Source organism: Papaver somniferum, chromosome 9 (assembly GCF_003573695.1).
Source record: "Papaver somniferum cultivar HN1 chromosome 9, ASM357369v1, whole genome shotgun sequence".
Classification (NCBI taxonomy): Eukaryota; Viridiplantae; Streptophyta; class Magnoliopsida; order Ranunculales; family Papaveraceae; genus Papaver; species Papaver somniferum.
In genome coordinates, this window is record NC_039366.1 from 51575522 (window position 1) to 51647610 (window position 72089).

General features: G+C 39.1%; 1 protein-coding gene and 1 long non-coding RNA gene across 2 annotated transcripts; both read right to left on the minus strand.

The window, feature by feature from the left end:
* Positions 1 to 20357: 20357 nt before the first annotated feature.
* On the minus strand, positions 20358 to 24896 carry LOC113308456 (synaptotagmin-3-like). The gene is made up of 12 exons (XM_026556915.1): positions 24125 to 24896; positions 23742 to 23840; positions 23564 to 23614; positions 23345 to 23468; positions 22914 to 23032; positions 22709 to 22810; positions 22259 to 22333; positions 21924 to 22000; positions 21476 to 21725; positions 21016 to 21390; positions 20804 to 20932; positions 20358 to 20703 (listed from the first exon to the last, which is right to left on the minus strand). Exons 1-12 carry the CDS (start codon positions 24233 to 24235, stop codon positions 20575 to 20577), a joined length of 1641 nt encoding a protein of 546 aa, XP_026412700.1. The 5' UTR covers positions 24236 to 24896; the 3' UTR covers positions 20358 to 20574.
* An 11310-nt stretch (positions 24897 to 36206) lies between these two features.
* Positions 36207 to 38258, minus strand: LOC113308514. Its single transcript, XR_003339841.1, has 3 exons — positions 38208 to 38258; positions 37555 to 38123; positions 36207 to 37445 (listed from the first exon to the last, which is right to left on the minus strand). It is a non-coding gene; the product is annotated as an uncharacterized LOC113308514 (long non-coding RNA).
* Between the last annotated feature and the right edge of the window lie 33831 nt (positions 38259 to 72089).

Genomic DNA, 72089 nt, shown 5'->3' on the forward strand with positions numbered 1-72089 from the left:
CTTTGATCCCTTGAAAAGCTTTTTCGCATTCATCAGTCCATTTGAATTTCGCACCCTTCTTGAGTATATCGAAAAAATACTTGCATTTGTCTGATGATCGCGAAATGAATCTCCCTAGCGAAGCTAAAAGTCCATTCAACTTCTGTACATCTTTTATTGTTGCTGGTGTTGGCATGTCACGAACTGCTTGCACTTTTTCTGGATCAACCTGTATTCCTTCCTTTGATACAATGTAGCCTAAAAATTTTCCCGATGCAACTCCAATGTACACTTCTCAGGATTCAGTTTAATGTCATACTGCCGCATTTGTTCAAAAATCTCCCTCAGGTCCTGTACATGGTCTTTGGCTTCTTTACTCTTTACTAACATGTCGTCCACATACTTCTAATGTTTTGTGTATCCATTTCGCGAACACCTCTCTACCATTCTTTGGTATGTTGCTCTCCCCATTTCGCAAACCAAATGGCATTTTCGTGTAACAATATAAACCTCTAGGGGAAAAAGCAGTATGCTCTTGATCTTCTTCAGCGAGAGGGATTTGGTTATATCCTTTGTACCCATCTAAAGACGATACCCTATCATTTCCCGCTGATTCCACCATTTGAGGAATATCTGGTAACGGAAAGCTATCTTTAGGGCAGCTTTGTTTAAATCAGTGAAATCTATGCAAATCCTTATTCCTTTGTTTTTCTTTGGAACAATGACCATGTTCGCTATCCACTCTGGGTATTTAGCTTCTCTTATAATTCCTGCATCAAGCATTTCTGTAGTTCTTCTTCTATTTGGGAATGGTAGGCTGTTGCGATTTTTCTTATTCTTTGTTTAAATGGTCTCACATTCTTGTTAATCTCCAGTTGTGACATGCAATTGATGGATCTATTCCCGGTATCTCATCCATGCTCCCTGCGAAAATGTCTTTATATTCTCGCAAAAGGTTAACAGTTCTTTCTTCTTCTACATCCATCTTGGTTCCAATTCTCAATATTAGAGGTTCTTCTATAGTCCCAACGTTTACTTCTTTTGTTGGTTCTGCGGCAGTGTAACTGGACTTGGGTTCTCCCATTGGTGTTGGTTCTTTTATTGTTTTCACAGGTCCTTCTCCTTCTTCTTCCGAAATTTCGCTGGGTATTCCCCTGCCTTCTTTTGCCCTTATCGTGTACACTCTCTAAATTCTTCTTCTTTCTTTGCCTCCTTTGCCAACTTTCTGCGAAATTGTTTCTTTTTTGCTCGTCCTTCATAATGCTTTACTTCAATTTGATGACATAATTTCGCATTGTCAACATCTCCTCTGATTTCACCTATTCCATTTGGTGTGGGGAATTTAATACATTGATGCAACGTTGATACTACAGCTTTTATCGCATGTATCCATGGTCTTCCTAGCAACATATTATATGGCGATTCCATATCCACCACGCTTAGTGTTACATGTGTTTCGATCTCTCCTAGTGGAATTCGTACCACTATTTCTCCTTTAGGTTTTGTTGTGGATTTTCCAAAGTCATGAATAAAATATGTTGAACTGGACATTTCTTCATCTTTAAATCCCATTCCCCTGAACACATGATAAAATATTATATCCACTGAACTTCCTGTATCGACTAAAGTTCTGTTCAATGTCCGTTCTTCCATGGATTTTGTTGTTGTCCCCTTCTCTTTTCGCGTAATAGGCACTGTAATAACCAATGGAGATGTGTGGTTCAAATTTTCTTTTGGTATTTTTGCCGCCATGAATGTGATTTTTTGCTTTTCCCAATCTTTCAAGGGTGATGTCTTTTCTACCGCCATAACCTTCCTTCCTTCAAAATCTCGTTTATGTATCCTTCCTTTGATGTTTTCATGGAATCCATTAACCATTGTTTTCGTTATCATATTACACTCCAATCTTTTGTCATCTTCATTGACTGGTTCACTGATTTGTTTAATCACTTTCTTGATTTGAACAATCTCAACAACAATCTTCAATTTTCAATCTTCAGCCTCCCTGTTTCTAGCGCCATTATGTAGTTGCAGGAAATCCTACACTACACCCCTCACAAGATTTCATTAATATTCAACTCATTTTAGATTTACAATCTTAATTTTATTGATGAACCTTTGAACAATCTTACAAGAAAAGATAAAGGAATCGAGAATAACCACTGCTCTAGATTTTCTCTCTCCTATTTACTTGCTTCTTAATCAGAAAAGATCTCTCTCCTCCCTACAGCTGGTCAGTTCTTTATATAGTGTTTTACATAGTGGATGACAGCTAATCTGTCCTTTATTTTCGGATATGACTTGCGACATTCTCGCAACCTTATAAATGTTAATCTCGCAAACTCTCTAATATTCACAGAACCATCACATTTTTCTCATGCTTTAGCTGACGTCGTTTATTATGTCATTTCTGAAGCTATTCTGCGACACTGTCGTGTTGTGTTGTTAATAATTTCGCTGAGATATTATTGCTACGAGATTCTGATCCTACAACATGCTTTCTGTGGGTCCCACGATCCACACACTCGAGACATTAATCATGTCACAAACTGGGGGAAACATATTGGGTATTGGTATGGCGGTTTACAGCGTGCAGCGCACAACGCGCCATCACAAGAACGTTTCAGGAAGACATGGACGGTTAGTGATGATGGGAGAAGTGGGCAATACTGATCGTGTGACACTAACACACGCAACTCCACTACTCCATCACTCCACTTTCTCCACTTCCCACGAGAGACGTGGGTAAAGCTCAATGACTTGTATAAATAGGTTCTCCTCCCTATTTCCAGAACAAGACAACAAAAACCAAGTGTTGATACAACCGTATTTAAAAACCAGAACTGATAGCTTACATTCTGCAAGCCAGTTCAGCTTTCTGATACAAGTCATACACAACCAACACCTTCGCAATCTCAACACCTTCTTCGCTTCCCTCCCTAAGATCAACCCCATATCCTTCACTTTATGACCGAAGCAAGTCTAGAACGACCATTTCTTGGTTTAGGCCAGAGTTGTACAGATTGATTTCTCGAATCAAAAACACTCCCGTGCAGTGCATTTGTTTAGGGTTTAGATTCGTTTCTCATCCACACACCCACATTTACCAAAAACCGCAGAAACAGTTTTCACCCATAAACACCTCCCCTAAGATCAACCCATCTTCTCTCCTCGTGACCGAAGCGGGACATAACGACTACTTTCGCGGTTTATGCTTGTCTAGTTCGATTTTGATTTTTGAACTTAAAAAGAAAGTACCACAACATGCATTTGTTTTGCCTAGAGTAATCTTTAGGTACTAAAAATTGGGTTTTAGTTTTTGACCAGAGATTGTTAATGGAAATGATTTAGGCTTTTGTACTTGATTTAGATAATTAGAATTATTAAGTTTAGTGTAGAGGGTAGTTTGGTACTTTAACACACTTTAGACACATGTATCCCTTTTCTAGGTTGGAGAAAGAAATTGATAAGCCTCGAACAAAACATATATGCCTCAAACTAGCCAGATTTTGATGGGTCAATTTGTATTTACCATTCCATATTTTTTATATGGCTCCCCAGTGACAGAAGACAGAAACCATTTAGCCTTGAAGTACTGAACTTGAGTAGGTATCATGTAAGTCACGTAGGGGCAACTGCCTCCCAAGACCGTTTGGTCATCTGGTTGTCTTCTATATATGTCAACGACATTTGTCTTCCATAACTATTTATTTTACCAAGTCTTAGTTTTGTCCTTAGTTCTACTTGTTAGAAAAGCATACCTTTTGATTTCTCGAAAATCACTTTCATGCAGTAAAATAATTTCTGATAAACAAAAAAGTTAGAATATTTATCGGATTGGGTTGATCGGAGAAAGGTAAACCTCTTTCTTTAAAGACAAATTATCCCCGCATACAGTGATCACCATTCAGAGACGTCGTCTTCTAAGATATAACGATCACGCCTTGTAGTAAATAACACCACAATATTAATGCACTCTTAATACAACTCTGACTCTTGACTTAAAAACTTGTAAAAACTCTTAGAAAACTAAAATCAGAGATAAATATTTATAGAGTTAATAGTGACTATACAATGTGTCTCTTCATCCAAAGGCGACTCACCATGTCAAATTGTGACTCTCCGTAACATTGTGCACTAAGCGCTTGTCGGCAAAAACGGCATGACCCTAAACACGTTTCTTGAATTTTAAACTTTGAAAATAATTTTCACTGACATAAAGAAACTTTAACTCAAAATTCCAACACGACTTACAACCTCGATTTTTAATCGTAATCTCGTACTTCTTAGTCTAAACTCTAACTAAACCATCTTATCATGAGTCTATGGTATGCATACAATTTTTGTAATTTCAATTATGAACCATTAAGTTTATATAATCTAAATTCTAGATTCAGATGATGAACTCTTGTAAACATTAGATTTTATCAAAAAAACAACAACTATATATATGAGTGTCGAGCAGTGCTATCACGCACGACCTTGCGTGAAGTTATCCCGCTCAAGCGGTTTCTTTACCGTTAGATTATGCTAAAATCCAGATCTAACAGTCTTGAACCTTTTAGAAGAAATGGTGGATCCTATCCTGAAAGTGAGTGGTGGATTCTTTCCTGAAAATGATGGGTCATTTTCTGAATATGAACCTAACTGTTGATTTAACCATCCAACGGTAAAGAAGTCGCTTTTGCGAGAAACCATCCCGCAAAATAGCGTGTGATAGCATTTGTGTATGAATGTCATTTGTAAGTTCTTATGGCGATAACGTATCTTTTAACTTTCTATTTGGGAGTTCGAGTTCTTTGAAACAGTTTTAGAAATAAGAATAGATAACGTGCAAGCAAGATAGTTAAACCAACTTGTCGTAGTAAAAGAGGAGGTTAAACCAAGTACAAGAAATTCCAATTCTAAGGCACGTGAAGTTTCAAAAGCAAAAAGGGTTTCAAGATAAAAAATTACAGTAGAGACGCTTTAGAAGACTCGACACCTCTTATGAAACAGGGGAAATTAAAAAATAAACAAGTCAAACCTTTGAAACTTGTGAGTTTATGATATGGTCAAGTTGATTCATACTACATACCAATGGCAGTGGTACTAGATCACGTGGGATGATTAGGGTCCAAGAATGTAGAGAACGGAGGAAAAAGTTTGTACACTTAAATTTGCAAAGTGGGTCACGGATACCGCCCAAATCCTATTTGGGAAAATTTTAGTTTGGGAAAATTTCAGGTGGTCCCAAGTTTGTTTGGTTCCTTGATAACTTTTCTTATTTATTTAAAAATATTAAATTTATGATTTATTTTTATTATTAAGATTCGTACAAAGTTTTTGTTAGGGTGGTAATATAGCAATCAGTTGGTAACCAACACCGTTTAAATAGCAACACCCAAGCTATAAAAAAGAAATTTACTTATACCATACTAGCATCAATATCATTACTAAGAACGCGCAATTGGAGGATATCAAAACTAATTGAGGGATATGAATTACTTCCCCCAACCAATAGTGTTTGTTAAGGGATGTTTTTTTTGGGAAGGGGGAAATACTAAAATACACTTCCTTCAAAATAAAAATCAAAAAACTTAAAATCATAAAAACAAAATCATATCCCCATTTTCATCTTCGCCTCTAATTAACCACTTTTAGGGTTAGGGATTTGAAACCTAAATATTCCTACTTCCTTTCAAATTCTAAAATTTCCGCACTGCCTATAAAAAAGAAATTTACCTATACCATACTAGCATCATTATTAAGAACGCGCAATTGGGGGATATCAAAACTAATTGAGGGATACGAATTACTTCCCCCAACCAATAGTATTTGCTAAAGGGTGTTTTTTTTTTGGGGAACACTAAAATACCCTTCCTTCAAAATAAAAATCAAAAAACTTAAAATCAAAAAACAAAATCATATCCCCCATTTCCATCTTCGCCTCTTATTAATCTCTTTTAGGGTTAGGGATTTGAAACCTAAATATTCCCCACTCCCTTTCAAATTCTAAATTTTCCTCACTGGCTTTCAAATTGTCTTCTCCTTCTCTGCCGGCTTCTCAATTTGGAATCAATTCTTTTTTTACATTCGGAAGTGATGAATACCATGCCGGAATTGATGAAGATCATGCCGGAAGTGATGAATACCATGCCGGAAGTGATAGGTGTTGTAAACACCTAATTTTATATCTAGTATTTATGCTTTCTTTAATATTATTCTTGTAAATTGCATCTCTTATGTGTAGTTTTGAGTTTTTAGGTGCTATGAAGTCCTTGAGAGCAAAAGAAGGAGAAAAAGTCCATTTGAAACGAAAAAGGCGCAAAAAAAAGTATCGCAGTCATTTGAGGTGCAAGTGCTATCCGGATCCCAGTCGAGGATAAGGGACAACTAGTTGGAGCCTAAAAAGAATTGCTAAAAACACCCACGGATGTTGATAGCCGTCCCAGTTATTACACTAAACCCTGAAATTGAGAAATCATTTTCTCATTTGTTTTTCTTTCCCAAATTTCGTTCTGCTGCTCAACTGAAGTGGAGGTCGAGAGGTGTTAACCTGAAATTGACCGAGAAGAAGATAGAGTTGCTGATGGAGGTAAATCAGATTGAGAAGAAATAGGAGTGATTTTGTTGCTGAATCTGTAGCTTGAGTTAAATGAAGAACAAGAAGAGACTAGGGTCTCTTAAATTGGGTGATAAAATTAGTGGAAAGTTACAAAGATTTGAGAATTGAGAGGGGTTTTGACATATGTTACGTTCAAGAATACAAGAGGAAGGAGAATAACAGCTACTACTGTTGCTGTTGTTGTTAATGAAGTTAGGGTTTTGAATTTGGGTTGAAATTGAAAGTGCTCGGATTTGATAAAAAGGAAGAGAAGATTCTGTGGGTGTTTATGTTCATGGGTCTTTGATAAAAAGGAAGCCGCAGAGATGATGCATATGTTGTTGCTGTTGATATATCAGAGACAGTGATAGGTTGATGTTGCAGGAACTGGTGATAGCTTATGGAGATGGATGAAATGGGAATTGCAGGTTATAGTGCATGTTAGTGAATGACTTGAGTTGAGCAGCTTCCGCTGGAGGAATTGACCTGAGAAGAAGAGCTCAGATCTGCAGTTAGTGAATCTGGTGGATTAGTGGAGAAGGAATTTTGGGTTTGTTGAGAGGATGATGCCTCCAAAGTTTGAGAAGAAACTAAACTGAGTGAACTCTGGTGGTGATATTAAATGAGTCCTGGTGGTGAACTGAAGTTCTGAAGCTGAAATTGTTGGTATGATTTGCTACTGGTACTGTGTGATGCATAGATGTATGCTTACAGGTTAGGGTTTTAATTCAGTTTTGAAACTGAGATGAGCAAGAAGATGTTTCTGTTGCTGCTGCTGTGAGAGAATGGAGAAGAAAGTGAACTGCAGATGATGGCTAGGCTGATGGTGATGCATTGAGGATAGGCTTGACTGAGAAGGAAGAATTAATGGTGGCTACAGTCAAGAAGATACAGAACACAAATTGATGTGTTGCTGTTGGCATGAGGAGAAATGGAGCTGGGAAATTGCAGTTGTGAAGTTAGTATTGGTGACTGTGTTGCAATGAAGGCTTAAAGATAATGGTGCTGGCATGAATAGTTGAATTGCTGGTGAAGTGCAGGTGCAGTAGAAAGAAGTTGCAGGTGCAGGAGTTGATAATGACTTTGAGCCAGAGTTGTTGATGCTGCTGTTGTTGTGATCGATGACAGAGATGATGTTGCAGCTGTGCAAGGTTATAAGTCAGGTCCAGTTGCTATTAATGGATGTTGCTGTTGCTGCTTAATAATGAAAGCTACAGATTATTAGTAGGCTGCAAATGGAATGAAGTGAAACAGTGAACCTTAGATGTATGTTAGGATGAATTCGCAGGGTCACTTACTAGTAAGTCTTTGAGAAGAGGGTAAAGCTGGTTGTGTGCAGTGAGGCCATGGAAGATTGCGAAGTATCTGAAATGAGAATGGTGTTGGTAGAATGAGCTGCAGTTTAAGTGCAGGGCATGAGATTACAGGTTATGATGAATTGCAGGGTCTGTGGATGAAGCTGCTCTTGGTTGTATCTTGAATAAGCAGCTGAGATGGTTTGTGTAGCAGGTGATGGTTTAATGATGAGCTGTTGCATGTGGCCTGACTGAGATGGAGTGCAGTTGTGAAGTGCAGGTGAAGATTAAGGAAGAGATGCTTTGCTTGTGTTTACCGGGATTTTTCTGATGCTCAGCTGCAGGTAGTTGTAATATTGCAGACAACAGAGGCAATGGTTTTTGATTTAGTAGAGAGAGGGGTTTGTAGTTGTGCTAGAGATCCAGACTGAGTTAGTAATGGCTGCTGCAGTTGGAGATGAAGTTGTGTATCTGCAGAAAGAGGAAATGCTTGTGGGGTATGATCTGATGTTTGCATAATGCACCATCTTGGTGCGACAGTAGGTTGGCCTTGGCAAGATAGCTTTGGCAGTCAGATACTGACTCAGCTCTTACTCAGACCCTGACTCAGGTCTGACTCACTGTGTTTGACCGTTAGTCGGACGTCAACTTTGACGCTGACTGTTAGGTTTGACCGGTGACCAGGCAGACTTTGCCGGTCACCTGTGATGTTTTCCGGCCAACTTTCGACCGATTTCCGGTCAATTTCCGACGGCAGTTTTTGGACATATTTTCTACATGGGTTTTCTCACTAATGGGCTTATTGGACCACTTGGACTTTCGGCTTTGAAGACCTAGTTTGGAAAGAGGAAAAGCTACAAAAAGAAAATGTTTATGCAAATCAGATATTTTTCTACTTGAAACTTTGGAGAGCGGGATTCTACTAGGGTTTGCTTTCGTTTATTTTTCATCTTCTTCAATTTATTTTTGATTATGATTATGATGAACTCAAAAGCTATGAGTAGCTAAATACAATTACTGGTTATGGGATAAAGTTGATTTCCAACATGTTATTTGATTCAATGAATTAGTTTTGTCTCAATACTTTATTGTTTATGATTCATTATTAATTTTGTCATATAATTTGAATGCTAGTTTAGTTGAGTCCGGAATCAATCCGATTTACATTCATCTCTATTGTTAGATTAGGGTTTTCAATACGAAATAGTTGTTTATCCCTGATTCTAATTAGCATAGTGTGAGTAGTGCTTGTAGTGATATATCCTATTAGTCACATATGAATCATAAGCTTTGTTAAAACGAATTAGTGCTTTTACACGTTTGTTTGCATTGATTAGTCTTATTTTATAAAACTTATTGCTCTTAGGGAGTTAAACTTAATTGTGCTTTTACACTTTAGGTTTCTAGGTAGATTTCACAATAGCATCTTTTAATGTTGTTTGTGATAAATTCGGGAAATAAACGGGATACTCTTGCGATCAAGATATCCTAGGACTTTTAGTAAATGAGAGATTAAAATATCAATGTTATTGATGAAAATACATGTTTGTGAATGATACTATCCCGTGACCAATGTCTTCTTCTTATTGATTATTCAAGTTATTTTATTGCTTTCAATTTATTTTATTGCTTAGATAAAAACAAAAATCCCCCCATTGGTTACTAAGAAACTGAAATTTTATAACAACAAAAGTCTCTCTGTGGGAACGAACACTTTCTTACCACATACTATATTTATATTTAGTAGATTGAGAAAGTGAATTATTTTTGACGCATACGACTGCGATCAGGTAGTAATGAAAAAAATTCCAGAAGTGATGAAGGTCATGCCGATATAGATGAAGAGCATGTCGGTAGTGATGAAGACTATGCCAGAAGTGATGAAGACCAAGCCGGTAGTGATGAAGACCATGTTTGATTATTTTTTTGCATCGCCGGAAGTGATGAAGACCATGCCGGAAAATGGTGCCGGCATGCTTGGTAACTAACATTCAATGCCGTAACTAAGTGCCGGCATGCTCGATAGAAATCTATCAACGCCGGTACTCAAGTGATTTTCTTTTCAAGTTTCTGGATACTTTACATTATGTGCCGGCAAAGAAATTCAAGCAACATACCATGCCGGTAGCTGTACCGGCACGCTCGAGAATTAACTGATTGTGCCGGCAGTGGACTGAAAACCAGAAAAAAATTCAAAACGGACTGAAATTCAATTTTCTCGTAGATTTTTTTTTCTACGAGAAGATGTCTCGCACGCTGCTAGGGCGTTGCCCCCTAGACCCCCACGACCGGACCGGTCAGGTCGATCACCGAAAACTCTGCCTAGAGGCAAACATTTATGAAAATTTCCAACATATGCCGGCATTGTATTCATACTTCTTCTATGCCGGCACCGATCTTTTTCAGAGAAAAAAAGGGAGAATTCAAAGAAAAAAACTTCTTTTTATAGTTGAGCTAAAGATTCAGCAGCAATTCTCTTTTCACTATCATCCACCATTTTCACCAAAAAAACCTCGCTCTCAAATTTTTTTCCCTCCTTCAACTCTCACCTCACCCAAACTAAATAATACACTAATCATTTATCAAATAATCTTATGATTTTTCTAAGTATAATTAAACACTAAACCTGATTAGTGAGGGGTAGATTAGGAATTAAAAAAATAATTAGATAAGGGGTGACCCTGATTTGATATTTGGATCCAGTTTTTGTCCTTTTACTCTATCCCCAAATTAGTTTTGATATCCCCCAATGGTGCGTTCATTACTAAGGGCAATTCCTATGGTAATGGTCAGATGAAAACTTTTGTTGAGACAGGTGGATGGCCAAACATTTTTTCCATTATGGTGAATCATTGGGCGGTTGATCATCAAGCGCCAGAACATAAGACACACGCTGGCGTTCGTAGGAAAATCGCCGGCGTTGGAAGGTCAAGCGCTGGAGCACAAAGTATAAACGCGGCGCTCGAACGTAGCCGCTGGCGTTTGTAGCAAAAACGCCAATAGATAGTTTTTTTAAAATTCAAAATTCACTTTTACCTCTATAAATTACCAACAATTTCAAACAATTCACTCACACAAAAATTTACTTGTCTTGAATTTTCTCTTCTAAAATCTATTTCAATTTTTTAGTTTATTGTTGGTGAAATGGCTGAAAAGGCGATCACACTTTTTTGCGATGCAAAACTTGAAGCTGTTGTTTCTAAGATATGTGGGAGTTTTAAAAAGATTGAGAATTGTAAGATGGAAGTGTAAGTTTTTGAAGTTGCTCCAAAAAAATGTTCCGCTAAAAGGCAAAGAAGAGCTCCAGTTTTGAAAGTTAAGAACAAAAAATTCAAAAACAAAGGCAAAACTGTCAAAGAGCGCGTTGAATGGAAGATACGTCAAATGAAGATAAACAGGAGGCCAAAACTTGTTCTTGATTTTTATTGAAGTTGTTTAGTACGTTTTATTATTGCCTAAGTTTGTATCTTGTAAAAGCATTGGCATCAATGAATGAAAATATTTAGATTTTAAAATATAGATTTCCACTTCAGATTAAGCGAAATTGATTACGGTTTAAACTTGCAAATTACACCAAACTACATTTTAATAAACCCCAACAAAAACATCAAACTACATCAAATCCAACGACATTCTCTCTGTAGAGTTCATAACACTCAAAATGCCTAAACTCTCTTCCGCTTTCTTCAGTAGACTTGGTCTGAGCGATGGTTTTTTGTAAAACAGATAAACAACAAGCTCAAATATTTATGATGCAGTTGAGTCCATCAGGACAAAGGTAAGATACTCACTAGTTCTTCGTTGGATGGTCCAGAATTGCTACGGTGAACCATCCAAAAAACTTCCGTATAATGTTTGACTTCCTTAGTGATGAATGCAATTCTTAGTTCTAGGCTCTTACTGTTTATTATGGTTTCGTTCCGCGATGCTACAAAATGTCCCGATACTCTTTCCCAGAAATAGTCACTGTTCATTGGTCTCATCATATGATGTAACCAACATCGAACAAGAGTAACATCTTCTTCCAGTATAAAGACCAGGAGCGACATTCGAGTGCAGTACATATATGCTTGAGATGGACCATCTTTTAGAATTCTAAAACACGCTTCGTAATGAAAAGGTTTACTATCAGCTTCCTCCCAATTATCAACAGCTGTTTCGATCACTTCATCTTCAGTTACACCACTGAAATTTTCTCGATCAATTTCCATTACCAGAGCAAGAAATGGCTGGATTGCAAGCCTAATAGATCGAAAATGAGCATGCAATCGACGAGCATCTCGGTTTCCTGGGTTTCCCGTCAGTGAGACGAACATTGAAAAAACGTTCTCCCAAAAAGAACCGTCTTGAAAGCCCATATCAGTGATTACCCTATAAAAAAATATGTTTTGCATATATTTATATCCTCTTCTTCAGTAAACTTGGGACCACGATTTCTAACAGACATTTCTGCAGAGTGAGAGAGATTAAGAGTTTTAGAAATAAAAAAAAGAAGAGGAAGATGTGATTTTGGAGATGGGAAGAATGAAATTTATAGGTCGAGAAATAAAATTGAGCCGTTGGTGTTTGTAGTAAAACCGCGCGGCTTTCCTTTAAGCATCCGTTTGAATTACCATAGGAGTTGGCGTTTGTAGTAAAACCGCGCGAATTTACTAAAACTTCCTGTTTGAATTACCAACGCCTATTTTTTTTGTTATAAATACAACACTAGGGGTGGCCTCTCAACCACATCAACAGATTTCTTTCTCAACATCCACCATATTTTCTAAAGGCAAAGCGAAGCAAATATTATTTGTCGAAGCAAAAGAGGTTTTTCCATTATGTTTCATGGATAACCACAGTCTTATGCAATGCCCTTGAATGTATTCAAAGTGTCCGCGAGAAGGTTGTTCATGCATCAGAATGGTGGTTGAATCACAACCGGAAAAGATCAGGTATTTGCAATGTCAAGATCCCAACTGTCTAGAGGAACCACATATGCTAGATAATGCTGTGAAGATTAAAAAACAAGAAGAAGAAAAGATTGCAACACTCAGCAAAAACTTCAAACTTAAAGCCAAATTGAAGAAGGAGTTATTACACTGCAAGCATTGTGGATATGGAGATCACGAATACAAACATTATCCACAGAGAATCAGTGGATGCTCAAAGCCCGATTGCAAGACTTTTATGCATTTTCGGACTTCTTATGAAGAATACACATATGGAAGGCATTTCTTGGAATGTCCTGAGTGTTTTTTGGTGGAGTGGGCTGATTAAAGTTGAAGGACAAATCGATTCACTATGGTATTATGTTATTTAGTTTGCTGTATTTTGTGTTATTACAATTATCTAAAACCAAACATGTGGATGTCTTCACATTTTCACCATCAATATCATAAGTAATTTAAAATTTTCCTTGATTAAACCTTGCACCATCAATCTCATAAATAAAAACATACTGCATTGAACAACCACATCATACATGAGAATAAAAGAAATACATTAGATTAAAACAACTACTACATAGGCGTCAATTCTCGGCGAGTGGTGGAATTCCTAGGGCTATGTAGGGATCGTATTTGATGAGCACCCTAAGAATGTTGAAACAAGCATGGAAGTCGAAAGGATGGCTGTCGTGTGATGTTGCCCACATCGCTATAGTTCTGGGTTCCACTTCATGTTCGGCTTCATCGTCGAGATTAATTATTTTTGTGATTCTCAATTAGTAAAGCGACGAACTCCGGTACATTCCTACTAATTGAACTAAACCGATGCGAATGTTCCCTGTTTCAGCGGTGAACATTCTGTAAACTTTCTCTCAGAAAGTCAACATCGATTCAGCTACATTACTCACGACAATATCTCGTGTGTAAAAAACAAAGGCTCTACAAATAGTTAAATCCTCTTGTTGAGTTAATCTAACAACACGAACGCTGGGAGGCATTTTTGTAGATGATTTGAGAGTGAAGAATGTGTAGAATATGTGAATTTAGAGTTAAAATGAGGAGTATTTATAGAACTCAAAAACTATAGCCGTTAGATCACAAGAGTTTTAAGCCGTCCAGATTCATCAATTGGCGCTTCTATGAAAAACGCGGCATTTTTAGGAAGGAAGCTGGCGTGTGAAATACCAATGCGCGTTAGAAAAAATAGCGCCAGCGTTGTTGGCTCAGGCGCCAGCGTTAGTGCTAAGCTCGCCCGGCCTTCCACCACGCGCGCGCTACATAATCCAACTCACTCAACAGACCAACAAATTTGTTGGTTTGTACATCCATTTTTGATCTTTGTTGAGTCCATAATGGGGGCAAAATAAAGTTTGTTCATTCCATAGAAACTGCTCTAACTAGAAAATTCTTCAATATCTTAAAAAAACACAAAGTATATCCTCACTAAGCTCCCCCAAAGTAGAGAAGGCTATAACACCCAAACCATAACCGTGTGATACGCATTTGTCTAAATATTTAGTATGTTTGTGTAATACACTGTGAAAGGTGTGACGCCCGTGACATCCATACAAACAGCTTGTCCATTCTCCAAATTATAAACAAGAATATCTGCAGTGCGCAAATTTTTATTATTATCCTACAAAAACCCAAGGGCCACTTCTTTACGCGTAGGCACACCAGCTTTACAACAGATGTCAGCGATTGCATCACTTACAAGGTCATGTCGGAATTTGAGCCCAACATCTTTGGCACAATGGAGTGCGTGATCACCAAAAATATCCATATGCCTATTATAACTTGAGCATAAGCCACCTTCGACGAACAAGGGAATGTCAAGGCGGTGACAAACTACGACTTTAAATTATCTTGGCCCAAGGCACTTATTCATCCCATTAATGGGTACAACCAAAAGATAATCCTGGCATGCTTAATACGGTTGCATTGCCACAGAATGGAATCTCTTTCATATATGTAAAATTGGATGGGGATTTGTATCTTAACTGCATCAAAATAAGTAACTGCCAGGGAGTGCATAGAAGGGGGTGGGGTGTGTGTGTGGGGTGGGTGGGGGGGGGGGGGAGTTGGTTGGGGGTGGGGAGGCGTATCATCAATGTAATAGTTACAATGTAGTCAACATACTTGGATGAAGTTTTGAAGAGCCAACCGATCAGCAGATCCTTTATCTGAGAATAATCTACCGAGTATCACCTTTTGTACTAGAACAGTCTGACTTAGGGAGGAAAGATAACAGTAGGTGGAAGTGTCTGCCATATTATAAATGCCGAGGTTTCCCTCTTTGATAGAAAAAGTAGCTAAACATTGTTGAGATGGCCCAAAATCAGCCCCATCTCTTGTGACCAAGAGTCTCAAATACTGAAACAAAAGGTCATCAAAAAGTTCAGTGGCTTGTTATAGCACTACAGGATTGGTATTTCGCATTGCAAAATATAATCTGGATATACCGGAGCAGTTGCAAAGTAATAACATCTCACTTTAGGGGTCTTTAAGTTTTTTGATGGCGAACATTAGCTGGATGGTCTTGTATACCCTGCTCAGCACCATGCACTACTAAAATTCAGGTACAGACTCACTGGTCCCCCCAAAGTTAAACGTCATTAGTAGGTTTACCAATATCCCAAGGGAAAACACCTTCAATAATACTTCTGGGATCAATGGAAGGCCAAAATACCTCCGCTTTCTTTATATTGAGATGTAATCCCTTACACCGGCCTTCGAATTCTGTGATGCTCAAAGCTTTGGCCACCTCAAGCGTGTCACTAATAATTGTGCCATCATCAAGGCACCAAGCGTGCAAATCAAGTTTGCAACGAGACACAATGGATTTCACAAGGGGATGGAGCGTCAAAGCAAACAACAGAGGACATAGGGGGTCTCCTTGTTGAACACCAAGTGCCGAGGACAAAATATATTGGTCATAATAAAGTCTAACAGGCCTACTGCAGCAATATTCCACCTAATGAGAAATACCTGGACAATGGAGTCGAACTTCCTTAATGAGATGAGACTGATACACTATATTAAACGCGTTAGAGCAGTCAATAAGCAACATTGACATCTTGGTTGAGTGACCGTTCATCTCCAACAGGCTATTTACAGCATGTAAAATACTCTCACCCTCCAATTGGCATGCCAACCCCAAATTGGTGATCTCCCAAGTAAGATCTCATGGCCTTGCCAACGGAAAAAATGGCTATCTTAGAAACCAACCAGCGCCAAATAGTACCAACCACAATATGCCTTATCCCACAACCCGACTTGAATAATGGTATAGGGGTGCACTCGCTATGAACTCACCTGAAACATTGGGGCATTATTATCTTCTCGTGATACTTTTATTATCTTCTTGTTTATTTTCTCCTTTTTCTATATTTTATCTCGACTAATTTATCTCTCACCTTAACATAAACACAAAAATAAATAAAAATAATATAAAAACTAAATATCTCTCAAGATATAAATCGAGAATTAATTAATATTCGAAAAGGTCGACGAGATCTACACAACGAATATTTGTTATACTATGTTTCAGAACTTTCATTTTCTTCGGTATAATGATAGCTCGTATACAAGAATGAACACTATTTTAGGGTATGGTAGTTCATTATAGTTCTAGCAGTTTATTTTGTAGAATGAACTCGTACATGGTAGTTAATTCTAACAGTTTATTTTGTAGAATGAACTCATAATAGTAGTTCATTTTGAAGAATAAAGTCGTAATAGTAGTTCAAATTGTATAATGAACTCGTGATATGTGTTCTTTGTTACGTAATGAACTCATAATGGTAGTCGTATTGTAGGAATGATAATTCATTTTGTAAAATGAAATCTTAATGATAGTTAATTATGGTATTTCATATTGTAGAATGAACTCGTAATAGGTGTCCATTATGGTAGTTCATAATGTAAAATAAATTCGCAAATGATAGTTCATATTGTAAAATAAACTCGTAATATGTGTTCATATTATACAATGGACTCCTAATGGTAGTTCATATGGTAGAGTAACTCGTAATAGTAGTTCATTATGTGAATAACTCGTATGGCAATTCAATCTGTAGAATGAACTCATATGTTAGTTCTTATGAACTCATAAGATAGTTCATTCAAGCGGTTCACTATGTAGAATGAACTAGTCGGAATGGTATTCATTCAAGTAGTTCACGTTGTAGAATGAACTCATCTTTTGTAGTTGATTTTTATTTAAAGGATAACGTAAAAATTTAAAGCTTCGAAATATAGTAACACTGACACTCATTGGATAGATCTCGTCGAGAGCTTTCTGTATATATATAAAATTTATCACTTTTTGGCTTATGGTTCAAAAAATATTTAACTTTTAACTTTTTTATTTATTTATACTAAGAGAGAGGATTTTTTTTTTTTTGACTTCCTTTCATTTTTCCCACTTATCTTACTTAAAATAGTATTAAACGTAAATTTACAAAGAAACATGAGAAACTTGCAGGAAATTGGAAGGGAGCCGAGCAACAAGCTGTGCTCCAATCCCTTTTTGAATAACAACCCTTAATCTATGGAAAAATAAATCTCCTACTCTGACATCCGCATCATGATTAGCCATATAATTTCGCAGTCTTTTTAGAAAATCTATAATATCTCCACCATGTTCCCCTAGAGTAGTGAATGCAAGAATACCGAAGCCAAGACCTTGAGCAGCACACTTTTCCATATATTTATTGCATTTCCGAGTTACATCATTGTTGATGGCTTGTCCAGGAACAAAAGCGCGTACACCACCACCAGTAAAAGGAGATACACCAGTTATATCCATGCACATGTCATGCCCGTTATCCCGGTTATATACCAAATATCAGCAGGTCTCAAAGCCTTACCGTTATTGGAAAGGAGGACCATGTCAACTTCTTTTCTAGCTGGCACACCTGCACGATAACACATATCTGCAAAAGTGTCACGTACCAGATCATGTTTGAACTTAAGACCAACCTCATGGTTATAATGCAGGACATGATCATCATATATATCCATTTTCCTATCACAACTGGAACATATCCTTCCTTCTTCGAAAACAGAATCCCAAGCCTGTATCGAAGCACAACACAAAACTTCCTAAGCCTAATTCTCTGATTAAGATCTTCTATCGGTATTGCCAACAAAAAATCTTGCACGTGTTTGTATTTGCAACATTGACAAAGTGCATTATCACGCTCGGACATGTTGAAGCGAGTGGGTAGATCTTGGTTCACTGCATCAAAGTATTTAATCACCAAAAAACTCATGGGTGGGGGGGGTTGGTGGTGGTGGTGCAATGTCATTAATGCAAAGTGGAGAGATATCGCTACCACATACCTGATGATAGATGTTCAACGCGTCTTCGAAACTTGGGCTCAAACCAACCAAATCAGAATTACGCAAAATAATTTTCTGTTGGGCCTGGGTCTACATAATAGAAGCCAAAAAATAATATTTCATCGTGTCCTCCATAATGTATACACCCATACCACCATGTTTGATGGGGAGAGTAACCAATCTTTGTCGGAGAAAACCGTAACCTGGACCATCCCCTGTAATGAGGTGTCGTATGAAAAGGTTCAGGTGACAATCAGATAATTGTAGCGCATCAATTAAGTGTTCGGGCTTGGTGGTACTCATTGAAAAATCGAGCCGGGATACACCAGAGAAATTCCTCAGGAGAAGTAACTCACACTTTGGACCAAACTAAAAGAATGTTTTTTTGGGCGCTACTCCATTTTGGAGGGGGACTATTATTTCTTTTTTGGGTGGATATTTAAAGTAAATTGGAGTCACCCGTTATCCATATATTTATTTTAGTACCAAAATTACCCTTTCTAATTAAGTTAGTGTAATGATTAGTGAGTTAATTAATGATTAGTGAGATTAAATTAATAAGTTGATTTTTTTCAAAAGAAGAATTATTCAGAGGGAGAAGAAGAAGATGAAGATGATAATGAAGATGAGGGTTTTGGAAGAAAAAAAGTTAGATTTTTTTTTTAAGAGCCACAACAAGAGTACGATGCTTTGAATAATCACAGATACTTCAAATTTAGTTAATGGTGCTTGAATTGGCCAAAATATTCCTAAAAATGAACAATTTACAAATTGATTTCGGTTTAATTAAAAAAGTTCGGCTACGACATCTGAAGAACAGGTAGCCAAACTCATCTGCAAGTGTAGTTCGGCTAATGTTACTGAAAACACAGGTAGCCGAACTCAGCTTTAATGGAGTTTTTTCTTTCATAGAAAATTCGGTTAGGAGAAGAAAATTGTGACGTAACCGAACTAGGAGTTCGGCTAGGATAAAAAATTGCGACGTAACCGAACTCAATATATAGATTTTTCAGAGAAAAGTTCGGCTAGGAGAAAAAAATTGCGACATAACCGAACTTTTTATGACGTAACTAAACTTTTTACGACGTAACCGAACTGTTTGCGACGTAATCGAACTTTTTGCGACGTAACCGAACTAAAAGTTCTTTTGGGTCTTTTTTTTTTTTTGCAACGTAACCGAACTTTTCTCTGAAAAAAAGAAAAACCTCCATTAAAGTTGAGTTCGGCTAGTTCGAGAAAGTTTTCACATAATTCATAGCCGAACTTCTGTCTGCAACTTTCATTTTCAACTCATTTTGGTGATTATTTCTCATTTTTTCAACCAAAAACGAATTACAAGTAATGAGTTTGTGAGAATATCTTCATTAATGATTTAAATTAAGCTATATATGTAGAGAGGTGGTGGTGGGAAAAGGTGGTGGTTATATATATAGGTGATTATTAGGTTGGTTTTGAAATAAATTAGGTTAAGGATAAGTTAGTAATTTCCATACTTTGGGACACATCTTATAACTATATAATACCCTCCAAAATGGAATAGTGCCCAAGAAAACGGTTCAACTACAAACAAATTTTTATGAATGGGCCCTAGAGCCATTGGACCAAATCAATTGGACCAAGCATACAGATTTATTTTAATACTAGGATTATTCGATAGTTTTTACATCTCATTTTTCAACGGTATGGGCTAGATTCTACAACTATTACAATCTCTGCAAGAGTATTACACATTTTTTCCAGCCTAAAGGTTTTTAATACTGGTCCTTGTAAGTGGGTAATAGACAACACAAAAATGTAGTTCCTTTGGTTTAAAGCTTCAAGATGGCCATTTCTCATGGTTGTTGAGATTATTAGCCGGATTGTACGGGTACTCTAAGATCCTGTAGTTTATAATTCTTTGTGCATGTCTACTCATTGCCAATTAGTTTTGAATTAGATGCCCATATTCTAACATGGTATCAGAGCAGGCTATTTGCGTCGAGTCATTTGACCGCATCTTTACTCCGCGTCGCCCGATTTATTGTCCACGTGTTAGAACCAGCGAGGCTACACGTGAGGGGGCGTGATGATATTATTAGTCCCACATTGTCCGGGTAATCTAAGATCCTGCGGTTTATGGTCCTTTGAACCTCTCCATTCATTGCCAATTGGTTTTGAGTTGGATGCGCATATTCTAACAAGTAACAACTAGACATTTTCTTTTTATCAATTCTGTAGAGGGTATTACAAACAAATCAAGATTGTGTTCTCATACATATGAAGTACCTACTTCAGAACAATATTTTACAGTGTATCGCATACATGATTGTACTCTCATGCTCAATGAAAATTGAGTTTTGTATTCTCATGCTCAATGAAAATTGAGTTAAACAAGTAATGAAAATACAATGTACATGAGGAAAACAGATATACAAAAATTTTGCGTCCTGCTAACACATTCTCAAATTGTTTTCCATCGTATGTGAATAAGTATCTTTCCATTCCTCGAGTTTATGAGATGGTATTTCTCGTTGATACGTCCATTGTTCACAACATCGATTAGGTTGATATCAACATGTCCCAGTGATTCCTATATAGTATGGAAATCTGACTTAGATTCACAAAACAAAGGAGTTCAATATGCAACAACAGCATAAACTACTGAGAGAATTAAATTAGAAGCAACTGACCTTGGATCTAAAACCCAAACCCGTCCTCCTGCTCATAACTTCAACGTGGATCGTATCCTGCAAAGGAGCTTCTTCTAACATGAATTGAAATTCTTCGGCCCAAGTTGGATCCCTTGATTTCCTTATTAACTGTTTAAGACGTATGTAAGAGTCAGATAAAGATTCTTTGCCATAATTTTAAGTATTCAAATAGATGTAACAGCTTAACGTACCTTAGTTTTCTTCGTTTCTCCTCTAAAAAGAACTAAAGCATAAGGATTGTTATGTTTCTTCCCCTCAACATCTTCAGCACTTTGGACAGTAACCGATAGTAACCCTGCACCATCATTTCCAGATGTTTCTTCAGTTACGCTTCTAATGTCACTGGCTTTCATATGATATCCATCCAAAGGTCCACTAAATCTTTCAGTGTCTTGTCTAAAAGGGCTGAATGTCATTTCCACCACTATTTTCCCTCTCTGTTTCATGTTATGGGGATCATTAGGATTCATGTTCTTGACCAAATCAAGTGTATATGATTTTGTCTCATGAGGTTCAAGAGATCTTAGTGGAATCACTTGCATTCCCAGCTTATCATGGGCTCCAACCTGGGAAAAAAAAGATGACAACTTGAGATTTTACATTAGACACTGGACTAGTCAAATAAATGAGATAGCATACAAGAAGTTTAACCTTTTCCCAGTCGTTCACATGCAACTCAAGGACTTGGGTCTCGGGATCTTTCACGATAAGTTTAAAATCTTCATTCCATTCGGGATTTAGGTTCTTCATCTTAACAGTGGTTTTCTTCCCAGGAAGTCTCTCACCACTCAAGCTAAGGACAACGTAAGGATCTGAGGTTCCTAGGAAATCCATCTTCAAAAGTTTGACTGCCTTTACAATCTTCACATGTAGTATGCCCACTGGTTTCCTCGTTGCCCCTCTATCAAAGTAATCAACCAAACAAAGATTAGCAGCACAATAAATTCAACTCAATACGACTTGCATTTAACTCTAAGAACTGGTGTAGGCTCAACCAAACCAACACTGCTGATCACGGCGAAGTCCTACATCAATAAGTTCTGATCGGCAAATGAGATTGCACTAAGAAATCAAAGAATAACGTCAAAGATGGACTTACACTGAACTGTCAAGAATAGGTATTTCAAGGGTTTGGGGCCACAAATAGAGGTTGGCAACTTGTTTTCTAATAGTTTCCTGAAATTAACAAAAAAAAGAACACTAAATGATACTAAGAAGCTCACAGACTTTTGACGTGAAAAAAATTATGCGAGAAATATTTGATAATGTTGAATATTTATATTGAACGACTAGTAGTTGCAGTTGCAATGTATATGCGTCCAGGGGTGTCTTCAATCACTGCTTAAGAACTAGATTATATTACTTTGTGGACCCTCAAAACTTAAGATCGTTAAACGAAATCCAACTTAACCCAAAAAATTACCAGTGTGGCACCTGAACATGACGATGAAGGCCAGGGATTGCCATAAGATCACATCCCAGTAATTTCAATCCGAAGTCCACATGCGGCTGCAAATACATCACTGATATTTATGAGAAGCATATCAAAGTGTAAGAACGTAAGCCATATTTCCTGCCACATTAGTGTACTGCATGATGTGACAGCAATATGGGTAACAACAATGAGCATGTCTGTCATGTTGTTTGCTTTGTCGCAGTGTTCCACTGTCCGATCAAGAAACATGTCTCATCTTAAAGTGAAATATATATATATATACGAGTAATATAAACTCACTAGTTACTACAGAAAGCCACCTACAATGCTAAACCATATAAAATGGACCAGGATATCAGAAGTACTTAATAGTACTTGGCAGTGAACTAAAACCAAAAGATTCAAAACTTGGTGATCGACTGAAGAATTAAAAATCGAAATTTACTTACTTTCTCCATCAAAGAAACTTCTATGTTTGAAAAGCATGGAAAGGTAGGGACTAGAGGTTTCAAGGATACACGTGGTGTAGCGAATATCTGCAAGTCCACCAACTGATAACAAGAAAAAACAGATCTCCTCAAAAGGACATCATTTTATTGGAAAAGTGAAGGTTCAATCTTTAAATTAAGGACAACATCTGAGAGCTTTACTAACCTGCACTGTAATTTGGAAGAACAAAAGTTTCACAACCAAGATAATATTTGGATTTCCAGCCCATCTAATCACTGGCTCAACAACTAGTTCTTTCTCGTTAGTTTCGTATACTTTTAGACCTGCCAAGTTTATTTGAAACCATGAGGAACTGATCATATAATTTTATTCATATAATGGTCCTTTTAGTCGAAAACAATAAAAACATAATATTACAACACATGGTAATTGAGGGCTTTGCATGAATGTAGGTCTGCAGTGTGTAGTCAAGCTGGCAATTTAGGCCACACAGAACCAATAACTCAATCATCTTAGCAGACAGAACAATGAATGAAGGACCTACAATCTACTTATACTTTTCGAACACAGATAGATACCTCCTAGTGGGATAACATAAAGAAAAATGATAAGAGTTGTTGACATTCTTAACTCACCGTGAAGGGTAATAGGAAGCGTTCCAAGAGTCAAACACTCAAAACCAATCGATTTTATCATATATTTCCCTATGTACTCTGAAAACATTGGTTCTACCGTGGTTCTCACTGTAGCACATATTCCCTGCACAATGACTAGAATCGTAAGTTTTCAATTTTCAAGACGTGTGACAAAGGTTTTAAACACATAATTTGGTTTAAATTTCATGACAAAAGCACCTTATCAAGGTAAGGCCACATATCTGAAAGAAATCTGTTTAACCAGTCAACCTACAAAATGCAATGTGAAAACAAAGGAAATTGATCAAAACAAAAGAAAAGGACACACAAAGAAATCAAAGTTGGAAACAAGACCAACTAACTTTCAACTAGAAGCATATTCTAGAGAATAACTCACTCTATCATAGTCAGGGTTCTTCACCCACAAAGGAAGTTCATTCAAAAGTTCTAACAAAGCATTCGTATCCAGTTCGTGAATCGGTCTAAAGACTGGTTCCTGAAAAACACATACAAATAAGAGACTGATTCAATCACATAAACACATTTCAACACCGGTCGAAAATCATTTCGATCAATGAAGTACTTATTAGAACCTTTACAGACTAAAAACCAGTATATTACTCAATGAAAACATGACAAATACAATGCACAAATCTTGAACATACATGTAAGAGGAACATCAACAAAAACCGATGATTAAAGAGGAGATCAAATGACAATAGAGTCAAAATAAAACAGTAAGAATACGAATGATTAAAGAAAAAACGATCAGGAGATTACCTTAACATCTTTGGATTGATGGTAGATGAAGAGAAAATAACCTATAAGAATTCCAACAGGGAATCCAATTCCAAAACCAACAATTCCCAATAAACTACTTACAAATCCCATTTCTTTTCAATTCTACCAGACCCGAATTGGAAATACATATAGAGTGATCGGTTTATATAAGGATAGAGGACAATCAATCCCGATAGAGAGAGAAAGGGAAAAGAAAATGAACGAGAAAAACAACAGCAAAAGCCCAAACAAAACCTCTAGGCGATGTAACCGAATGAATGAAGTCCCATGAAAACCGCCAAAACAGAGTCCCGTTGTCTTGTATGTTTGCATCACACACACATATATATAGTCGTCCAACTTCTCATTGACATCCCCAAACATGCCAGTAAACTAAATACATCCCGTACCAAGAGACAAGTTCTGTTGTTGTTGACGAACAGCAATTCAAAGAATGATCATGCCCTAACGTGGAATTATTATCTCCCTGAAAAAGTATGAGAGTGCACATTGACATATGCCATTTTTTTGTGGTACCAAATTATATTTGTTGCGATTTTGATAATTAGTTATGGCAAGTGGTTATTGAGTAGTTTACGTTTCCCTGAATGTTTGTTTCTCTAGTATGCACATGTCTCGCGCGCTGAACGTGTCTCTGGCTTCCCTGCATATATCTTTCTCGTGTTAATCGTTTATGATTACCCAATCGAATAGGTAAACAAATAGAACCAAGAGAGGTAAGTCATATCTGCTATTGTTTTATTGGTATCTACAAAGAAGTAAAACCCGATAGCAGTTTTGTGTGACATCATTTTAACTTCTTATATATGTTAGCTCCGAGGATTTTCGAGTTTTCAAGCGGAAGGAAGTATTAAAGTCTGTGAGCATCCAACTCAAAGCCAATTGGCAATAAGTGGAGTAGCTCCACACCTTATATGGACCGCTGTATGGTTGTCCTGTCTTCTTGGATCTTATTGGGTCTCACGTTTCATACGTGGCTTGGTTGTGATAACATATTAAAATACGGGCATCCAACTCACAACCAATTGGCAATGAGTGGAGAGACCCTAATAGATTATAAACTGCAGGATTTTAAATAACCCAACCATGTGGGACTAATAATCTCAACAGGAAGATTCAACATAAACAAGAAAAAAACTTTATTTCCCCTTATGACTATAATCATATCAAATCAAATAAACAAATACAAGACTTTTAGTTATCAATGAGACATGACCAGGTTCACCTTGTTAGTACAATCTTTCAAAGCTGGAGAATATATTATTTCAAACATATAAAGCACATTAAGCACATAATCTCACAATGATAGATATGCAGATGAACACGTATATTCGAGACATGTCACCATCTGGTTAAACCCTAAAAGCTACTGTATATGATTTGTGAAATTTCTTTGTCTTGTGTTTTCAGTTTCTAGCTATACATTTGAATAACAAAGAAAGAATTACATATTTTTCTTAATAAGTAAAATCCAATATCTGCCGATGACTCCCAAGTTCATAGAAGATCGAACAGTATCTTCTGTAGGTAGAAAGATACATGGAATAATAAGTTATTATATCAAGATTTTCTCTTTGATACACAAAGTTGGATGCACAATCTTTAGGCTTTTAAATGCAATAATGCTAATTTTTCTTTAATTGATGTGAATCATATTCCAGATAATGTGTTCTTCACGCAACTAGTTTATAATACATTTAAAATGATAAACACAAATTTGAAAAAGAAAATATACAAAGACATATTTTCTTTACAACAAACTTTTTGAATCATGATTAATCATATTTGTATCTTTATTCTTCAAATCGTCCGCCAAACTAGTGTTAGGCCGGTTTCTATGGCAAATGGTTAAACCCTCCATTTGCCATGCCAGCTGGTCTGGTAAACTGGCCACGCCACTATGGGAGAAAATATAAGCGGTCGAGTCTACATCGTTCGGTGGAGAAAAGACCGACCGGTTTTAAGAAAACCGCTAGCGGTCGAGTCTCCACCGCTAGGGCCCAAGTCTCAACCGTTGGCGGTCTTTTTAAAACCGGTCGGTCTTGTAATCGTCGCTTATTTTAGTGCAGTAACGGCTATTTCCCCCCACGTTTATCTATAAATTCACCCCATTCAATTAAATTTAATCACACCTCATTTTCTCATTAACTCTATCTTTACTCACTCTTTTGTACCTTAATCATCTGTTTTATTTTTTTTCAACTCAATGGATATGGATTTTTCTGACGAAGAAGTGCGTATTCATATGGATCGATTTGAAGAAAAACAACGAATATTCGTTCAGGCCTTGAAACAAATTGATGATGAGTCAGATGAAGATAAAGAACTAACCAACACCTTGATGCAGCTAGATTCATCGGGGCAAATACCTAGAGATCCAGAGCCAAGAGAAGTGTTCACAAGAAGACATACGTACCGTGGTCGGGATGAATGGCACGAGAAGCTGATGCACGAATATTTTCTTCCTGACTGTGTGTTCTCTGATGAAAATTTCCAAGGATGATTTCGCATGCCCAGACATTTGGTGCTAAAGATTATTGGTGAGCTTTGTCAGGTAGAACCTCAATTTAATTATCAGTATGATGCACTGAATATTAGGGGTCATAGCCCTGAACAAAAGGTTACTTCGACTTTGAGGATTTTAGGATATGGCAGACTTCCAGATTCTAATGATGAGTACCTTCGCATTGGAAAAATAACTGCATACAAGTATCTTGCGTTGTTTTGCGAAACAATGATTAATCATTTTAGTCCTACCTATTTACGAAAACCAACTGATGTAGATGTTAGAGAAATATTAAAGCAAAATCAGGAAATGGGATTTTCCGGAATGCTGGGTAGTCTTGACTTCATGCATTGGGTATGGACCGGATGTCCTACCTATTGAGTCGGTCAGTATAAGGGTCACTACGCAAAACCAACGGTGATCCTTGAGGCTGCTGCTTCTTATGATTGTTGGATATGGCACGCTTTTTTTGGTCTCCCGAGATCTCAAAACGATATAAATGTTTTACACAAATCGCCTTTGTTTGAAGATTTAAATTATGGAATTTCTCCTCAGGTAAATTTCGCTGTCACTGGGAATCACTACACTCATGGTTATTATCTTGCAGATGGAATTTATCCAAAATGGTCAACTTTAGTTCAATGTTACCGTCAGTCACCTGCTAGTGAAATGGGTCGTTCATACTCGTATTTCAATATCAAACAAATGAATCTGAGAAAGGATGTGGAACGGGCTTTTGGAATTCTGAAACGGAAGTTCGCAATCATTTGTGGGCCTTATCGTGGTCTAAGTGCTCGTGAAATGCATAAGACTATGCTGACTTGCATCATTATGCATAGCATGGTTATCCAGGAGACTCGTCGTAATAAGAATTGGACTAACTATCAAGATGAAGACTTAAGTCCTGAGATTATACCAGTAAGAGGATTACCTGCAAGGAACTATGCGCAAATGACCAGTCACATTGAGAACAAAACTCTGCATAACAGGTTAAGGGAAGATCTCAGAGCGAATCTGTGAGCTGAGTTTGGAAGAGATGGGGGACGAATTGAGTAATGTTGTTTCATTTGTTTTTGTTTTTTTATCATTGTTTCATTTGTTATTTATTTTTATTTTTTTAAATTGTTTAAGTTTCATTTGTTGTTTTAAGTTTAAATTTTTTAACGGTCATTAAAAGTAGCGGTCTAAACTGAATCGCTAGCGGCTAGACTCAACCGCTAGCATTCCTTATAAATCCTTCACTTCATGCGTTTCAAACTCACACATCACTTATCTACAAAAACTTCTCTAATTTCTGGTTAAATTATGGATGATCCTAGATTCACTAAAGATGAAGATTTATCTCTTTGTAGAAACTATGTAATATACTACCCGGAGAGAGGTGAAGAACGACGGATGAACGATTTACCTAGTATGAGTTATTTGGGTAAAATTCATGATGCCTTCTGCACAGAGACAGGTAATCCTCATAACCGGAATCGTGCTGCTTTGTTTGCCGATTCATGGATATCAAAAAAGAGCTTGTGGATTTTATAGCTATGAAAATGATTGTCACTCGATACCGTCTTAGAGGTGAGACCAATGCTGAATTGGGAATACGAACTCGAGACGAGTGGTGAAGATGGAAACGAAAAGATTTCGAATACGAAGCGCATTACCAAATTCTTAAGGAGTTTTTAATAACTCGTATGGGATATTAGGCTTAATAATGTTTTCATGGATGTTGTCAAGTTTAAGTTTTAATGTAACGAAAAAAAATAGTTTAAGTTTTAATGTAATAAAGAAAGTAGAACAATTTGTAATGAAAAAACCAGAACAATTTCATTCACCATAACCAAACTACTACATATTCATTAAAATTTAAGCTGATACATTAATTAATTAAGTGACACTATTTCATCGTCGTCTTCATCTTCCTCATCTTCATCTTGAACCCCAATTTTTTTTCCATGTTTCTCTTGTTCCTTTTTTTTCTTCTAATTCCTATGTTAACCTGTCCATCTCCATCTCTCATACCATAAATTGTCTGGATTCATTTTTTCGGTGTTTGCATTTAGAATCTTATTCTTGTCATAGTCTGAAACAAATTTTTCTTGAGTTAGTCGATGTTTTTTCATATCCTTAGTCAAGAACTTGCAGTCTACAACTCTTTGTTTTTCGACGGTCTTCTGATGCTCTATCAAAGTTTCCATAGTACTACTACCTCCTTCACTTGCTTCTCCTTCTTGGGCAACTTTTCTCGCTGCTCTTGCATGATTTCTTCCTAATAATTTTCTCTTAATTGCAGTATTGACATTCAAGTTGGAATTGTTGTTTCTGGTGGTTTCTGGTGAAGAAAAGGGATTATCTGAAGGGGGATGAGATGATTGAGATGGTTGTGAAGCTGGCGTTGAAGGTGAAGAGTGTATGGTGAACTTGGAGGTATATTCTGCATGTTTTCTAACACTTATGGATTATATTTAGGCAACACTTTCAAAATATGATTAACAACTTTCATAAGCAAAATTTGTCCCATGTTTATGGTGCAAATCAGTTCGGCACTTTCGTTCGACATCAACATCGACAAGACCGCTCTCTAGACCATGAGAAACTTGCATTATAACAGCGACATACAAGGCAACTTGGGCGTTGATTGTAACAAAGCGACCGGACAATCCATTTGCATCACGCTCGTTGATGTTCATAGTTTCTTGACGAAAGTTAGCAAATATGTTATCCCACAACTTGGTAGATTGTTGACTGGCACCATGATACTATCTTGTGTAAAGAACACATAGTTTCTGCAAATGCTTTCATCTTCGGCTACGGTAAATTTTGGACCCCTAATCTTCTTCTTTTGTTGTTTATATTGAGTATTAGACTGAGACATATTAAATAAATTATACAATACGAGCGAATGAAAGAGTTAGATGATGAAATTTGTTTTAGATTAACAAATGTGAAGAGTATAGAAGAGAAGGTGTGAGTTAAAATGGTAGAGGAATGTGGTATTTATAGGAGGGAAGATTTATGACCGTTGGATCAGATTCTATTCAACGGTGTAAACTAGATCGGTCGGTCTTATGAAAGCCGCTAGCGGTGTAGTAAACACCTAACGGTCGAGACTCGACCGCTCGGTAGAAACTTGACCTGGCCTGGCTAAGTGGAAAATTTGCCACCTCCATAGTGGGTGCATAAATGGCAAACATTCATGTTTTCCACACCCATAGGAAGAGGCCTTAGGCCCCAAATAAATAGCATAAGCCCAAAATTAGCCAGGTTTTGGAACTAACTAGGCAAGCACAGTTTAGCACTTGCATGATAGTTTTTTTTTTTTTAATTTTTACAAAACTAGTGACAAAACACCTAGGTGACCAATTTTGTGGTATAAAAAATCCAGTCATATTATTTTTAATAAATTAAAACAGTTTCATTAAAAAGTGGTACAAAAACCCCAAGTCAAAATAATGATGAAATTTTGTTTTTGTTACTTTAAAAAAAGCCAAACATACCCTTTTTAGCTTTTCTTCTTCTTCTTCTTCTTCTTCTCTCCTTTCTTTTTTCTTCTTTCTTCCATCTCCTTTTCCCCACCACCATTACCACCAGCAGCAACAACAGATCTCCGCGAACACCAACAACAACACCTTCGTGACCTCCACGAATACCTCCGCTCTCCTCCACGAACACCTCCGTCTCTTTTCTATTGTTTTATATTCAGATCTATCACCAACAGTACCTCCGCCACCACCAAACCAGCCGCTATGTCCAGATCTTTCATCAACAACACCTTTATTTCATCCACAAACACCTCCTTCTCTTTTCTTCTAGTTTTTTATTCAGATTTATCACCAACAGTAGCTTCGCCACCACCAAACCACATGTTATGTCCAGATCCGCCACCAATAACACCGTCGTCTCCTCCATTAACACCATCATCACTATTTCAGCCTCCTCCTTCTATCATTTAAAACCACCAATACCTTCAAATCCGCCACCAACACCTCATCCTCATTTTATCCTCTACAATCAACACAATACTTGCAGATTAGACCTCATTCAATCCTCTACAACCACCAACACCATCAACTTCTGATGTATCATCACCAGCAAATGATGATTCATCTTTATCGTCGAAACCAATATTTGTGTTGGGGAAATGACAGATTTATGTTGAAACCAAAATTGGTTTCATCAAATTCTGACAATTTTGGTTGGTGAAAAATAGTAAGTTTATGATGAAACCAAATTTTGGCTTCACCTGATTTTTGCCTAGTTTATTCGGCCTGACTTGGAAGACGGCGTGTTTGGTTTCATCATTGAAGTTATGTTGGATAATGACAATATGTGGGAAAATGATGAAACCTAATTAGTTTTTATCGTATTGTTTTTCATTTTGTTGAATATTGATCTCTATGAAACCAATTTTTGATGGTGAGACACAGGTGGATTGTTTTTGTTGAAACTAGTTTTAGTGAGGAGGTAATGGTAGTGGTGGTTGTGGCAGCGATGGAGATGGTGCAGTTGACGGTGGTGGTAGGTATCATCTTATTCTGTTTCATTTTTTCTTCTTTCTTCCTTCTCCTTTTCTTTTATGATGAAACCAAATTTTGGTTTCACCTGATTTTTTCCTATTTTATTCGAACTGACTTGGAAGTCGATGTGTTCGGTTTCATCATTGAAGTTGTGTTGGTGAAATGACTATGTGGAAAAATGATGAAACCTAATTAGGTTTCATTGTATTTTTTCATTTTTGTTGAATATTATTCTCTATGAAACCAGTTTTTGATGGTAACACACGGGTGGATATTTTTTTTGTTGAAACTAGTTTTAGTTGAGGAGGTAATGGTAGTGGTGGTTGTGGTGATGGTGGTTGTGGCGGCGATGGGGGTGGTGCAGTTGACGGTGGTAGCAGGTTTCATCTTATTGTGTTACATTTTTTTCTTCTTTCTTCGTTCTCCTTTATTTTATGATGCATCTAATTTTGGTGAAACCAATTTTCGTTTCATCATTTTTTCTGTTTGGTTTCATTATTTTTTTCTCATTTTGTTGAATATTGATCAATCAAACTCATTTTTTGTGGTGATGACGGTTGTTGTTGGTGGTGGTGGCCGGCAATAATGGTGGTTTTGCTCGGCAGGGGTGGTGGTCGTCGATGGTGGTGGTTGGAGGCGGTGGTCAGTGGACGGTGGTGTTTGGCGGTGTCGGTGGCGGCGGCGGTGGTCAGTGGCGGTGGCGGTTGGCGGCGGCAAAGGTGCTTGGTGGTGGTGGCGGCGACGGTGGTGGTCGGCGGTAGACGAAGACAGTGGGTGGTGGTGGTCAGTGGTGGTGGCGCGGTGGTGGTGGTGCTGCTAGTGTTGTTGGTAGTGGGTTGTTTTTTGGTGGTGATAATATAATAAAATTGAAAGGTGGGGTTGATTTTTGTTTTTGTTGGGGTGATTTAAACTACTAAAAGGGTAATATAGAGAGATTATGTTAAATGGGGTTTTTGTGAACAATTTGTTTTGCTAAAGTTTTTTTGCATGAATAGTGACATCTTTGGGGTTATAACTCGCGACCCGTTATTTTTTTTTTTTTTTTTTGAAGGATAAACAAATTTCATTAATTTGATTTGCAGACTTTTCATATAACTTGAGTACATCGATGAAAAATTATAGCAAAATGTACAAATAATGATAAGATCTTCTAGAAGAACTAATAAAGAACATTAAAAGTACAAAATACATATATATTTCCAAGAGGAGATCGATTTTAACATGATGGTTTCTAATTTCATGTTGTTTGAATCTTTGATTTAGATTCTTTGATCTTCAAATCTTGAATCTCCATAAAAAAGGAGTAATATGCCCTACCATCATAACCAGCATCAACATCAGTAGCCATGGATCCTGCACAGAAATATTTAATCATATTCATATTTTTATTCTTCAAATCGTACCCCAATGAGTAGGCTTCAAATTGACTCGCCAATATGCGAGCAAAGCCTAGAAGAACTTGTAGTCACCAGAAGGGGTGAGGATGTGCCAGTTTTTTACCTCATCTGCATCCAATTCATTACGGATTTCAAATTTGGCATCCGCATCCAATCCATACCCAACAGTTTGCATCCAATGGATGCACAGATGGCCGGATTTGGTATGGATAATCCAATGGATTTGTTTTAGTTAAAATTTATAACGAAAAAATAAAGCCAATTGTTAATATCCAAAAATCGCTCCTAGGTAAAACAATGTACTGTCAAAGTATTTTCTTTTGGTTCGAAAATCAAAATCGTACAAAACGAGCCTAAACCAAGAAGTTGGCCGTTCACGTTTTGCTTCGGTTAAAAAGAGAGAAAATGGGTTGATCTTAGGGGAGGGAAAGCAAAGAAAGTTGAGGAAATCAGTGGTGATTGAATTGGGTGTGAGGTTATTGAACTATGGAAGAAGAAGAGTTTGGGAATGATAAGCTTGTTCTGTCTTCTGAATAGAAAAAATAGTCTATCTACAGCTGTAGGGAACGCTCACTATTTCCTCGTAAGTAGTGGAGATTGTGGAGAGATGGAAAAATGGGAATAGAGGAGATAACAGTTTGGTTATGCCGGAAGTTTCTGGAAACCTGTAAACCATCACCCCATTACTTAGCCACTCCCTTTAACTGCTTACCACCACTTGTAACTTCCTTATCATGGGATGTTGCCATGACACACATTGCTATAAACCACCAGACCCATACCCATAAATAATTTCCCCATGTAACATGTTTTGATTTCTCATAGGAATTAGTAGAGTTGTGGATTTGTTTCTAGTATTGTCTAGGTTGTCACGATACTTGACTGAGTAATAGCCTAAGCTAGCCATACTTTGTCGGCGTAACTTGAAGAGACAACTCGATCCAAGGGTATGCATGACCAACGAGTTTTCCATAAGATGGCATCGTAAATAACTAACCATAATAATACACCAAGATACGGATACCAATCTAGTGACTAGTCTTAGGCCGTGTCGCGAGGCGCGACCTAGTCGATAGCTAACCGAGTCGGCATGTACATGGGTGCTTATGAATTCTTTGGCTACGTTGGTTCGTGATCGTGGCCACGAACTTTGGCGGGACGGATCATGACCATGGACATAGCTTGACCGGAAAACTAGGTAATCGTGGCCATGAACATAGTAGGCCGAGAAATAAGAAGGCCATGAGTAGATAGGCTAGGCTAGACCGGCTAGCAAGGAAACCGTGGATAGTTAGGGGCTTGGACAACTAGCAAGGAGGCCATGGTTAAGACGTAAGGTGGCCATCTAGGCTGGTAGTCGTGGGCCAGGCCGAACCGAGAGACAGAGAGATCGTAGATGGGAGATAAGGAAGTCGTGGCCTGGCTAACTAGTTGGCTAGCTAGGAGGCAAGGAGGTCGCAGCCATATGTCTAGTGTAGGACGAGACATGGCTAGGCCGGAAGGCAAGGAGGCCATGACCATGGATAGGCTAGGCCTAAATACAAGGAAGTCGTGGCCATATGGCTAAGCCAAAGACATGGCCAGGCCAAAACATAAGATAGTCGTGGCCAATGGCCAGGCTAAGGGGAAAAGAGGTCGTGGCGAAGACAAGGTGGCCATGGCCGGTTGGGCTAGACTAGGAGGTCGTGGCTAGTTAGGGAACTGGTGACCGCGGCCTTAGCTAGTTGGCTAGCTAGCGATAGGGATGCCGTGGCCAAAGACATAGCCAGGATAAGGAAATTGTGGCCTGGCTAGCTAGTTGACTAGCTATGGCGTTAATGGCCATGGCCTGGTTATGGAGCGAGGCCATGTTAGCACTATCGTTTCATTTGTATCATATGGAACATATTCGAGGAATTCGGCCGTGGAAGTACTACGATTCGAGGTAATATTCCAAATATTATGTTTCTGGTAATACTTTTATTCGAAATAGCATAGTAGCTTATTTTGAATATTTATAAGTTGTACCATCAATATATACTAATAAATACATGATAATTTGTATGGGCGTGCATAAGATAATGAGAGTTCAGCCGAGTGAAGCTCTAAAACCTTGAAGGCGGACCACGGTGGCCATTAACAAGATATGCACTCTCAATTCTCTTGTGGAATATGATATAGAAATATGAGTTTATAATTCTGATGCCGGGTCAGAAGCTTATACATATTTATTTCATACTTCTGGTTGAAGCAAAAATACAATTTTCTCCCTTGTCAAAATCCCACCATCAACATTAAGTCTCCTACTTAGCGTGGAACAACAATGTTTGGTGGTATGCACTAGATGGTGACATTGACATTTACGGAAACCATAAATGAATTTTGGAGAAGAAAAACAATAGTTTACCTTAATCATCACAGCTTGAAGCTTATCTAGGCCACTCTTGCAGGTACATACATCAGCTGGGACGAGTATGGTCTTCTGTGGGAGCAAAGGTGGCCGCGACCACCAGCCTTGGACGGGACAGACATGTATGCAGTGGCAGACCTAAAATTTCTGAAATTGTACAAGCATCCATAAATATTTAGATATTTTTGGTCATAAAACTATTTTTGGCTCCCATAAAATGCAGAAATTATAAAGATATTTCTATAGTTTTCGTGTATTTTTTTGTGTAGTTTTCGTGATAATTAAAAACTTATCTAAAATTAAGGAGGTCTAATGGATCACAATCCTATTTTATAGGAAAGGCAACAGAATTTCTTGTGTGTACGAGACTGAATAGTCTCGGATTATGATATCATAGGCATGATATCTAATGACCATGAATGCCCCCACTGAATAGTCGTTCTGGATTCACCACTGTATGTATGTCCACAACTATAAGCCTTAGTGGGCTTTGATCGGCGCATTCCTCGTACCCGTGGAGATGCTCCTACCGTAAGCTCTTTAATGCAAAGCGAATGGGCTCATAGCATTCCGGGGCTGAGTCTTATTTTCCCTGAAGCGAACAGAAATGTGCAAGTGACAGGCGAGTATGCTGATTTCTGGGATAGATAGCTTGCTATCATTAAGACTTTCATATCGAGTGATCCTTCTGATGTTCGTGGTGTACCGTCTGAAGGCGAACTGAAACTTCGACCAAATTTGAAGGTTATTTCTGTTGCTCGACGTGAGTTGATCGCTGATTTGATGCAGGTAATGTCTCCGGATCACCTTTTCTTAGTGTCATTATTAATGCAATGACTTAAATGCTTGATTCATGTTTTGGTAGCCGTGGCGTCCGGAAAGAGTGCACCCAATCCTTGGTTTCGCATCTGCTGCCAGTCCCCCGATCTGGGGAAAAAAGACCACGAGTAATCATGCCCGGAAGTGGAAATCGTCCTCAGAAGAAGGTAAAGTTTCTAGCACTCTTCCCTTTCAATTCTTTATTTTCATATTGTCATAAGATTTATATATTTTTGTAGCTTGCTGGGGAAACTCCTCAGAGTGGGTTGAGCGTTCAAACTTTTGAATTTGGCGTCCTGGCCGTCCTTGGCATCTCAGCACTACCCACTGTGAGTAAAATGTTTCTTTGAAAACAGTTGAAGCATGGAACTTCGTATGAGATTATTCTGAACTTCGGCTCCAGGTAGCTAGAGATATGAGTATCTTGACATTTGGGAGCGTTATTGCTGCTGGAAGTGCCGAAGAGAAGGACAAAAGCAATGAGGAACCTGAAAAATCGTCTCATACAGAAGTAATTGGCGAATTCGAAGACGAGCATGAAGAATTTGATGGCGAATCATATCACGAAGCATCCTCTTGCTTTGGCCAACTTGTCACCAACCCAAGTATGTTCCTTAAAGCCATAATGGACTGTTTATCACCTTAAAGCACTGAACACATAGCTCCACATAATTGTGCGCAAGATTCCAATAGCTTTGTCGTCGTCTGAAAATTCAGATTTATGTCTTCTCACGGGAACGATTACAGAATCATCATACGAAGTCGGAATGAAGTGGTTGAACTCTCGTTTTTTAGCTAAAAGTGTAAGGGCGAAATATCGCACAAGGAAAACATACAACTTTGCTCCAGTCAAAACAATCTTAAACACGAAGATACAACAATTACCTGGAAATAAGGCGAAGAATAATCATGCGCTAATAAAGGAAAGGCATGAAGAATAGTCACGCGATGAGAATAGTGCGATCAACAACTCTATCAAAAGAAACACGAAGGACCGAATAGAAACGCGATAAACATGGACAGTTTCCAAAAGCCTGGCATATAAGACAAACTGAAACAAAATTTGTCAACTGAGATCTTGCACGTGAACTATGGTGTCTTCTATTGATTTATTTGCCTATATAAAGGCTCAAAAATGATATAGAGAGGGAGAGATCAGTTGAGATATATAAGCTAAGAAAGTTATCAAGAGAAAAAAGAAGCAAGCCATTAGAACTTAGCTTTTATCTTGTATTTCTCCATTGTTGTACACAAACTCATCTTGAAATCATTGTAAGAGCATCATACATCTAATACAAAGTATTTGAAAAGATCATATTAGTGCCAAAGTGGTGAATAATATCATTTATGTTTGAGTTGATCCATATGACTTAAGCTTTGTGTTATCATCATTATAAAGAGTGCAGTTGTGGGATTTTTCGCAACTACATTTTGGCACTAGAAACAGGGAGGATTCATCCTCACCTGCTGGTTAGTAACCAGAAATCATCATTTTTCAAAATTCACTTGTTATTCTCATTTTTCTGTCCACCATGAAGTTTGATAAACAGTATACCATTTCCTTATCTCTATCGAAAAAAATTCCTCAAAAAACTCTTTACTTCCAAAATTTCGAAAGTTCTCAAGGAGAAATCTTCTCAAACGACTTCTCTGTCAGTAGCATTGACTGAATCTTTCCCTGTCGATAAGATGGTGAGGATCGTGTCACGAAGCAATTATTCAACGACAATACAGGGAGAAGGCGTTAACAGGAGAAGAGGAAAAGAAACGTTAGAAGAAACATTTACCAGAGAAGGCCAAGGCTAGCTGATGAAGGGAAAGAAAACAACCCAACTATGAGAACCAGGACGAAGAAGCAACTGTTACAAAACGAGAATACGAGGAGAAACTCGCGCAGTGGAGGAAAACAGAAAAGATGTTGATCGAAGAACGGATAGATCTTGCGAAAGAACATGGACGACTAATGATAGAAAATCATGACTTGAAAGGGAAGGTACGAGAATACGAATTGGGAATAGAATATGGAGAAGTCACAAAAGATCTTGCAGAGAAAGAGATATTGAAAGGGAAGAAAGAGAGAAACATATAGATGGACAATTATGGGATGAGGTGTACCAGCACGGACAAAAAAGAGATGGGAGAAGCAGGATAATGCTATATCAAAACGAACAATGGATGAGAACGGCTCAGTGCGAAAGCAACATCCATATACCAGTAAGAGGGGACCAGGGTGTCATCCATGTAACCCAATCATTTCAATCATCAAGGAAAATGGAGGGATTTCACGACAGAGTGCTGAGGCAAGTTCTCGAGCGCGATAATTAACAGCAAGGGCGATCATCCCAAAGTTGAACCCCTATCAAAGAAAAAGCAAAGAATAAAATTACCAAGTGTTGATAACATATTGGGAAATTATGTGCGAAGAACACACCGATCAGACCTCAGAAGACGGCTTGATCTTCGTGTTGGAGGATATCCTTTTCTCCAAATCAAGAACACCTTGAAAATGAAAGGAGAGTACCAAGGGAAGCATGTTATCACTGGAAGAAAAACAGAAGAGAGAGAAGGAATTTTCAAAAAGGAATCCCAGCCGCAGATTCTTACCACAAAAATAACCTTGGACGAACACAAATGGGAGATTACGTGTCGCATTCGATCTGTCGTGCGAAAGGAGTATGCAAAGAAATAACGTCCGCGACATTAAAATGATGTAATGAAGAAACTAAGTTATGTACCAACCAAAGAAAAATTAATGTGAAGCAAAGTTCTTTCTATACGCGAACAAGCCAAAGGCGAAAAAAAATCTACACGACTATTACGTAAGACCTCAATAGGGGCAGCAAAGTTACATATTAAGACCACTACTTAGGGAGGCTGGGTACCTAATTTTGGCGTGTCAACTTAGTTCGCGTGATTGTGCGACGACATTTAAGCACGATCATGTAAGAGGCGGCCATAAACCCTAACGCGCGTCATATTGGGAAAATCCTGGACAAGTCACTTATATTGGGGAGAAATAAAAGCCTATCCGTCGGAGGCCACTGAGAACGAACCACTCAGGGAATAAGTTCTCCAGCATGGGGTGTAGAAACATGACCAGTGGAGTAGAAGGAGTTCCTGGGTTGGATACACTCGGTATGGAAGAAATTTGGTCACTTCTTTATGGGTGTTCCGGAAAAATACAGTATTTTGGAGAGAGATGTATGCAATTTTCTTCCCACCGTGCATGAGATGATATCTCTTCCTAGGAATGAAATCGTCTTCGAGGAATAAGAATGTTATAGCATAGCTCGGTTAAACCCACCAAGCGTTGGTATGTCAAGTTTGGTTGTCATATTTTAGTGAATCAAACTCATTTAAAGAGTCGTTTGATTATTTACTAGAGTCAACTTCGTATAGGTTAGCTAGAAAGTTACTAGGGTATGAGACTTACAAGTATTACATGAAGACTTGAAGAATATGAAGAAGTAAATAGCTACAACGACGACATCATCCTTCTACTTGAGGTTAGTAATATTTGACTTGAATTGTTTCATTCCTAACGTATCTTTCAAGTCGTGCATATTGAAACATAACTGCAAAGTTGTGAATGATTATACTCGACATAGTATTAAGGAATTACAATACGAAGTATAACGTCTATCTTTTGAACTTCTTATATAAGACATCGACATAATCGTATAAATGCTATTATGATTATGTGTATGTGTATGGGTGAAGATTTCATCTTAGGAAACAATGTTTTACATTCGTTTAAAGGAAGTACAATTCATAAACTTGTTTTATGAATCGAAAGGGAAATCGCTGGGCTTATTGGTATTGTTATTCATTGCAAATCTTTGGATTACCAATATGTATGTTTAGAAAAACAGCTCATAACTTGTTTATGTATCTTGGTAAAACTAATCACAAGGCCTGACTTTTGTATTGGTATGACTTTTATTAGTGAAACCGATCTTAAGTAATCACCCGAGATGGTATGGTCGATATTTGCAGTTGGTGTGACCGTTCCTAGTCATTGGGTGACCGATCCTAAAACTTGGTTGGGACTAATCACAAGATGTGTAGTCGATCCTTGTAGTAGGTTAACAAGTTTTAGTAAATGATGTGACCGATCCTATAACTTGTGCAACTGAATACAAGTTTATACCATGTATATGTGGTAACCGATCCTAGTACCTAATCAACCAACTTTTGGTAACTAGTGTGACCGATCCTAGTACCCACATGGAGGTAGAACCGAAACTTATTTGGCAGAACCGTTAAACCCATGAATGGTGATTGAATGTTTTTGATCAATCACATAGTTCTTGGAAATCAGATGAACCAATTCTAAACTCGTTTGGAAGTGTGGCAAATCGGTTCCAAGATTGTAAATATGAAAAAGGATTTACAAAGTAAAGATGTCGACATACTTTGAATATGTGCAGTAACTCTTATCTTTTATTGTTCAAAGATATTCTTTATAGCTAAAGGAAAGAATCCCGGATCAAAATAAATTGAGAATCTTTTATTAAGGTTTTTAGTTTTATATGCTTTTAATTTCCAGCAATTAAATGCATATCTTTAGAAAATAAAAATTGTTAATGTGCATTTACTAATTGGAGATTTTCTACTGATATTTCGGTCAATATTTGGACAGCGCATTTCCAGGAATTATGAAAACCTAATTTGGAAATATATTGCATATCTTGAGAATATTTTCGGCTTTGGAAATTCCTTGGTCTATAAATAATGAAATTTTCATTTCAAGCAAACTAATCCTCAGAGCCAGCAAAACTACCTAGTTGTGTTGTTACTGGTGGAGCCATCTATTCGGAGAGGAAAGTACCCTAATTAGGCGAAATCTCTTACGACCGCTCATTTTAAAGACTTCTTTGGGATTGGGAAGCTCTACGAGTACCGTTGGTGGGAAACTAGATAATTGCAGTTTATTATTAGTTTCCCATTGATTTGATTGACTAATGGTTGTTGAACTTTGATTGCACCTAGTTTGTTTATGCTTGCGAATCTTGTCTTCTGATATAAGACACTCAAACTAGATCGAAGTTTCGACGGGGATCTTTAGACTGTTTGTAGATCTAAAGACGTCTTGTGATAATCCATTGTTAACAGACTCCGTTCTGTGTGTGATTGATCACAAGATATTCAAGTTGACTGTGTGTAGGTGTTTATTGAAGATCTAAGAAGATTTGATGACAAATAAGATTGCTTGTTTGAGTTCATAATATTTGGTGTGCACAAAACTTGATCCGTTGGGGATCCAACTATAATCGGTTTATCTTTGTGATCACCTTGATTGATTAGTTGAGTATATCAGCATCAATATATTCTCTTTGTGACTAAGAAGTATTGAACGCAAAATCTAGACAATTACTTTGGTAGTTGTATTGAGATAGATCTAAGAGCCTGACAAAGGAGTTTATTGGGATAAACGGAAGAGTCTTTTGTCAAACTCATATCATTTGTTTGAAAAGAGTTGTTACCGAACAGATTTGTTGTTCCTTTACTATTTGGAATACGAACCAAAGGAATTGTTCCAAGTGCGTGACTTATTACAAGTTGGAGGCGCGGGGATACAGATGGAACTTGGTGAACTATAGGTTTAGTTGCTTGGTCTCAACTATACGAAGTTGGTTTAGATTTTGTATAGCGGCTTAATCCTACGAGTATTCAATTCTGGACAAGGTCCCGGGGTTTTTCTGCATTTGCGGTTCCCTCGTTAACAAAATCTTGCTGTGTCTTTTACTTTTCTATTTCCGCAATTATAATTGTTTTTATTATAATTAGAAGTAAAATACACAAACGTTAATTCCTAATTACTTGATAGCAGTCCTATTGTGTTTGGTTAAGTCCGAACCTATTATCAAGTAATCATACTTCGTTGTTGTATTGTCTCGATCTTGTATCTATAGTCAATCACACAAGTTATCTTATTGTGGTATTGTCTCGATCTCGTATCCATAGACGATCACACGAAGTGTGAACCGATTAGTTGTATTGTCTCGACTCAGTCTATAGACAATCAGTTTCAGAGAAAGGACTTATAGGTGTAAAAGTTTTAGATTGAGGTATATTTGGGTACCCTCGTCTTTTCAACTGGTATCAGAGCAGGGAAACACGAAAAGATCTAACAATCTGTGTTTGGTGCGATCCAACCTATAAGAATTGAATCTATGTCTGATTCAGTTAACGTTATGCAAGAATATGAATACTCAAAAGTTGAAGATGTTACCAATTCGTTGACCCATGATCCAGGAGTTACGAAGATCAAGTATACATCTGAGTCGTTCTCTGATGGAAAAAAAGATGCTGATAAAGAGTTGGTAAAACTCCTAAAGCCTATAAAATCTCTGTCTTCAAAGTGCTAATATTAAAGACAGAGTCAAATCTTCTTCAGAATGAGATCAGAGATAAATACATTCAAATGAATATTCTAGCCAAGGAGAATATGGATCTCACTGTCAAATTAGAAGATCTTAAATCTCTTACTCAAGATAAAGAGACACATCCTATGACTCTGACTAATGATTCTGTTGTAATTTCTTCTGATGAAGAAACCAAAGGTCCTTGCTCGACTTTGAAAGATTGTGATAACAAAACTTGTTTGATCACATCCGAAAGAAATCATGATGATGGTAGTTTGCCTAACTACATCAAGTCAGAAGAGGATGAGAAACCATCTTCTATATCTACTGATGATCAGATGAAATCTTGTCCAAAGGAAACTTTGAATCGATTCCATGTTAGTGATCTTAAGGAATACAACTTTCAGTCACTTTATAGGAAACTTATACTTCTTTAAAATACGGTGGTAAAAATATTGAAGGAAGTTTCTTGTCTTAAAAAACTGAACGATTATTCCTCAGTAGAAAGACGGATTATACCTCATCTCGATAAAGTCAACTCAAAAGAATCAGAAGTAAGAGTTGATAATCGCTTATGGAAAAAGGTTTCTCCTCACCCATGTCGAAACAATTCTTGTTTTGATAAAGAACGACTCCACAAGAAAGGAAAAGAGAGAATCTCTGCCAATGGAAACAATCATGAATTTCCGATAATTGTTCCAGACAATCATAATGATGTGCATCATAAGGAAATCGTTGGAATGAGAAAATATTATGAAAATCTCATTGATAGAATTAAGAGAGATTTATCTATCTCTGAAAATTCTCACATCAGTATATCTTCTCCACATGATCATATCTCAAGAGTAAGAAAAGATCATTATCCTGGGAGAAAATATTCAGGGCAGAAATTCCCAAAGAGAAACATGAATTATGTTTCTGATGCCCGTTGTAAGCTAGAAAAAGCTTACTCAGATACAACTTAGTTATATCGAAATTGTGCACTCTCATCCTCTTTCGTGCTCTTAATTATGGATAAGAAAAGCACAATAAAACGAGAGCACATTCTTCGTTGTGTTTGTTTATCAGAAAATTTGTGACATTTTATGGATGGTTGCGAATCCATGTCTGTCTAAAATTGTTCATGTTTAACATGATCTTCCAAAAATAGGTTTTATTTAAAATTTTCGAATTTTAATAAACCTTCCAGCATGAGAAGTTCGGACAAAGGAAACTGAATATATTTTTTTAATATTTTCGGAATTTCCTGATATTTTCGGTCCAAGAGTTGACTCTTCTTAAAGAGAAACTATCGCTTGCCTGTATTCTAAAACCATGATCAATCCCTATTTAAAGAACCGAGCATGTCTCCAATAACTCGTTGTGTCTCAAAGGCTAATAGGGAGGAAGCTCAAAAGGTTAAGGATTGTCAAGGAATCATACAGAAAGGAAGAAGAAAAACATATCAAAAATCATGTCTGATTATGATTCAGATAGTTCGAATGGATCTCAAGATGAGTCGTGTATATTGGATTACAACCTTCAAGATCCAACCAAAACCAAGTGGATTCGTTCTGATAGTATGATTCACTATATCCAAGGTTTTGAAGAACTGAGAACCAATCTCATTACGACAGTTCAAAATCAAGATTGGATCAAAGAAAGAATTGATCAAACAAGAAGTGTTCTTGCTGAACTCAGGATTCTAATTGAAGAACTTGAAAAACAGGAAGTGGTTGCAGACAAGTCTCTTGAGACATGCTTCAAAAGTTTGAGTACTGATGAGATCTCAATAAACAATAAGAGCACCACTAGATATTAAGATACATGCTGTAATTCTTAATCAAGAGAATAAACATCAGTTTTTGATCTCTTTCAATAATTGTATAAGGTTTATTATAAATAAAACTATCTATTATTTATGAATAAAATTATTAGTTTATAATTTTTCTTGTGATAGTTTTTCGATTACATAGTATGTGCTTGAATGCATTATATTATTGCTATGTATGTTTATGGGATGTTTGATTTCAGTTTTCATAACCTTGATATTCGATCTCATATTGTGTGAACCCTTATGTTTGGGTGACTTTTTGGTTTAGCAGGATTAAGTTCTATCCCATGTTGGTAGGCTTTATCAAAGGATCATAAGGGGTCCCGATTGAAACTAATATGTGAAAAAGTCACAATATGTTGAATCTTTTGGTTTAGCATAAAAGCATATGTGTTTCGTGGTTTCAATTTTTGCATTGCATTAGTTTAAACCGGTTTTAAACCTTTCTCTGGTAAAGGTTGGTCCTTGTTGTTGTTCTTTTATTTTCGCGAGAGGATGAGAACAAAACGGGGGAGAGTTCTAATGTGAACTTGTGCTTAATGACATATCATTTGGGGTAGAAGAGGATGCGGAACTTGAGGTACCGAATTTGTTAGTTAATCGTTTTCCTGTTTAAGAAAAACCTGAGTTATTGCATTTATTTATTGCTTTTTCTTAACAAAATTTCGGTACAATTGATGTTTATTCCACTATTTGTGTATGGATGTGTGTGTGATTCAATTATTTCCGGTTAAGAAAAACCATTGTTATCTTGCTTTATTGTTTGGTATCAATTGTTTAGGCTTACAAAATTATGGTGCAATTGCAGTATTATAATGTCTATGTTCGTTTCAATTGCTTCCGGTTGAGGTAAATGATTATGCAAGTTGATTTATTTGGTTTGTATGAATTTTTTATGGCTTAACAAAAAAGGTTTTCGGGATCAATTATTTAGTCCAATTGGATTCCGGATAAGAGAAACTAAGTTTCTGATCTTAGTTAGACTTATCAAAGTGGAGGTTTCGGTCAAGTCTAATCGAATGCCTTAACAAGAAATGCTAGTTAACTAACCTAGTACTTGTCTTGTTTAAAAGTGAAAGGTCTAAGTTATTACTCCCTCCGTCCCTAATTAGATGACCTATACCATAAATAAGTGGAGTGATAGATTAGTATTATTATAAGAAATATATAAAATTTGATAGCCATATTTATATTCATTAGATAGGTGTTTTAAAATTCTTTCCGATGATACAAAGTTTACGAAAATCCATTGTATAGTTTGAGAGATAAATCATTTCTAAATTTACTAGTAAATTTTAACTAGGTCATCTAATTAGGAACGAAGGTAGTATTTGAATAATTAGAACCTGATGAGAAAAATAGAGTTAATTCTGATCCTATCGAACAAGCGATTGTATTTGTGCAATCGGTTTAGAAAAAGAACTAAGGTGCTTAGTCAATTTTTGATTTGCTAAACTATTAGGGAAAATTGCTTCGGGAAATTGTTTCCTTAATAACATATCAAAAAAAAATCACTTTGTAGTTTCGGTTTTGATACTGGTTATCTAAAATGGTGTGTGGAACCCTCATGCTTAACTCTTATAGGTTGTAAGTCTTTTGAGATTTGTAAGATCCTTTCGGTTTGTCCTTTATTTGATCGTACCTTTGTCATTTTGTGACAAAAAGGGGGAGAAATATATGGAGTAAACAAGTGATTTGGTATCACTAAGGAAAGGACAATGTTGCTTAAACATTATATCTAACGAAAGAATAAAGCATAGACTAAAGGGGAGTAACGTATCATATTGATACTTGTAGTTATATGGACTACAAAGGGAATAACAAAGACGTGCGGATTGAAAATCTACATATCTTACATTTAGGGGGAGTATTAGCTTTGTTATTATAATGTCAACAACGACATTTATGGATTGAATGTATACAGGTTATTGTACTGTTGAAACTCGGAATCAAGCGTATGTGTAATGAATTCTTGTAATTTGTTTATCCATATGATGTAAGAGTTCTGTCACTAAAATTGACAAAGGGGAGATTGCTAGAGCATAGCTCGGTCGAACCCACCAAGCGTTGGTATGTCAAGTTTGGTTGTCATATTTTAGTGAATCAAAACTCATTTAAAGAGTCGCTTGATTATTTACTAGAGTCAACTTCGTATAGGTTAGCTAGAAAGTTACTAGGATATGAGACTTACAAGTATTACATGAAGACTTGAAGAATGTGAAGAAGTAAAGAGCTACAACGACATCATCCTTCCACTTGAGGTTAGTAATATTTGACTTGAACTGTTTCATTCCTAACGTATCTTTCAAGTCGTGCTTATTGAAAACATAACTGCGAAGTTGTGAATGATTATACTCTAGTCAGACATAGTATTAAGGAATTACAATACGAAGTATAACGTCTATCTTTTGAACTTCGTATATAAGACATCGACATAATCGTATGAATGCTATTGTGATTATGTGTATGGTTATGGGTGAAGATTTCGTCGTAGGAAACAATGTTTTACATTCGTTTAAAGGAAGTAAAATTCATAAACTTGTTTTATGAATCGAAAGGGAAATCGCTAGGCTTATTGGTATTGTTGTTCATTGCAAATATTTGGATTACCAACATGTGTGTTTAGTATAACTGCTCATAACTTGTTTATGTATCTTGGTAAAACTATTCACAAGGCCTGACTTTTGTAGTGGTATGACTTTTATTAGTGAAACCGATCTTAAGTAATCACCTGAGATGGTATGGTCGATATTTGTAATTTGTGTGACCATTCCTAGTCATTGGGTGACCGATCCTAGAACTTGGTTGGGACTAATCACAACATGTGTAACCGATCCTTATAGTAGGTTAACAAGTTTTAGTAATTGGTGTGACCGATCCTATAACTTGTGCAACTGAATACAAGTTTATACCATATATATTTGGTAACCAGTCCTAGTACCTAGTCAACCAACTTTTGGTAACTAGTGTGACCGATCCTAGTACCCACATGGAGGTAGAACCGACACTTGTTTTGGTAGAACCGTTAAACCCATGAATGGTGATTGAATGTTTTTGATCAATCACATAGTTCTTGGAAACCAGATGAACCAATTATAAACTCGTTTGGAAGTGTGGAAAATCGGTTCCAAGATTGTAAATATGAAAAAGGATTTACAAAGTAAAGATGTCGACATACTTTGAACATGTGCAATAACTCTTATCTTTTATTGTTCAAAGATATTCCTTAATAGTTAAAGGAAAGAATCCCGGATCGAAATAAATTGAGAATCTTTTAATTAAGGTTTTTAGTTTTATATGCTTTTAATTTCCAGCAATTAAATGCATATCTTTAGAAAATAAAAATTGGTAATGTGCATTTACTAATTGGAGATTTTCTACTGAGATTTTGGTCAATATTTGGACAGAGCATTTCCAGGAATTATGAAAACCGAATTTGGAAATATATTGCATATCTTGAGAATATTTTCGGTTTTAGAAATTCCTTGGTCTATAAATAATGAAATTTGCATTTCAAGCAAACTAATCCTTAGATCCAACAAAACTACCTAGTTGTGTTGTTACTGGTGGAGCCGTCTATTCGGAGAGGAAAGTACCCTAATTAGGCGAAATCTCTTACGACCGCTCGTTTTAAATACTTCTTTGGGATTGGGAAGTTCTACGAGTACCGTTGGTGGGAAACTAGATAATTGCATTTTATTATTAGTTTTCAATTGATTTGATTGACTAACGGTTGTTGAACTTTGATTGCACCTAGTTTGTTTATGCTTGAGAATATTCTCTTCTGATATAAGACACTCAAACTAGATCGAAGTTTCGACGGGGATCTTTAGACTGTTTGTAGATCTAAAGACGTCTTGTGATAATCCATTGTTAACAGACTCCGTTCTGTGTGTGATTGATCACAAGATATTCAAGTTGATTGTCTGTAGGTGTTTATTGAAGATCTAAGAAGATTTGAAGACAAAGAAGATTGCTTGTTTGAGCTCAATCTTTGGTGTGCACAAAACTTGATCGGCTGGGGATCCAACTATAATCGGTTTATATTTATGATAACCTTGATTGATTAGTTGAGTAGATCGACATCAATATATTGTCTTTGTGACTAAGAAGTATTGATTGCAAAATCTAGGAAATTACTTTGGTAGTTGTATTGAGATAGATCTAAGAACCTGACAAATGAGTTTATTGGGATAAACGAAAGAGCCTTTTGTCAAACTCATATCACTTGTTTGAAAAGAGTTGTTACCGAACAAATTTGTTGTTCCTTTACCGTTTGGAATACGAACCAAAGAAATTGTTCCAAGTGCGTGACTTATTACAAGTTGGAGGCACAGGGATACAGACGGAACTAGGTGAACTATAGGTTTAGTTGCTTGGTCTCGACTATACGAAGTTGGTTTAGATTTTGTATAGCAGCTTAATCCTAAGAGTATTCAATTCTGGACAAGGTCCCTGGGTTTTTCTGCGTTTGCGGTTTCCTCGTTAACAAAATCTTGCTGTGTCTTTTACTTTTCTATTTCCGCAATTATAATTATTTTTATTATAATTAGAAGTAAAATACACAAACGTTAATTCCTAATTACTTGATAGCAATCCTATTGTATTTGGTTAAGTCCGAACCTATTATAAAGTAATCATACTTCGTTTTTGTGTTGTCTCGATCCTGTATCCATAGTCAATCACAGAAGTTATCTTGTTGTCGTATTGTCTCGATCTCGTATACATAGACGATCACACGAAGTGTGAACCGATTAGTTGTATTGTCTCGACTCAGTCCATAATCACTTTCGGAGAAAGGACTTATAGGTGGAAAAGTTTTAGATTGAGGTATATTTGGGTACCCTCGTCCTTTCAAGGAAGAAGCTTTAGACAAAGCGGAGAGATCGAACTTGGAAGTTTCGTGGCTCCGTCGCCATCTTCAGGCCATTCAGGAGCATTTGAAGAAAATTGGCGTTTCTTTTAGTTTGGGAGGCAGTCACCAAGGATAGACTTGAAGTTGAAAGGCTTTCCCAAGAGTTAAAAGCTGCTGCTGAAAATCTTGCACAGGAAGAAAATGCATACTCTGATGGTGTTAAACCGACCTTCAAGGAATTTTCCTAAATTTATCAACACTGATAAACCAGCTTCAAGGAATTTTCCTACCCACTTAATAAAGTATTGAAAAGGACCAGCTTCCCATTCGCATCGCCGAGTTTCCCTGGGGTTGATATCTGGGTCAAGTCCCCAAGTCTTCATCGGGTGTGGGGCCGTTGGTTGTGAGGAAATCGGTTAAGCGTGACTTACTTGTGCACGGAATTTGCGGACACATGACCCCACGTCTTCTCCTGGCAACTGCTTCACGTCCAGGTGCACTAAGCGGCGAAATTCGTCTAGCAGGTCGTACTCAAGATTTGCCAGCTTGTTGGAAAGTCTTGGAGGTGTTGTCGCCAACAAAGAGGGACCGATTGTCTTCTTTTTGTTTTTACGGATCTATGGGCTTCCCACTACCATATCGTATTTCATTTTTACCTCAAGAGTGATGTAACCATATGCACTTTTTGAGTTTCCTTCAGAATCTTTGATTGTTAACGGTGAATACGTAGCTTCATGTCTTGCAATTCCTGCGGCTCTCAGAGTCTTGATAGTGATGAGGTTTACATCGGTCCCCGCATCGATTAGCACTCGCTCAAATCCAACATTCTTGAGATAAGTAGTAGTGAGTCCCTAGTCAGGCTTCTCATTGTGTTTAACTGGTACATATTTCAAAGCAGATTCGGGATATGCAGCATTCTTTTCAGCAAAGAGTAAATGCTTACCAGACACGACACGGTTAAGGGCGGAGAAGATATCTCTGCGTTGAACTCTTGAGAGGTGGAGAAGCTCACACATATGTTGCATCATATATTGGACAGTTCCATTGACCGAGTCTCCAGAAAGAGTAAAATTCCTGACAGGGAGGGGATCTTTGTGGACACTTTCAGTTCCTAGTTGTCGCTCCCTTGAATCGACATTTTCCTTAAATATACGCTTCAAGCCGTTGCACTCACTAGTGGGGTGATTGAAAAATCTGTGAAAGCGACAATACTTCGGGTCTGATCTCTTCAGCAGTTGGTGGTCGTCGCGCAGGCGGTAATTTGATAGCCCCATCCATGCTTCCAACAGTTCAAGAACTTCTTTCTTAGGAAAGGGGAAATCTTGAGATACCTGATCTTCTTTTGGGTGTTGTTGTTGTTGGCGCGGCGCTTTGGCCGAGCTTCGTCCTTGGGTTGGCGCCGGTGTCATTGTTGGGATCGGAGTTGGTGCAGAGCGTTTAGTCTGCGACAGTGGTTGAGGTCTAGCTTTCCTCTTAGTCCCTTCATCGGTAACAACGCCTATGGAAAGTTGAGTAGAATATTGTTTATTTACCAAGCGCCTATTTCCGCGAGTATCTCCGCGACCTTCCTCTCTAGCAGGCCTAGTTCTTTCCAACAAGGCTGGAGACGTCGTCGCCGACCGCTTAGCGGCTTCATGTAACTCGGAGAAGGTTTGGAATCGTAAATTTTCTAACAAGGAACGGTATACAGGTATCATACCATTGATACAGAGCTCCACTAATTGCAGTTCAGTTACGTTCAGATCGTGGCAGTCGAGAGCTTAAGTCCTAACCCTTTTCACATAGTCGTTTGGATGATCGTTATTTCTTTGGAACATTCTGCCCAAGTCTGAAAGTGTGATCTTCTCTGAGACAAACAAATATTTTTTGTAGAAAATGTTATCCATCTGAGACCAACTGGAGATGATGTTGGGTATTGTTGTACCATGTGTAGGATCTTCTTGTAAGAGACTTGGAGAATTCTTTGAGTAGCAATACCTGATTATATTCATGTTCTCCTAAAGATTCTAGGAATTGGGATACATGTTCCCTGGCGTTTCCGGTACCATCATATAACGAGAAGGGAGGAGATGAATACCCTCTTGGCAGCGGAATCTTCTGGATCTCTATTGGGTAGGGAGGATGGTGCTGATGAAATGAGGCTGATCCTTCCTTTCCACGGTTCTATAGGAGCCTTTCCAGATCTTCCCGCGTAATAAAATTTTGTTGCGGCTGACTCCTTTCTGTCGTGTGGTTAGTGATAACCCGTACTTCATCATCTCTCTGAGTGTTGACTCTGGAGGTGTTAGCACAACCGACAGATGCGTTCCTAGATTGTTCCACTTGGTGATGACGCTACTCGGGTGTAAGCCGCTCAGTTAAAATCTTCAGATAAGTGAGAACTTCCTTCTGAGTGGTGTCCATGTCTACTTGAGTTTCAGCCAAGGTGTCTTGTCTCATTAAATCAGCTATGGTTGGCGGTGGTTGCTCCTCGTTCTTGGCATCCTTGGAGGCAGGGGGAGGAGTGTTGGTGATTTCAGTGGACACGTTTGGAGGAGTGATATCTGCAGTCCTGCCACTGGTGCTATTGGGAGTAGGAGTACCTTCAGAGCCTGATTCGCCATCGATATTGTTTGGATTAGGGGTGGTTGTTGAGCTTGCATTGGGATTGGTTACTGAACCGGACCTAAGATCTACCATTTCGTTTTTCTTCTAGAAAATTGCAGAACTAAATTTGTAGCCGAGAGATTGACCTCCGGCTGTGGTTGCCAATTGTTAATACCCAAAAATCGCTCCGAGGTAAAACAATGTACTGTAAAAGTACTTTCGTTAGGTTCGAATATCAAAATAGTACAAAACGAGCCTAAACCAAGAAGTTGGTCGTTCACGTTTTGCTTCGGTTACAAAGAGAGAAAATTGGTTGATTTTAGGGGAGGGAAAGCAAAGAAAGTTGAGGAAATCAGTGGCGATTGAATTGGGTGTGAGTTTATTGAAATATGGAAGAAGAAGAAGATCTTAGGAATGATAAGCTTGTCTTGTCTTCTGAATAGACAAAGTAGTCTATTTATAGTCGTAGGGAACACTCATTATTTCCTCGTAAGTAGTGCAGATTGTGGAGATAATGGTTTGGTTATGCCAGAAGTTTCTGAAAACCTGTAAACCATCATCCCATTACTTAGCCACTCCCTTTAACTACGTACCACCACTTGTAACTTCCTTATGATGGGATGTTTCCATGCCACACGTTGCTATAAACCACCAGACCAATACATAAATAATTCCCCCATGTAATATGTTTTGATTTCTCGTAGGAATTAGTAGAGTTATGGATTTGTTTCTAGTTTTGTCTAGATTGCCACAATACTTGACTGAGTAATAACCTAATCTAGACAGACTTTGTCGGCGTAACTTGAAGAGACAACTCGATCCAAGGGTATGTGTGACCAACGAGTTTGCCATAAGATGGCATCGTAAATAACTAACCATAATAATACAACAAGATACAGATACCAAGATAATGACTAGTCTTAGATCGTGTCGCGAGGCGCGACCTAGTCGATAGTTAACCGAGTCGGCATGTACGGGGGTACTTATGAAGTTTTTGTCTACGTTGGTTCGTGATCGTGGCCATGAACTTTGGCGGGAAGGATCATGATCATGGACATAGCTTGGATGGGAAACTAGGTAATCGTGGCCATGAGCATAGTAGGCCGAGAAATAAGAGGTCCATGACTAGCTAGGCTAGGCCGGCTAGCAAGGAAACCGTGGATATTTAGGGGCTTGGCCAACTAGCAAGGAGGACATGGTTGAAGGTAAGGTGGACAGCTAGGCTGGTAGCCATGGGCCAAGCCGAACCGAGATAAAAGGGGTTATTAAATATTTTGTAAGATCTTTTCTCCTTAAATTCTCACCGAGATTCCCTAGTGCTCAGGGGTACTCAGATCCAAAGGATACTCTGTCAGAAAAAGTTGTTTTAGTACAAAACAAAAGTTTTAACGTTTTGTGAATACGTTTTTGCCAAAAACTTTGTAGATCTGTAAGGTTGCAAGTCTTTAGAGGCTATGAATTCAAAGAACTTACATAGATAAAGGATGAACGGATCACTAGAAAGTGAGATCCATCGCGGTTACTCTCAGATCTCTTCGTCAATGAAGATGTGTAAGCTTAAAAATAAAGGAACGTAAAAACTCAAGTTGTTGAGCAAAACCTTCTAGCGCCAAACTATGACTACTAATTTTCCCATAGTCTACTGTTGATGGTGGTTTTCAGCTTAGGGTTAAAATTGTAAAACCTTACATCTGATGTGACGTCACTCTGTAAGGAAACCGTGCCGTGAGTGCTAACCTCTCCACCGGCATATTCATTGAGCCGTTCAATATACTTACATGAAATTTATCGAGACTGGCGAATGTAGCAACCATCCCAGATGTTCTGTAAATTTCGGCGCCTCGCCTATATTCACTTAATATAAGTTCCTTTGAATGCCTTCTATGCTATGTTCTCGGATGAACCCTTAATGTTAATATGGCATGACGATTTGTGTTCACTCGCAGCAGAGTAACACGAATTTCCAAGTATCAAGGATAAGGTCTTTGCATAAGGTATTAAATCAGAAAAAGCATTCTGCTCTCTGGCAATAAACTCAAAAGAACTCTATGTCAACATATAGAATTCAATCAATTGACCTAACTAACTTGCAGAAGTTAGGGTTTTGCGACCCGCGCAGTATATCAGATCTTGCTTGTTGAAACTAAACCTAGGCAAACTAGGTAATTAATCCGCCACGGATTAGTAGGTGCAAAACCTTGCTCAGAATCATAAAAAAGAGAGTCGCAGCAGAAAAGGGAGGCGTGGCCATACCTTAGGCCAACTGGCGCCACTTGCCATTGGTCACGCCCCTTCCTAAACCGACCCTATTTCTCTCGACCAATCGTGTCGCCTCAAATTAGCCACGCGCACATAAGTTGTGGTTGGGCCCATACTTGCCGTCCCCACTTGCCATCGACCAATCAGGTTGCTCTAAATCCGCCACACTCTCACCAGAAGTGTTGCCACGCCCATGCTTGGACGACCCTCTTTTAATCGACCAATCAGGTCACTCTAAAGCTTCCACACTCTCACCAGAAGTGTAGCCGCGCCTTATGTTTGGCCGCCCCCTTTTCTTGGCCAATCAAGTCGCTCTAAACTTGCCACCATATATGAAGGCCTAACGCACCCTGCCGCGCCACCATACTAAATGGCAAACCAAACGCGCCTTACCACAACAACATATTTATCGGCATGCCAACATGCCATTCTGCCGCGGTAGCATGCCACTTTAGCCTTGGCCACGCCGCCAAGCCCTAATTCTTACCACAGCGCCAAATCCTAGCCATGGCCACGCCGCCAAGCCCTAATTCTTACCACGACGCCAAATCCTAGACTTGTCCACGCCGCCAAGCCCTAAATATTACCACGGCGCCAAAACCTAGCCTTGGCCACGTCGCTAAGCCCTAATTCTTACCACAGCGCAAAATCCTAGCCTTGGCCATGCCGCCAAGCCCTAATTCTTACCACGACGCCAAATCCTAGCCTTGGCCACGCCGCCAAGCCCTAATTCTTACCATGGCGCCAAAACCTAGCCTTGGCCACGCCGCCAAAACCTAGCCTTGTCCACGCCTCCAAGTCCTAGCCTTGGCCATGCCGTCAATCCCTAATTCTTACCATGGCACCAAATCCTAGCCTTGGCCATGACGTCAAGCCCTAATTCTTACCACGGCACCAAAACCTAGCCTTGGCTACGCCAAGCCCTAATTCTTACCACGGTGCTAAATCCTAGCCTTGGCCACGGAGCCAAACCTTAGCTTTGGCCATGCTACAACGCCACAGGCGTGGCCATGCCACAACGCCACTGGCATGCCGCCATGCCACGGCTACTAGTATGCCGTTATTCCACGCCATTAGCATGTCGTTATGCCATGCCACTGGCATGCCGCTATGTCGCGGCTACTCCATTAGCATGCCGCTATGCCATGGCTACGCGACTGGCATGCCACTAGCATGCCGCTATGCCATGGCTCCACCAGGCGCTACTATTCCAATCGCGCCACTTCGCTATACAACAAGATGCGGCCATAATGAATGGCCACTCTTCCTCATGAGATGCAATCTCAGCCATCCAAGTTCGCCACTGAACTGACGGACTTGTGGAAAGTCCCAGGCAACCCGCTACGCCAGGCGCCACTATGATAATGGCGCCACTTTGTTACATAACAAAGATGTGGCCATAATCAAAGGTTACCCTTCCTCATGAGATGTAATCTCAGCCATTCAAGTTCGCCACCAAACTGACGGACTTGTGGCAAGTTTTAGGCGACCGACCAAGGCAATCCTAATAGCATCACATGCTATTTTCCTATGCCAAAGTCTCTTGACTTTGACTTGCCACACATATCAACTTGTTACACGTTTTCCAAGAAAACACTCGAGACATCAAACATGTCACAAACTGGGGGATACTCATCAGGGTATTGGTCTGGCGGTTTACAACATTGCGGCGTGCAATGCGCCCGTTACAAGAAAGTGTCATGAAGTAGGACAATTAGTGGTGGTGAAAAGTAACAGTGTAAACAATTCATTTCCTTCATCATGGAAGCGTAATGACTGACAGTTACACGAATTCACTTCCCTCATCATGGAAGCATAACGTCTGACGGTTACACATTACTCTATTCTTACACCACTCAATCGTTTCCACTTCCTACGATACCAGGGTACGTTTCAATGTGACTTGTATAAATAGGCTTCATCTATTTTCACCAAACAACAAGTTTTGGTCGGAAACAACATAGTATCCAAAAATCACCAAGAACTGATAGCTTTTACTCTGCAAGCCAGTTCCGATTTCTGATACAAGTCATAAAACAAGCCACATCTTCAGAATTAACCATTCTGGTCTCAACACTCTCTTCGCCTCCCTCCTGAAGACCAACCCTTGTCCTTCACTTTGTGACCGAAGCAAGCCTGGAACGACCATTTTTTGGTTTAGGCCAGGATTGTACAGAGTGATCTCTCGAATCAAAAGTACTCTCATGCATTGCAATTTTTTAGGGTTTAGATTTGTTTCTCATCCACACACCCAAATTTACCAAAACCAGCAGAAACAGTTTTCACCCACAAATAATTGTCGACCACAGTGGGAGATTAATCTCTCGGTTGCAATACCAATTCCCAAATTTCCAATTTCATTTTTTCAATCACGATCTCAAGATGGTAGAACTCGGGTCCGGATCAGCAACAAACCCTGAAAACACTAGTGCTGAGATTACTCTTGGTATTAACGTTTCTTCCAGTGGTATTAATACGCCACCTATCAACACCAGCGGCGCGGAAAACGTTCCTTCAGGCATTACACCTCCAGTCACCAGAGTCATATCCGCTGCCGCTACCCCAAACTTTTCTTCATGTGTGACACCTCCAACAGTCACCAGAGCCGCTGCTACTCCATCATCAGAACGAGAGACTGGGGGAGACAGAGGAAGCCGATCCCTTATTACCATTACTGATTTGATGGAAATACAAGAATTTTTTTATAAGGCTCGGACATACATCGCCACAACTCAAAAGGAGCGAAACAATGAACATCCGAATGATTAGTCAAGGGATTCAGAATTCGGGCGTTAGATTGTCATAAACCAAATGTGACCGAATATCAATTGGTGGAGTTATGTATTAATGTTTTCTGGGGACTCTGTTCACAAAACCATGTAATCTATGACGGAGCATGTGTGTGAGACTTTTTATTTCTCCAAGGTGCAGCGCCGAGATATATTTTCAAGCTCTCAGCCGTGTTGCGTCGGCGCTTCGAACTTTGCTCCAGGAGCCGCTTCTACTTTTCGCTCCAGAAGCCGCTCCGCTTCAACTTTTCGCTTCAGAAGCCGCTCCGCTTCAACGTTTCGCTCCAGGAGCCGCTTCAACGTCTCACCTCCAGAAGCCGCTCCTCTTCAACGCTTCTCTCCAAGAGCCGCCCCGCTTCAACGTTTTCTCCAGAAATCGACACTCCTCCCTGTCAAGGATCGTGATCACAGCCAGCCAAGGTTCATAGTTGTGGCCACTTTTTGATCCATCCCGCCAAACCTCGTGGTCGTGGGCAGTTTACTCGCTTACGCATCCAGCCAATCCCTTTGCTTCCATAGACGCCCATGCAATTTCAGCCAACCTATTTTGGTTTCCACGACGATGTAGTCTCTTCCGATCACATATGCTGCCAAGAACTGTTGTCGCTCGTTTTTCAGAGCTTTACCGTAGAATCAACCACTACAAAGGTAATCCATACTTCTCCATGTTTTAGTTTCACGTGGAAGAAGTAATAGAGTCACCAGTACGGATGCAAGATGATGTCTTTATCATGGTCAACTCATCGACCATACAAGATAGAAACATGTAAACCACACTTGGGGATTGAGGCTCTAAACGAGATCCCTTCACTGTCAAAGCTCAGAAGACACGACCAACCAAAAATCATAGCCACGACAAGGTCATCCACCCTTCAAAGGCGTAACGTAAGAATATCATCACATCTCTACCAAGAAGGCGCCTGCAACACTTTACGTGGCCGCGGCGGATCCCAAGCCTACTCAGAGAAAACAACTTCAGTAACCAAAGAGAAGTGTGACTGGGGACCGCTCATCACGGTCCATCCCCGACAACAATCAAGCATTCATGAGATAACCCCAGAGACGCGGCTGAAACATTTTTCTTGAAGAGATAGAGGGAGCCACGATTAACGACATAACTCCCTCACTTCTACCTCTTCGTTATCCAGAATGTTTTGTCCATGTGATATTCCAAGCATCCCAGCATCACATCCAGGAGAGTATGATAAGATTGTATCAGATCCCATAGGCGTGGATTCAAGGCGATGCAATCAAAGTAGGCTACACTTGGGGACTGAAGCCTCATTCATGTTTAGAAGCTTAAACGCAGTCACCACCTTACCAGTGAATGCAGCAGAAGCACATCTTCCACGAGAAAATGGTTCAGGATAATTACACATGGGGACTACCAGAATGGGATGCCTTCACTGCCCTCAACCAGGTTATTTCTGATTTCAACATCATCACTGTCGAAGTTTTACGAGCCGCAAGAATTTCTCAACATTAAGTCGTACACGCGCATCAAAGACCCCAAAAGTACGCCACAAAGATACATTCACATATACGGCCACGCCATTGGATCTAACGGAAGTATAACTGGGGACTGCTCACTGCATCCCGTTCCATGCAATAGTCCAAGATTCAGAAGATGGTTCAAAGGATGTAGCTTGGAACGAAGTCCTTAAAGACTTGATAGCAGCACATCGGCAACGGAACGCTCTCAGCTCGTCTACTTCACCCAATGGCTCCAGAGGATTTCGACCATGCAAGCATCCACAACATATCGTCATCGCAACCAGAAAGTCCAGGCACCAAATAACCTAAAATCAAGGATGGACCAACAACGCAACCACAATATCCAAGATTAGCCATGACATGATCATTTCCGAGCATAAATTTTATCCATCTATCCCAAGATCGCAATGAGGTTTGGTAAATTTTGAAATCCACTGGAGAGGTTAGATACTCATTCTTCTGGAGTCAGAGCCTTATTACACATTCTGGAGAAGATCGATGGTACGGTTGGGTGGATACATGCGAGAGCACATACCTTGAGTTCTCCTGGCTTTCCTTGTCATTGATTATAACTATTGGAGATTGCTTTGTTGCCATTAATGCTCGCTCTACCACCGCTAAAAGGTGACGAAGAGGAGCCAGATGCTGCAGATGAAAGCACGGAGCCGGACGAACAACAAAAACAGAAGAGGGTTGATACCCCTTTTCATACGAACGCAGTTTCTAGAGTTTGAACAGAATAAGGATTCCTTATTGCTCCATGAACGGGAATAGATGACTAGGCGCACCACACTCATGCTCCATAACCAAACAAGTAGTGTGCCAATATCTCCGCTCCATGACCGAACCAGCAGCGCGCCATCACGAGGAACATCAGTCGCTCAACCTACAGAAGCTCCATGGATCCAGCACTCCGTGGTCAAGCCAACTCTCCATGGATCACTCACTCTATGGTCAAGCCAACTCTCCATGACTCTATCACTCTATGGTTAAGTTAGCGCAAACGCTCCAACATTCCGTGATCCAGCCAGCAAGTCTTCCAAGTACCATTTCCACCATTCCACGGACTGAAGCCATCAGCGCCACCATCACCATTTGAATCCAAAGTTCCAGCGCTATCATCACCGCTTGGTAGCCAAAGTTCCAGTGCCATCATCATCGTTTGGTAGCCAAAGTTACAGCGCCATATTTTCACCATTCCACGGACTGAAGCCAGTTTCACCATTCCGCGGACTAAAGCCAGTTTCACCATTCCGCGGACTGAAGCCAGTTTCACCATTCCACGAACTGAAGCCAGTTTCTGCCATTCCATGGACTGAAGCCAGTTTCCACCATTCCATGGTCTGAAGCAAGTTTCCACTATTGCATGGACTGAAGACAGTTTCCACCATTCCATGGAATAGCTAGCGCCATCTTAGCCGTTCAAATCAGCGCCATCTCCACCAGCCAAGGAAGCGTCATCTTGGCCGTTCAAAGCAGCGCCCATCTATCGTTCCATGAATGAGGAGCCAGCCGTGCCATCCCTGCTTCTCTATGATCTAGCCAGCCAAGTGCCATCCACCGCTTCACGGACCTAGCCAACAACACCGCTCCATGCACCTAGCCAATAGCGCTGCTCCACGGATCTATCCAGCAGCACCATTCCATGGATGTAGCCAAGCAAGCAGCGCTGTCCATCATTCATCCATCATTCAAAGACAAAAGCGTCATCTACCTTTCCTAGCCAACCAGCGCCCGTTCCGCGGACCAAGTTGCAATGTCACCTCTACCGATCAATAGCCAAAGCTGAAGCGCTGATGCCAATACCCCATGGCCAAGCCAAATTTATGAAAAACCGCTAATACAAGGATCACTGATTCCTCATGCCTTCCGCCAAAGGTTAGTCGAATTTCCCTGACGATCTCTTCACGTCTTGCCCTTTCAATTTTACTCTTGTCTGTCACCATCTCATACTTACCCCGCAACAACGCCACTGTTACGTGCTAAGCAGGGGACTTAATGTTTATGGTGGTTTTTAGCTTAGGGTTAAAATTATAAAACCTTACATCTGATGTGACCTCACTCTGTAAGGAAACGGTGCCGTGAGTGCTAACCTCTCCACCGACATATTCATTGAGCCGTTCAATATACTTACATGAAATTTATCCACACTTGCGAATGTAGCAACCATCCCAGATGTTCTGTAAATTTCGGCACCTCGCCTATATTCACTTAATATAAGTTCCTTTGAATGCCTTATATGCTATGTTCTACGGCTTAACCCTTAATGTTGATATGGCATGACGATTTGTGTTCACTCGCAGCAGAGTAGCACGAATTTCCAAGTATTAAGGATAAGGTCTTTGCATAAGGTGTTCAATAAGAAAAAGCATGCTGCTCTCTGGCAATGAACTCAAAAGAACTCTATGTCAACACATAGAATTCAATCAATTGACCTAACTAACTTGCAGAAGTTAGGGTTTTGCGACTCGCGCAGTATATCAGATCTTGCTTGTCGAAACTAAACCTAAGCAAACTAGGTAATTAATCCGCCACGGATTAGCAGGTGCAAAACCTTGCTCGGAATCAGAAAACAGGGAGCCACAGCAGCAAAGGGAGGTGTGGCCATGCCTTAGGCCAACTGGCGCCACTTGTCATTGGCCACGCCCCTTCCTAAACCGACCCTATTTCTCTCGACCAATCGTGTCGCCTAAAATTAACCAAGCGCATATAATTTGTGGTTGGGACCATACTTGTCGTCCCCACTTGCCATCTACCAATCAGGTTTCTCTAAAGCCGCCACACTCTCATCAGAAGTGTTGCCACGCCCATGCTTGGCCGGCCCTCTTTTAATCGACCAATCAGGTCACTCTAAAGCCGCCACACTCATACCATAAGTGTAGCCGCGCCTAATGTTTGGCCGCCCCCTTTTCTTGGCAAATCAAGTCGCTCTAAACTTGCCACCATACAATAAAGGCCAAGCGCACCCTGCCGCGTCACCATACTAACTGGCAAGCCAAACGCGCCTTACCACAATAACATATTGATCGGCATGCCAACATGCCACTCTGCCGCGGTAGCATGCCACTTTAGCCTTGGACACGCCGCCAAGACCTAATTCTTACCATGGCGCCAAATCTTAGCCTTGGCCACGCCTACAAGCCCTAATTCTTACCACGGCGCCAAATCCTAGCCTTGGCCATGCCGCCAAGCCCTAATTCTTACCACGACGCCAAATCCTAGCCTTGGCCACGCCGCCAAGCCCTAATTCTTACCACGGCGCCACAACCTAGCCTTGGCCACGCCGCCAAGCCCTAATTCTTACCACATCGCCAAATCCTAGCCTTGGTCACGCCACCAATCCCTAATTCTTACCACGACTCCAAATCCTAGCCTTGGCCACGTCGTCAAGCCCTAATTCTTACCAAGGCGCCAAAACCTAGCCTTGGCCATGACGCCAAGCCCTAATTCTTACCACGATGCCAAATCCTAGCCTTGGCCACGCCTCCAATCCCTAATTTTTACCACGACGCCAAATCCTAGCCTTGGTCACGCCTCACAGCCCTAATTCTTACCACGGCACCAAAACCTAGCCTTGGCCACGCTGCCAAGTCCTAATTTTGGCCACGGAGCCAAACCTTAGCTTTGGCCATGCTACAACGCCACAGGCGTGGCCATGCCACAACGTCACTGGCATGCCGCCATGCCACGGCTACTGGTATGTCGTTATGCCACGCCACTGGCATGCCGCTATGCCACGCCACTGGCATGCCGCAATGACACGGCTACTGGCATGCCGCTATGCCATGGCTCCACCAGGCGCTACTATGCCAATAGCGCCACTTTGCTATACAACAAGATGCGTCCAAAATCAATGGCCACTCTTCCTCATGAGATGCAATCTCAACCATCCAAGTTCGCCACTGAATTGACGGATTTGCGGCAAGTCCCAGGCAACCGGCTACGCCACGGCTACGTCAGGCGCCACTATGCTAATGGCATCACTTTGTTACACAACAAAGATGTGGCCATAATCAACGGTTACCCTTCCTCATAAGATGTAATCTCAGCCATTCAAGTTCGCCACCAAACTGACGGACTTGTGGAAAGTTTTAGGCGACCGACCAAGGCAAGCCTAATAGAATTACATGTTATTTTCCTATGCCAAAGTCTCTTGAGTTTGACTTGCCACATATAGCAACCTGCTACACGTTTTCCACGAAAACACTCGAGACATCAAACATGTCACAAACTGGGGGATACTCATCAGGGTATTGGTCTGGCGGTTTACAGCGTGCGGCGTGCAATGCGCCCGTTACAAGAAAGTGTCATGAAGTAGGACAATTAGTGGTGGTGAAAATTAACAGTGTAAACAATTCATTTCCTTCATCATGGAAGCGTAATGACTGACGGTTACATGAATTCACTTCCCTCATCATGGAAGCATAACGTCTGATGGTTACACGTTACTCTATTCTTCCACCACTCAATCGTTTCCACTTCCTACGAGACCATGGTACGTTTCAATGTGACTTGTATAAATAGTCTTCACCTATTTTCACCAAACAACAAGTTTTGGTCGGAAACAACATAGTATCCAGAAATTACCAAGAACTGATAGCTTTTCACTCTGCAAGACAGTTCCGCTTTCTGATACAAGTCATAAAACAAGCCACATCTTCAGAATTAACCATTTTGGTCTCAACACTCTCTTCACTTCCCTCCCTAAGACCAACCCTTGTCCTTCACTTTGTGACCGAAGCAAGACTGGAAAGTCGTTTCTTGGTTTAGGCCAGGATTGTACAGATTGATCTATCGAATCAAAAGTACTCTCGTGCAATGCATTTTTTAGGGTTTAGATTTGTTTCTCATCCACACACCCAAATTTACCAAAACCAGCAGAAATAGTTTTCACCCACAAACATCTACGTAATGTACACAGCTCAGAGAATCAGATACTAAGTAGTATTATTACCTCTGTTGAACTGATAATGCTAAGTTATAAAATATACCCAAGATCACGATAATAACAAAGAACAACAATATGAAGTAAATGCTACTAAGTTATCATGAGACACAAGAGATTACGTGGTTCGACTTTTGTCCACGTCCACGGGGTACTGAGTGATTTGTTTATATTAAGTTATGGTGGTTACAAAGATATTAAATGCTTCCCAAAGTAATAGAGAGAACTCAAGTTGAAGTAAATATTTAAGTTCTAAACATTAAAGAGGTATAAGCTTAAGACTAGATCTTCTTCTCCTAGATATTAGATGCCCCTATTTTGTTGGTGAAGCTTGGTATTTATAGTCCCTTCGGCTCCATATATATCTTTGCTGTCTTTGGGTCCATCGTCCCCTGATATACCTTTCGTAAAAATGGTACCTTCGTTCACCGCTTGCTCTCTCCAGTCGAACTATGCCACCTCAGCTAACCCATGTTCCTTCTAGAACTACCCATCCTTAGTACATATTGTACCTTCGTTCACCGCTAGTCTCCGTCATTCGGACTCTGCCACCTCATCTCTCTCCACGTGCTTTAGTTTGGTGTGTAGATAAGAGATGTATGCATCAAATGCTGATTGGATATGTCGTCTACTTCTGTCCCTTCGCCAGCTTCCGCTCTCCAGACTAGGTTCTACTTTTTCATCTTAGCCGTCGAGGTATCCCTCTTTGGGATGTGATAAAGTAGATCTACGAAGGTGTCTTTTGTTACTCAGATTCCTCCGTGTAGCGAGGGATAGAAAGTTATCCTATATGCGACCACTGAAACCGTGACATGTGCTCCATAGAATATTGGTATTCACATGTTGGAAGGACAATAGGCATGCATATGCCTTGGCATAAACATCATATATGCTGAGAGACGAAACCACCTCAGTTGTGCAGATTGGAAGAATATATGAACCTTCAATAGAAGGACCAGTCTCAAGAGAGGAGGAGACATTGGTTGTCCGAACTCAGGCCATGGGAGAGCTAAATTAAGAAGAGCCAAATGAAGATGAAACCAATGAAGAAGATAAGGAATCAGACGAAGATCAACCCACAATGGAAGATGACGAAGGGAACGAACCATAGGATGATTGGAGAATCCCAATTCACCAATACCTTGACGAAGGTACCTTGTCCGCAGACATAAGGAAGCAAGGAAGATTACATCTAAGGCATCCACATATGAGCTCCTTGATGGGATATCGTATAAAAGGTCATTTCTTGGACCTTTAGTGCGATGTCTCTTAAGAACCGAAGGTAAAAGGATACTTAACGACATACATGGTGGATAAGATGGTAACCATGGCGGAAGAAGGTCACTGGATGTCAAGGCTAAAATGTAAGGATACTATTGGACTTTCATGGACGAAGATTCAAAGAACATGGCTAAGCGTTGTGAAAATTCCAACGCTTCGCCAGGAAGATCAAGGCCCCAGCAACAGAGCTTAATTCAGTTATCAGCCTTTGGCCATTTGTTAAATGGGGGGTTGATATAGTCGGACCCTTGGTAGAGGGTACATTAAAAAGAAAATACTTGATCGTGGCTACAGACTACTTCACTAAGTGGGTGGAAGCAAAACCTTTGGCAAGAATCAGAGACTGTGATGTCTTCGGATTCTTGTTTGAGCAAATCATATGCAGGTTCGGAATACTCGCAGCCATAGTTTCAGACAATGGAAAACAGTTACAAGGTGTCGACATGCTATTCGACACCTTTAACATCCAGAAGTACAAATCAAATCCGATTTATCCAAAAAGCAACGGACAAACAGAGGCAACAAACAAAACTATAGCAATGAATCTAGAAAGAAAATTGGGTACGCATAAAAAGAGATGGTGCGAACAACTATACAATGTCCTATGGGCTTACAGAACAACAAGGAGATCGTCTATAGGAGAAACTCCATTCTTAATAACCTATGGAGCCGAAGCAATCATCCCAATGGAGTTATGCTTCCAACAACAAAGACGGAGGCCTGGGAGAAAAACCTATCAAATGACCTAATGCTAGAGAAGTTGTACGACCTTGAAGAAAGAAAGGAGGTAGATTTGCAATGAATGGTGAACTACCAACGAAGCTAAGCTCGGGAATACAACAAAAAGGTCATCCCTCGAAACTTTGTAGTCGAAGAGTATGTGCTACGACAAATACCGCCTTACCAAAAGAAGAAGGAGTGGGGCAAGCTTGCTCCTACATGAGATGTACCCTACATCATACACGATATTGCTGGGAAATGATCCTACCATTTGAGAACGGTGGAAGGAGAAGTGCTACAACACCCATGGAATGTGATGTACCTAAAAAAGTACTACTCGTAAGAAAACGAAGGTAACTCAGGAGAATAAGGGTAAGGGCAGTAACCTACCATGTTTTATCCCTGGGAAAAAGGTATCACAAACCTTACTAATCAATGAAAGAATCTTTAATTATTAAACTTAGCTTTGTTGTGTTTAACACACCCAATAAATACAACGGGTTAGAATAGACACCCTCCGTCAGAAATGACGATGAGGTAGGGCAAGGCATAACTGCGCATATGTCAATCTTGGATCCTCGGGGAAACGACTCCTTCCATGAGGCATAAGAAAAACTAAGATATCCCCATACAGATACCCTGTCGAAGTAAAGCAGCCTTCGCGCTGAACGCGTAGGGTTACAGGAAAATTATTACCCACGTAGGATCCCTCGCCACCCATGATACCTTCTGGTCAAAAGATAACTTGGTAGGACGTGGAATGTTCCACCAAGGTTAACTATACCTTAGCACCTAACGAATACGAGAATGTGCGACCAATTAGACGCATTACGTCTAAACATAAAACTTATGCTAAGTGAAGAAAACTAATATTTTACCAAAATACGCATAACATTTATGTCTACTTAAAAAGTTACATGGCAGGTATCAAAGGAGTTTGCAAAGAACCAAATATTGTTTCAAAGCATCAAAAGGGAAACATCTCAGCTTAGGAGGACACCTTAGCCAAGGTACAAACAACAAAGAAGAAGTTCAAACGGTTTAAAGAAATCAAGGATAGGGAAGACGATCAAAGGAAACACCCTCAACTTGACGCTCCACTTCAGCAAAGGTGTTGTTGATATGGTCGATAACAGCTCCATCTCGCTCTTTATCTGAGCAGCCTGAGTCGCCAGATCCTGAGATGACTTTTGACGAAGCTCCCTTAGTTGAGCGCTTAGCTGGTCATTGGCCTGCTGAAGCGCCTCAGCCTTAAACTTTGAAGCAGTATCGAATTGGCGCTCTCTCTCCAAGGAAGCTACTTGGTTCTCCAGATGAGTAACCATAGCAACCATACCAACAAGTTGTTCCTGCAAACCTGCGGACATGAAAAGAAAGGGTTAAGGAACAAAGAAGGCTACAACAAAAAACGTAAGTAGGCTTCGGGAATAAAAAACCCTAAGCTACCTCCGGCGTGGTTAAGGTAATTTTCTAAACTATGCTCAGCTTCGTCAAGTTTTTCCTCAGCAGCATTGAGGTCCTCAGCCAAAGTATCACATTCGGTCCGAAGATCATCAACATCTATCTGGAGCGAAGCATTCTCAGAGGATAAAACTCGGTGAATATCCTCTAACTCTTCTAATCTCTTAACTATAGATGCACGAGACATGGAAAGAGAAACCTGAGATGCCTCAGTAAGTCTGTTCCTAAAGGTACATACTTCGGAGGACAGCACATTATGTTCAACAGTAACTTTGGCTAAGGAGGCGCAGACATCTTCGAAATCTGTGTAGTACTTCTTACAGATAATCTCCTGAGCTGAGAGGCGCTTTTCCAGCAAAGCAATATCCTCATTTTGCTTTTATTAGAGCATAGCTCGGTCGACCTCGCATGCGTTGCTATATCAAGCATGTTTGTCAATGTTAGTGATCAAAACTATGAGTCTTGATTTCTAGTCTATTATAGCTAAGTCTCAGACTAGGATAGAAAAGTGTAGTTGAGCTTAAGGAATTCATGGCGATTCATCATACAACGACGAAGATCTACTCAAGGAACCATGGAACTTCATTAACAAAAAGGTATGTGGAGACTTGAACTTATCTATCACTCAAAAGTCTATCTATTTGTTAGAGCATAGCTCGGTCAACCTCGCATGCGTTGCTATCTCAAACATGTTTGTCAATGTTAGTGATCAAAACTATAAGTCTTGATTTCTAGCCTACATAGCTAAGTCTCGGACTAGGTTAGAAAAGTGTAGTTGAGCTCAAAGACTTCATGGCGATTCATCATACAACGACGAAGATCTGTACAAGGAACCGTGGAACTTCATCAACAAAAAGGTATGTGGAGACTTGAACTTATCTATCACTCAAAAGTCTATCTCTTCTATCTCCTACTTCTTATGAGACAAAAGTCGTATGCTATATAGACATTTGATATTTCGATCTGAGTATATCTCGCCTATCTATATCTCAAAATCATGTTTTGGTAAAGCGTTTCGCTTTGATCAAGTTTATCTTCACCTAGTGACGAGAGTCATGAAAAGTTTCAATCACTTTGAGAATTGCTCTGACGTGAATCGGTCTGTGAATAACGGCTACATAGCGTCCTCTGAGAATGTCTCAATGATTAAATAAAGAGTTTAGATTACATAACCATGTATTCCTTGAACCTAAGTTTTCGAACTTTGTTGATCAAGAGAAATCAAGAGGATTGTGGAATTGGCTTTCCAAGTCCGCGAACTGTCGGAAGTTCTCGACCGAGAATTTCTGCTGGATTTTCCAAAACTCGTTTGTGTGCTAAGTCCGTGAACTGGCGGAAGTTCTCTTTCCGAGAATTTCTGCTAAGTTTGGAAAACTCAACCGATTAACTTAAGTCCGCGAACTTGTTTGTGAACTTAAGAGGTTATGATCTAAAGATGTGCTCTGAACATGAAACTTAAATTACTAAGAAATTCTTTATGCAAATCGTGGCTATAATGTTCATGAGCCGATTCAATCGAATCAAATCATCTTTGTTTCAATTGTGTCTTGTGTAGTTACATAAGATCTCATAGCAATTGAACAACTCTTTAAATAGTTCATTTGAGTCAGTTGAACTAGTTATAGTGAAAAAGAACAAGGTTAATATGAAATGCTCATATAGTCAAACTTTTGGGTTACTATGTTGAACCAACATACACGTACATGTTTGGGCATGGTTTTCACAAACCAAGTAAACGCCTACCCAAGTGTGTGTGACAAGCTAAGTTTTCGATCTAACGATTGAGAAATATTAGCTTGAATCTAAATCAGGTTTTCATCTAACGGTGAATATGGATTTCTTTGTAACTAAGGAAAAACCCTGATTTGAATGCTATATAAAGGAGACATCTAGCATTGTGCAAAACTAATCCCCACACGTATATGTGCTACTAGTGCGCACGCTAGATTCGATCTCCATTAACCTTTGATTTTCTTCTCTAAAATCAGGTTAACGACATAAAGACTTCATTGGGATCGTGAAGCCAGAACGATACTACTTTATCGTAGTTGTGTGATTTGATATTGCATCTTCTATCGTACGAGTACAATCGATTGATTGACTTGAGATCGTGAGAGTTCTCCGATAGGCAAGATAAAGAAGTCACAAACATCCGCATCTCACTGTTTGTGATTCCTCGAGAATCCGCTTGTGTAGTCAGGAAGGATCGTAGAGAGGTGATTGATTAATCTAGGATGTTCTTCGGGAATATAAGACCGGATATCAATTGGTTCCTGTTCACCTTGATTTATCAAAAGACGGAACAAAACTAGGGTTTATCTATGGGAGACAGATTTATTCTTTGATAGACTTTTCTGTGTGAGACATATTTGTTTATTATCAAGTCTGCGATTTTGGGTTGCAGCAACTCTTGGTTGTGGGTGAGATCAGCTAAGGGAATCAAGTGCGCAGTATCCTGGTGGGATCAGAGGCGTAGGAGTACAACTATACCTTGGATCGGTGGGAGACTGATTGGGGTTCAACTATAGTCCTGTCCGAAGTTAGCTTGGAGTAGGCTAGTGTTTGTAGCGGCTTAATAAAGTGTGTATTCGATCTGGACTAGGTCCCGGGGTTTTTCTGCATTTGCGGTTTCCTCGTTAACAAAATTTCTGGTGTATGTGTTATTTCTTTTCCGCATTATATTTTATATAATTAAAATAATACAGGTTGTGCGTTCGTGATCATCAATTGGAAATCCAACCTTCGGTTGTTGATTGATATTGATTGATCCTTGGATATTGGTCTTTGGTACCGTCCAAGTTATTCCTTGTATTTGATAAAGACTCGCTATAGTTTTTAGCTTGAGTAAAAATCAAATCAAGATAGAGATATTAACTCCTTGAGATACTTTTATCTAGATTGAGTCTGACTGTCTAGTTGATTCTCAAGTAAATTATTTCGGAGTTAGTCCGTACAGATTGTTAATCGAATTATTGGGTGTTGTTGTTAGACCTCCGTTTTTCACTATTCTATCTCCTACTTCTTATAAGACAAAAAGTCGTATGCTATATAGACTGGATCATACACATTTGACATTTCGAGCTGAGTATTCACTACTTATCTTTTTCTCTAAATCGTGTGTTGGTAAAGCTTTTCGCTTTGATCAATTTTATCTTCACCTAGTGATGAAAGTCATGAAAAGTTTAAATTACCTTGAGAATTGCTCTGACGTGAAACGGTCTGTGAATAACGACTATATAACATCCTCTGAGAATGTCTCAATGATTGGAATGTGAGTTTAGATTACATAACCATGTATTCCTTAATCCGAAGTTTTCGAACTTTGTTGATTGAGAGAAACCGGAGGAATTGGCTTTGCCAAGTCCGCGAACCCAGTTTGCGAACTCAGTCCGCGAACTGTCGGAAGTTCTTGTACCGAGAATTTCTGCTGGGATTTTCCAAAAACTCGTTTGCGTGTTTAGTTCGTGAACTCAGTCTGCGAACTGGCGGAAGTCTCCTTGCCGAGATTTTCTGCTGAGTTTGGAAAACTCTGCCGGTTGCCTTAAGTCCGCGAACTTGTTTCTGAGCTTAAGTGGTTATGATCTAAAGATGTGTTCTGAACATGAACCTTAAATTACTAAGAAATGCTTTATGTAAACCGTGGCTATAAAGTTCATGAGTCGATTCAATCGAATCGAATCATCTTTGTTTCAATTGTGTCTTGTGTAGTTACATAAGATCTCATAGCAATTGAACAACTCTCTAACTAGTTCATTTGAGTCAATTGAACTAGTTATGGTGAAGAAGAACTATGTTAATATGAAATGCTCATATGGTTAACCTTTTGGGTTACTATGTTGAACCAACATACACGTACACGTTTGGGCACGGTTTTCACAAACCCAATAAACGTCTACCCAAGTGTGTGTGAAAAGCTAAGTTTTCGATCTAACGGTTGAGAAATATTAGCTTGAATCTAAATCAGGTTTTCATCTAACGGTGAATATGGATTGCTTTGTAACTAAGGAAAAACCCTGATTTGAAGGCTATATAAAGGAGACATCTAGCATTGTGCAAAACTAATCTCCACGCGTCTGTGTGATACTAGTGCGCTCACTAGAGTCGATTCTCCTTTAACCTTTGGTTTTCTTCTCTAAACCAGGTTAACGACTTAAAGACTTCATTGGGATTGTGAAGCCAGACCGATACTACTTTTATCGTAGTTGTGTGATCTGATCTTGCATCCTCTATCATACGAATACAATCTATTGATTGGCTTGAGATCGTGAGAGTTCTCCGATAGGCAAGATAAAGAAGTCACAAACATCTTCGTCTCACTGTTTTGATTCCTCGACAAATCGCTTGTGTAGTCAAGAAGGATTGTTGAGAGGTGATTGATTAATCTAGGTTGTTCTTCGGGAATATAAGACCGGATTATCAATTGGTTCCTGCTCGCCTTGATTTTATATCTTAAGACGGAACAAAACCTAGGGTTTTTCTGTGGGAGACAGATTTATCCTTTGATAGAATTTTTTGTGTGAGACAAATTTGTTTATTATCAAGTCTGCGATTTTGGATTGCAGCAACTCTTAGTTGTGGGTGAGATCAGCTAAGGGAATCAAGTGCGCAGTATCCTGCTGGGATTAGAGGCGTAGGAGTACAACTGTACCTTGAATTAGTGGGAGACTGATTGGGGTTCAACTATAGTCCAGTCCGAAGTTAGCTTGGAGTAGGCTAGTGTCTGTAGCGGCTTAATACAGTGTGTATTCAATCTGGACTGGGTCTTGGGGTTTTTCTGCATTTGCGGTTTCCTCGTTAACAAAACTTCTGGTGTCTGTGTTATTTCTTTTCCGCATTATATTTTATATAATTGAAATAATACAAGTTGTGCGTTAAGATCATCAATTGGAAATCCAACCTTTGGTTGTTGATTGATATTGATTGATCCTTGGATATTGGTCTTTGGTACCGTCCAAGTTATTCCTTGAGTTTGATTAAAGACTCGTTATTGTTTTAGCTTGAGTAAATCAAAACAAGTGAGAGATATTGACTCCTTGAGATACTTTAATCTAGATTGAGTCTAACTGTCTAGTTTATCTAGCAAAGTATTTCAGATTTAGTCCATATAGATTGCTAAGCGAAATATTGGGTGTTGTTGTTAGATCCCCGTTTTTTCAATTGGTATTAGAGCAGGCAAACACGTTAAAGACCTCATAAATCTGTCTTTGTTGAGAGCTGACTCTATGGACAAGAGTACTATCTCTGATAAACGCGTCACCAGTAATAAAGATTCTCTATCTTCTAAATCTATTAAAGATAAAATTTCAATCTCAAATATAGAGAAACCTTGTGGTTCGATGAGACACATAAACAATGGCATGAGTGTTCATGATTACCCTTCCAAAGAGACCGTCTCTTCTAATGAATGGGATATAGCTGAAGATAGTAAATTATTTCTAAATCTTGTTAGAATTCAAGCTGTTAGAATGAATCAGTTAAAAAACCATGTCAATGCTCTTCTTGGTATTGTAAGAGATTGCAAAGTCCATGGCAACGCTGAAGATCAGTATTCATGCTTGATTTTTGAGGCCAGCCTCGAAAAGGATGCCTTGGATATTGAACGCCGCTTGAGTAAACTCTCCATTCAAGGATGTTCAAAGCAATCTAATGTACCAAGAACTTCTGATGCTTTACATTCAGAAGTAAATCTAGATGTTCCTAATGTTTCTTCCAATCATGAAGTTGGGACATTCTGTAAAAGAGACAACTCTC

Bases quoted from the DNA above. Each gene is read 5' to 3' on its own strand.
- LOC113308456 (XM_026556915.1), bottom strand. From the start codon at position 24,235: ATGGGATTTGTAAGTAGTTTATTGGGAATTGTTGGTTTTGGAATTGGA. The intron at 23,033-23,344 runs GTGAGTTAAGAA...TAAACTTGGCAG, and splicing joins GCTTCCTATTACCCTTCACG to GTCTAAAAGTATACGAAACT. The intron at 22,811-22,913 runs GTTAGTAAAGCT...TCTTGTTATCAG, and splicing joins TCTTCCAAATTACAGTGCAG to TTGGTGGACTTGCAGATATT.